The sequence below is a fragment of the Narcine bancroftii genome, chromosome 3, assembly GCF_036971445.1.
Source record: "Narcine bancroftii isolate sNarBan1 chromosome 3, sNarBan1.hap1, whole genome shotgun sequence".
NCBI lineage: Eukaryota > Metazoa > Chordata > Chondrichthyes > Torpediniformes > Narcinidae > Narcine > Narcine bancroftii.
In genome coordinates this window covers 311680663-311752751 of record NC_091471.1, presented here as the reverse complement: position 1 = coordinate 311752751, position 72089 = coordinate 311680663, and the positions used below count along the sequence as shown (strand labels likewise).

The window sequence follows — 72089 nt, the reverse complement described above, 5'->3', positions numbered from 1 at the left end:
AGGTGAGTGAGTCCCACAATGTAAACTTGTTATGGGAGTCATTTACACAGTGTGACCTTATTATGTGAGTGCCAAAATTTGACCTTGTTGTGTGAGAGATTCCCACCATGTAAACCTGTTATGTATCTGAGTTTCACAGTGTAACCTTGTAATTTTGCTAAATTCGATATTGAAAATGTTATGTTAGTCAGTTCCTCAGTGTAACCTTTTTAGGTGAGTTCCACAGTGTAACCGTTTAAAGTGAGCGAATTACACAGTGTTACCGTGTTATGTGAGTCAGTTCCACAGTGTAAACTTGTCATGTTAGAGAGTTTCACAGTCCAATTTTGTTCACTTAGGGAATCCCATATTGTAAACTTCATGTAAGTGAGTCCCACAGTGTTAACTTGATTTGTGAATCATTTACACAGTGTGACCTTATTGTGAGTGATTCCCACCATGTAAACTTGTTATGTTTCTGAGTTTCACAGTGTAACCCTGTAATTTTACTAAATGCGATATTGAAAAAGTTATGTTCGTGAGTTCCTCAGTGCAACCTTTTTAGGTGAGTGAGTCCCACACTGTAAATTCACCGCTGTACCATTTCACATCCGGCATCTGTCACGAATTCCATTCCACATCCGGTAACTGTCCAGAAGATCATTCTACTCTGGCATCTCGCCGCTGTACCATTACACATCCAGCATCTGTCATGAAGTCCATTCCACATCCGGATTCTCACAGAAGGACCATTCCACCTCCGGCATCTGACAGGTGGACCATTCCACATCTGGCATCTGGCAGGCAGACCATTCCACATTTGGGCTTTTGCAGGTGGACAATTCCACCTCCGGGATCTGGCAAGCATACAATTCCACATCTGGCATCTGGCACGAATTATATTGTAATTCCAGAGTCTCACATGAGGAACTTTCCACCTCCGGCAACTGGCAGATGTACCATTCCACATCCGGAATGTGTCTGACGAACATTCCACATCCAGCATCTTCCAGGTGGACAATTCCACATCCATCATCTGTTAGGCTGAGCAGTCCAATTCCAGCAAATGGCAGGAAGATGATAGCAGATTCAGCATCTTACAGGCAGACCATTCCACAGCCAGCATCTGGCAGGTAGTCAATTCCAAACGCGGCATCTCGCTATCGACCAGTCCACATCTGGCATCTATCTGGCAGACTAGTCAATATCTGGCATCAAGTGGGTGGACAATGCCACATCTGGCATCTGGCAGGCCGACCACTCCACATCCTGCATCTGGGGAAAATAAACCCATTCTACATCTGGAATCTGGCAGCAAACCATTCCCGATCCTGCAACTGGCAGGTGGTCTATTCCACTCCAGCTTCAGCCAGGCAGACCATTCCATAGCCAGCATCTGGCAGAGGACCATTCCACATCCTGCAACTGACAAGCATACCATTTCACATCTGGTATCTGGCACGAATTTCATTCCACATCCGGCATCCCGTCCAGAAGATCATTCTACAAAGTCCATTCCACATCCGGATTCTCACAGAAGGACCATTCCACCTCCGGCATCTGGCAGGTGGAACATTCCACATCTGCCATCTTGCAGGTGGACAATTATACCTCCGACATCTTGCAGGTGCACAATTCCACATCTAGCATTTGGCACGAATTATATTGTAAATCCACATTCTCACATGAGGACCATCTGGCAGATGTACCATTCCAAATCCGTAATGTGTCAGAGGAACATTCCACATCCAGCATCTTCCAGATGGACAATTCCACATCTGTCATCTGTTAGGCAGAGCAGTCCATGTCCAGCAAATGGCAGGAAGATGATACCAGATTCAGCATCTTACTGGCAGACCATTCCACATCTAGCATGTGGCAGGTAGTCAATTCTAAATCCGGCATCTCACTGGCAGACCAGTCCAAATCTGGCATCTGGCAGGCCAAACACTCCACATTCAGTATCTGGCAGGAGTACCATTCCACATCTGGCATTTGGCAGCAAACAAATCCACATCTGGCGATGGACAGTATAAATTTGTTATGTGAGTGAGTCCCACCGTTTGACCTTGTTATATGAGAGAGTTTGAAAGTGTGACGTTGTTATGGAAGTGAATTCCACAGTGTAAACCTGTCTAGTTAGTGAGCCTCAGAGTGTAACATTGGTAGAGAGTGAGTTTGACTGTGTGACATTGTTATGTGTGAGATTCCCACAGTGTAAACTTGTTATGTGGGTGTGTTTCACAGTGTTACCTTGTAATTTTGCCAAATTCGATATTGAACATGTTATGTTAGTGAGTTCCTCAATGAAACATGTTCAGGTGTGTGTGTTCCACAGTGTAACCGTGTTATTTTGGAGAGTTCAACAGTATTATTTTGGGTATTTAGGGCATCCCATATTGTAAACTTTATGTTAGTGAGTCCCACAGTGTAAATTTGTTATGTGGGTAATTTTCACAGTGTGACTTTATTATGTGAGTCCCACAAATTGACCTTATTATGTGAGAAATTCCCACAGAGTAAACTTGTAATGTCAGTGAGTTTGAAAGTGTGACATTGTTATGGAAGTGAATTCCACAGTGTCAGCCTGTCTAGTTAGTGGGCCTCAGAGTGTAACATTGCTAGAGAGTGAGTTTGACAGTGTGACATTGTTATGTGTGAGATTCCCACAGTGTAAACTTGTTATGCGGGTGAGTTTCACAGTGTTACCTTGTAATTTTGCTAAATTCGATATTGAACATGTTTTGTTAGTGAGTTCCTCAGTGTAACCTTTTTAGGTGAGTGAGTCCCACACTGTAAACTCGCCGTTGTATCATTTCACATCTGGCATCTGGCACGAATTCCATTCCACATCCGGTATCCGTCCAGAAGATCATTCTACTCTGGCATCTCGCCGCTGTACCATTTCACATCCAGCATCTGTCATGAAGTCCATTCCACATCCGGAATCTCACAGAAGGACCATTCCACCTCCGGGATCTGGCAAGCATACAATTCCACATCTGGCATCTGGCACGAATTATATTGTACAACCAGAGTCTCACATGAGGAACATTCCACCTCTGGCATCTGGCAGATGTACCATTCCACATCCGGAATGTGGCAGAGGAACATTCCAAATCCAGCATCTTCCAGGTGGACAATTCCACATCCATCATCTGTTAGGCTGAGCAGTCCAATTCCAGCAAATGGCAGGAAGATGATACCAGATTCAGCATCTTACAGGCAGACCATTCCACATCCAGCATCTGGCAGGTAGTCAATTCTAAATGCGACATCTCACTGGCAGACCAGTCCACATCTGGCATCTATCAGGCAGACTAGTCAATATCTGGCATCAAGTGGGTGGAGAATGCCACATCTAGCATCTGGCAGGCCGACCACTCCACATCCTGCATCTGGGAAAAGAAAACCATTCTACATCTGGCATCCGGCAGCAAACCATTTCCCATCCTGCAACTGGCAGGTGGTCTATTCCACTCCAGCATCAGCCAGGCAGACCATTCCATATCCAGCATCTGGCAGAGGACCATTCCACATCCTGCAACTGACAAGCATACCATTTCACATCTGGCATCTGGCACGAATTTCATTCCACATCCGGCATCCGTCCAGAAGATCATTCTACATCCGGCATCTCGCCGCTGTACCATTACACGTCCGGCATCTGGTACAAAGTCCATTCCACATCCGGATTCTCACAGAAGGACATTCCACATCTTGCGACTCGCAGGTGTACAATTATACCTCCGACATCTTGCAGGTGGACAATTCCACATCTAGCATCTGGTACGAATTATATTGTACATCCACATTCTCACATGAGGACCATCTGGCAGATGTACCATTCCAAATCCGGAATGTGTCAGAGGAACATTCCACATCCAGCATCTTCCAGATGGACAATTCCACATCTGGCATCTGTTAGGCAGAGCAGTCCATGTCCAGCAAATGGCAGGAAGATGATACCAGATTCAGCATCTTACAGGCAAACCATTCCACATCTAGCATCTGGCAGGTAGTCAATTCTAAATCGGGCATCTCACTGGCAGACCAGTCCAAATCTGGCATCTGGCAGGCCAACCACTCCATATTCAGTATCTGGTAGTTGTACCATTCCACATCTGGCATTTGGCAGATAACAAATCCACAACCGGCGATTGACAGTATAAATTTGTTATGCGAGTGAGTTCCACAGTGTAACCGTGTTATGTGAGTCAGTTCCACAGTGTAAACTTGTCGTGTGAGAGAGTTGGACCGTTTAATTTTGTTCACTTGGGGAATCCCATGTTGTAAACTTCATGTGAGTTAGTCCCACAGTGTAAACGTTGTTTGAGTAATTTAGACAGTATGACCTTATTATGTGAGTGATTCCCACCATGTAAACTGATTATGTGTCTGAGTTTCACAGTCTAACCTTGTAATTTTCCTAAATTCGATATTGAAAATGTGATGTGAGTGAGTTCCACTTTGTAACCGTGTTATGTGAGTCAGTTCCACAGTGTAAACTTGTCATATGAGAGAGTTGCACAGTATAATTTTGTTTACTTAGTGTAACCCATATTCCAAACTATATGTTAGTGTGTCCCACAGAGTAAACTTGTTGTGTGAGTAATTTAGACAGTGTGACCTTCTTATGTGAGTGATTCCCACCATGTAAACTTGTAATGTGTCTGAGTTTCACTGTGTAACCTTGTAATTTTGCTCAATTCAATCTTGAAAAAGTTATGTAAGTGAGTTCCTCAGTGCAACTTTTTTAGGTGAGTGAGTTCCACAGTGTAAACTTGTCATGTGAGAGATTTACACAGTATAATTTTGGGTACTTAGGGAATCCCATATTGTAAACTTTATGTTAGTGAGTCCCACAGTGTAAATTTGTTCTGTGAGTAATTTACACAGTGTGACCTTATTATGTGCGTCCCAAAAATTCACCTTATTATGTGAGAGATTCCCAGAGTTTAAATTTGTTTTGTGAGTGAGTTTGAAAGTGTGACATTGTTATCGAAGTGATTTCCATAGTGTCAACCTTTCTACTTAGTGAGTATCAGGGTGTAACATTGGTTTGGAGTGTGTGCGACAGTGTGACATTGTTATATGTGAGATTCCCACCGTGTAAACTTGTTATGTGGGTGAGTTTCACAGTGTTACCTTGTATTTCGCTAAATTTGAGATTGAAAATGTCATGTTAGTGAATTCCTCAGTGTAACCTTTTTAGGTGAGTGAGTCCCACACTGTAAACTCACCGCTGTACCATTTCACATCTGGCATCTGGCACAAATTTCATTCCACATCCGGCATCCGTCCAGAAGATCATTCTACATCCGGCATCTCGCCGCTGTATCATTAAACGTCCGGCATCTGGTACAAAGTCCATTCCACATCCGGATTCTCACAGAAGGACCATTCCACCTCCGGCATCTGGCAGGTGGAATATTCCACATCTGGCGTCTCGCAGGTGGACAATTATATCTCCGACATCTTGCAGGTGGACAATTCCACATCTTGCATCTGGTACGAATTATATTGTACATCCACATTCTCACATGAGGACCATCTGGCAGATGTACCATTCGAAATCCGGAATGTGTCAGAGGAACATTCCACATCCAGCATCTTCCAGATGGACAATTCCACATCTGGCATCTGTTAGGCAGAGCAGTCCATGTCCAGCAAATGGCAGGAAGATGATACCAGATTCAGCATCTTACAGGCAGACCATTCCACATCTAGCATCTGGCAGGTAGTTAATTCTAAATCCGGCATCTCACTGGGAGACCAGTCTAAATCTGGCATCTGGCAGGCCAACCACTCCACATTCAGTATCTGGCAGGAGTACCATTCCACATCTGGCATTTGGCAGCAAACAAATCCACATCCGGAGATTGACAGTATAAATTTGTTAAGTGAGTGAGTTCCACAGTGTAACCGTGTTATGTGAGTCAGTTCCACAGTGTAAACTTGTCATATGAGAGAGTTGCACAGTATAATTTTGTTGACTTAGCGTAACCCATATTCCAAACTATATGTTAGTGTGTCCCACAGTGTAAACTTGTTGTGTGTGTAATTTAGACAGTGTGACCTCATTATGTGAGTGATTCCCACCATGTAAACTTGTTATTTGTCTGAGTTTCACAGTCTAACCTTGTAATTTTGCTAAATTCGATATTGAAAATGTTATGTGAGTCAGTTCCACAGTGTAAACTTGTCAAGTCAGAGAGTTGCACAGTATAATTTTGTTTACCTAGTGAAACCCATATTCTAAACTATATGTTAGTGTGTCCCACAGTGTAAACTTCTGTGAGTAATTTACATAATGTGACCTTGTCATGTGATTGATTCCCACCATGTAAACTTGTTATGTGTCTGAGTTTCACAGTGTAACCTTGTAATTTTGCTAAATTCGACATTGAAAATGTGATGTTTGTGAGTTCCACAGTGTAACCGTGTTATGTGAGTCATTTCCACAGTGTAAACGTCGTGTGAGAGAGTTGCACCGTATAATTTTGTTTACTTGGGGTATCCCATATTGTAAACTTCATGTGAGTTAGTCCCACAGTGTAAACTTGTTATGTGTGTGAGTTTCACACTGTAACCTTGTAATTTCGCTAAATCCGATAGATAAAAACTCAGTGCAACATTTTTATGTGAGTGTTTTAAAGAGTGTAACCGTGTTATGTTAGTCAGTTCCACAGTGTAAACTTGTCATGTGAGAGAATTGCACAGTATAATTTTGTTTACTTATTGAAACCCATATTCTAAACTATCACGTGAGAGAGTTGCACAGTATAATTTTGTTTTCTTAGTGAAACCCATATTCTAAACTATCTATGTGTTAGTGTGTCCCTCAATGTAAACTTGTTGTGTGAGTAATTTACTTTGTGTGATGTGATTTATTCCCACCATGTAAACTTGTTATGTGTCTGAGTTTCACAGTGTAACCTTGTAATTTGGCTAAATTCGATATTATAAAAGTTATGTTAGTGAGTTCCTCAGTGGAAATTTTTTAGGTGAGTGTGTTCCACAGTGTGAGTGAGTCCCACCATTTGACCTTGTAATATGAGAGAGTTTCAAAGTGTGACGTTGTTATGGAAGTGAATTCTAGTGTCAACCTGTCTAGTTAGTGAGCTTCAGAGTGTAACATTGGTACAGAGTGAGTATGACAGTGTGACATTGTTATGTGTGAGATTCCCACCGTGTAAACTTGTTATGTGTCTGAGTTTCACAGTGTTACCTTTTAATTTCGCTAAATTCGATATTGAAAATGTGATGTTAGTGAGTTCTTCAGTGAAACCTATTTAGGTGAGTGAGTTACACAGTATAACCTTGTTTTGTGAGTGAGTTCCACAGTGTAACAGTGTCATGTGAATCAGTTCTACAGTGTAAACGTCATGTGAGAGAGTTGCACAGTATACTTTTGTTTACTTAGTGAAACCCATATTCTAAGCTATATGTTAGTGTGTCCCACAGTGTAAACTTGTTGTGTGAGTAATTTACACAGTGTGACCTTGTTATGTCAGTGTGTCCCACCATTTGACCTTGTAATATGAGAGAGTTTTAAAGTGAGACGTTGTTATGGAAGTGAATTCCACAGTGTCAACCTATCTACTTAGTGAGTATCAGAGTGTAACATTGGTATAGAGTGAGTTTGACAATGTGATAAGCTTGTTCTGTAGTAAGTGAGTTTCACAATGTTACCTTTTAATTTCGCTAAATTTGATATTGAAAATGTGTTGTTAGTGAGTTCCTCAGTGTAACCTTTTTAGGTGAGTGTGTCCCACAGTGTAAACTTGTTGTGTGAGTAATTTACACAGTGTAACCTTGTTATGTGAGTGATTTCCACCATGTAAAATTGTTATGTGTCGTAGTTTCACAGTGTTTTCTTGTAATTTTGCTAAATTCGATATTGAAAATGTTATGTTAGTGAGTTCCTCAGTGCAACTTTTTTAGGTGAGTGAGTTCCACAGTGTGACCTTGTTAGGTGAGTGTGTACCACAATTTGATCTTGTAATGTGAGTGAATTTGACATTGTGACATTGTAATGTGTGTGATTCCCACCGTGTAAACTTGTTATGTGGGTGAGTTTCACTGTGTAACCTTGTAATTCCACTATATTCGAGATTGAAAATGTGATGTTAGTGAGTTCCTCAGTGCAACCTTTTTAGGTGAGTGAGTTCCACAGTGTAAATGTGTTACGTGAGTCAGCTCCACAGTGTAACTGTGTTATGTGAGTTAGTTCCACAGTGTAACATTGTCATGTGAGAGAGTTGCACAGTATAATTTTGTTCACTTAGTGAATCCCATATTGTAAACTTCATGTTAGTGACTCCCACAGTGTAAACTTGTTTTGTGAATAATTTACACAGTGTGACCTTGTAATTTCACTAAATTCTATATTGAAAATGTTATGTTAGTGATTCCCACAGTGTAAATTTTTTATGTGAGAGAGTTCCACAGTGTAAGCTTGTTATCTGGGTCAGTTTCACGGTGTAACATTGTTATTTGAGGGATTCCCATAGTGTTCTCATGTTCTGTGAGTGAGTCGCACAGTTTGACCTGTTATGTCAGTGAGTTCGACATTGAAAATGTAAAGTGAGTGATTTTCACAGTGTGACCTGGTGATAGGAATGATTTTCACAGTGCGGACTGGTTCTGTGAGTGTGTTCCACATTCAAACCATGTTATGTCAGTGAGTCCCACAGTGAAACCTTGTGAACTAATTGAGTACCAGTGTGAGCTTGTTATGTTAGTCACTTCAACACTGTGACCTTGGTGTTCTAGTGAGTTCCAAAGGGTAAATTTATTATGTGAGATATTCCCACAGTTTATTTCACCTTCTTATTGAGGAGGTGAATGAGTTCCACAGAATGAACTTTTTATGTCAGTGTATTCGACATTTGAAAATGTCATGTGAGATAGTTCACTGGTGTAAATTTGTTATGTGTGAGAGTTGCACAGTATAATTTGGTTTACTTAGAGAATCCCACATTGTAAATGTTACGTGAGTGAGTCCCACAATTTGACCTTGTTATGTGAATTAGTTCCACAGTGTGACATTGCTGAGGTCATGAGTTCCACATTGTAAACTTATTATGTGAGAGATTTCCACAGTTTAACTTTCTTATTGAGGGGGATTCCACAATGTGAATGAGTTCCACAGAATGAACATGTGATGTGATTTTTACCTGCCGTCTAACCTTGTTATGTGATTGAGTCCCACATTCTGACCTTGTTATATCACTGGTGTTCGACATTGAAAATGTTTTGTTAGTGAGTTCCACAGTGTAACCTTGTTACGTGAGTGAGTTCCACTGTATAATCATGTTTTCTTTGTAAATCCCATATTATACATTTTATGTTCCTGAGTCCCACAGTGTAACCGTGTTATGTGAGTGATGGGAGTGAATTCCACACTGTCAACCTCTAGTTAGTGAATCTCAGAGTGTAAAATTGGTATGTTAGTGAGTTTGACAGTGTGACGTTGTTATGTGTGAGATTCCCACCATGTAAACATTTTGTTAGTCAGTTCCACAGTGTGACCTTGTTATTTGAGGTATTCCCATAGTGTTATCATGTTATGTGAGCGAGTTCTACTGTGTAAACATTAAAGTGAGTTAGTCAAACAGGGTGAACGTTCTGTGAGTGAGTCCCACAGTTTCACCTTGTTATGTCAGTGAGTTCGAGATTAAAAATGTAAAGTGAGTGGTTTTTACAGTGTGACCTTTTGATATGAACAATTTTCACAATGTGGATGGTTATGTGTGTGAATTCCACATTCCAGCCATGTTATGTTAATGAGTTGCACTGTGTAACCTTGTTAAGTAAAGTGTACCAAAGTGTGAGATTGTTATGTTGGTGACTTTCACAGTGTGACCTTGCTATTTGAGTTAGTTCCACAGTGTGATATTGATGTGCTAGTGAGTTCTACATTGCAAACCTATTATATGAGAGATTCCCACAGTTTAATTTTCTTATTGAGGGGGATTACACAACTTAACTTTGTTATTTGAATGAGTTGCACAGAAGGAACGTGATGTAATTTTTACCCACCGTCCTACCTTGTTATGTGAGTGAGTCCCACATTCTGACCTTGTTATATCACTGGGTTCGACATTGAAAATGTTTTGTTAGTGAGTTCCACAGTGTAACCTTGTTACGTGAGTGAGTTCCATTGTATAATCATGTTTTCTTTGTAAATCCCATATTATACATTTTATGTTCCTGAGTCCCACAGTGTAACCGTGTTATGTGAGTGATGGGAGTGAATTCCACACTGTCAACCTCTAGTTAGTGAATCTCAGAGTGTAAAATTGGTATGTTAGTGAGTTTGACAGTGTGACGTTGTTATGTGTGAGATTCCCACCATGTAAACATTTTGTTAGTCAGTTCCACAGTGTGACCTTGTTATTTGAGGTATTCCCATAGTGTTATCATGTTATGGGAGCGAGTTCTACTGTGTAAACATTAAAGTGAGTTAGTCAAACAGAGTGAACTTGTTCTGTGAGTGAGTCCCACAGTTTCACCTTGTTATGTCAGTGAGTTCGAGATTGAAAATGTAAAGTGAGTGGTTTTTACAGTGTGACCTTTTGATATGAACGATTTTCACAATGTGGATGGTTATGTGTGTGAATTCCACATTCCAGCCATGTTATGTTAATGAGTTGCACTGTGTAACCTTGTTAAGTAAAGTGTACCAAAGTGTGAGATTGTTATGTTGGTGACTTTCACAGTGTGACCTTGCTATTTGAGTTAGTTCCACAGTGTGATATTGATGTGCTAGTGAGTTCCACATTGCAAACCTATTATATGAGAGATTCCCACAGTTTAATTTTCTTATTGAGGGGGATTACACAACTTAACTTTGTTATTTGAATGAGTTGCACAGAAGGAACGTGATGTAATTTTTACCCACCGTCCTACCTTGTTATGTGAGTGAGTCCCACATTCTGACCTTGTTATATCACTGGGTTCGACATTGAAAATGTTTTGTTAGTGAGTTCCACAGTGTAACCTTGTTACGTGAGTGAGTTCCATTGTATAATCATGTTTTCTTTGTAAATCCCATATTATACATTTTATGTTCCTGAGTCCCACAGTGTAACCGTGTTATGTGAGTGATGGGAGTGAATTCCACACTGTCAACCTCTAGTTAGTGAATCTCAGAGTGTAAAATTGGTATGTTAGTGAGTTTGACAGTGTGACGTTGTTATGTGTGAGATTCCCACCATGTAAACATTTTGTTAGTCAGTTCCACAGTGTGACCTTGTTATTTGAGGTATTCCCATAGTGTTATCATGTTATGGGAGCGAGTTCTACTGTGTAAACATTAAAGTGAGTTAGTCAAACAGAGTGAACTTGTTCTGTGAGTGAGTCCCACAGTTTCACCTTGTTATGTCAGTGAGTTCGAGATTGAAAATGTAAAGTGAGTGGTTTTTACAGTGTGACCTTTTGATATGAACGATTTTCACAATGTGGATGGTTATGTGTGTGAATTCCACATTCCAGCCATGTTATGTTAATGAGTTGCACTGTGTAACCTTGTTAAGTAAAGTGTACCAAAGTGTGAGATTGTTATGTTGGTGACTTTCACAGTGTGACCTTGCTATTTGAGTTAGTTCCACAGTGTGATATTGATGTGCTAGTGAGTTCCACATTGCAAACCTATTATATGAGAGATTCCCACAGTTTAATTTTCTTATTGAGGGGGATTACACAACTTAACTTTGTTATTTGAATGAGTTGCACAGAAGGAACGTGATGTAATTTTTACCCACCGTCCTACCTTGTTATGTGAGTGAGTCCCACATTCTGACCTTGTTATATCACTGGGTTCGACATTGAAAATGTTTTGTTAGTGAGTTCCACAGTGTAACCTTGTTACGTGAGTGAGTTCCACTGTATAATCATGTTTTCTTTGTAAATCCCATATTGTACATTTTATGTTCCTGAGTCCCACAGCGTAAGCTTGTTATGTGAGTAATTTTATCAGTGTGACCTGGAGATGTGATATTGTACTTTGAATTCAGCTTCACATTTAGTAATAAAGTTTTGTATAAACTAAAGTGCTCTCAGTGTGTGTGTCTGTTTTCTTTCAGAAGCTCAAACATTGTGACCAATCTAAAACGAACAAAGTGAGAGGTACTACTTTACCCATTGCTGAGAGCACTTCAGGATGCCGGATGTGGAATAGTCCATATGCAAGATGCTGGACGTGGAATGGTCCGCCTGCCATATACCGGATGTGGAATGGACCACCTGCCAGATGCTGGATGTGAAATGGTCAACCTGCCAGATGCTGGATGTGGAATGGTCAACCTGCCAGATGCTGGATGTGGAATGGTCCGCCTGCCAGATGCCAGATGTAGAATGGTCTTATGGCCAGATGCCAGGTTTGGAAAGTTCCGCCTGCCAGATGCCTTAAATGGAATAGTCCTCCTGCCAAATGCTAGATGTGGAATGGTCTTCCTTAAAGATGTCAGATGTCAAACAGTCCAACTGGCAGTTGCCGGATGTGGAATGGTCCACCTGCCAGATGCCGGAAGTGGAATGGTCCACTTGCCAGATGCTAGATGTGGAATGATCTTCTGGTCAGATGCCAGATTTGGAAAGGACCTCCTGCCAGATGGCATGTGGAATAGTCCTCCTGCCAGATGCCACATGTGGAATGTTCCGCATGCCAGTTGCTGGATGTGGAATGGTCCACCAGACAGATGCCGGAGGTGGAATGGTCCTCCTGCCACATGCCAGATGTTGAATGGTCCGCCTACCAGATGCCAGATGTAGAATGGACCGCCTGAGAGATGCCAGATGTGTAATGGTCTGGTCCGCCTCCCAGTTGCTAGATGTGGAATGATGGACCTGACTGATGAAAGATATGGAATGGTCCGCCTGGCTGATGCTGGAGTGGAATAGACCACGTTGCCAGATGAGGAATAGTTTGCTGGAGTGGAATAGACCACAGTTGCCGGATGAGGAATGGTTTGCTGTCAGATGCCAGATGTGGAATGGTGTTTTTCCTAGATGCAGGATGTGGAGTGGTCGTCTGGCCAGATGCCAGATGTGGCATTGTCCACCCACGAGGTCAGATATTGACTAGTCTACCTGACAGATGCCAGATGTGCAATGGTCTACCTGAGAGATGCCGGATTTGGAATGGACCACTTGTCAGATGCCGGATGCAGAATGGTCTGCATGTCAGATGTCAAATGTCATATCAGCTTCCTGCCATTTGCTGGATATGGAAACGTCCACTTGCCAGTTGCCAGATGTGTAATGGTTCACCGGCCATATGCCAAATGTAGAATTATCTTCTGGACAGATGCTGGATGTGGAATGGAATTCATGCCAGATGCCAGATGTGGAATGGTCTGCGTGGCTGATGCTGGTGTGGAATAGTCCACCTGCCAGATGCTGGAGGTTGAATGGTCATCCTGACAAATTGCAAATGTGGAATGGTCCGCCTAGAAGGTGCCAGATATGGTATTGTCCTCCTGCCATATGTGGAATGGTTCACTTGACAGATGCCAGATGTGAAATGGTCCACCTGCCAGATGCTGGATGGTGAATGGTCGACAGATACCAGATATGGAATGATCCATCTGAAAAATGCCTGTCAAATGGTATGCCTGCCAGATGCTGAATGTATAATGGTACTCCTGCCAGATGCTGGATGTGGAATGAGCCACCTGGCTGATGCTGTAGTGGAATAGTCCATCTGCCAGATGCCTGAGGTTGAATGGTCATCCTGTCAGATGCCAGATGTGGAATTGTCTGCCTACCAGATTTCAGATGTGAAATTGTCCACTTGCCAGATATCAGAGGTGGAATTGTCCTCCTGCCAGATGACAGATGTGGAATGTCCTGCCTGGCTGATGTTAATGTGGAATAGTCCACCTGCCAGATGCAGAGGTGGAATGGTCATCCTGACAAATTGCAGACGGAATGGTCCACCTACCAGATGCCAGATATGGTATGGTCCTACTGCCAGATGTGAAATTGTCCAATTAACAGATGCCAGATGTGAAATGGTCCACCTGCCAAACACTGGATGTTGAATGGTCGACAGATGCCAGATATGGAATGGTCTGCCTGAAAAATGCCTGATGTGAAATTGTCTGCCTGCCAGATGCCGATTGTAGAATGGTACTCCTGTAGAATGCCAGATGTGGAATGGTCCAGCTTTCAATTGCCAGATGTGGATTGGTTTGCTGCCAAATGCCAGATGTGGAATGGTATTCCTGCCAGATGCTGAATGTGGAGCGGTTGGCCTGCCAGATGCCAGATTTGGACTGGTCTGCCAACGAGATGCCGGATTTAGAATTGACTACCTGCCAGATGCCGGATGTGGAATGGTCTGCCTGTCAGATGCTGGATGTGGAATGTTCCTCTGCCAGATTCCGGATGTGGAATGGTACACCTGCCAAATGTTGGAGGTGGAATGGTCCTCATGTGAGAATCCGGATGTGGAATGGACTTCGTGCCAGTTTCTGGATGTGGAATGGACTGCTAGCAACTTACAGAATGTGGAATGGTCCTTTGCCAGATGCCGGATGTGGAATGTTCTGCCTGTCAGATTCATGATGTGGAATGGCCTTCCTGGAAAATGTCCGATATGGAATGGTCCATCTGACATATGCTGGATGAGGAATAGTCTGCCTGCCAGAAGCAAGAAGGAGAATGGTCTTCCTGCCAGTTGCTGGATCTGGAATGGTTCTTCTTCAATATGTCGGATTTCCAATGGTCCACCTGCCAGATGCCGGATGTAGAATGGTCTTCCTGCCAGATGCAGTGACTCCAATTTGACAGTTAGGAGATGGTTTAACAGTGATGTACTGTAAACTGAAGCAGATATTATGATACCAGGTACACAGTGTTGAGAGGGTTTAACAGTGATGTACAATAAACTGTGCCAAATACAGTAACACGGGTCTCATAGTGGGGAGAAAGATTAACGGTGATGTTAGACAGATCCTGTGACAAAGGTTTCACAGTGTTGAGAAGTTTAAATAGTGACGTACGATAAACTTTGGTGGATATGGTGACCGAGTTTAAAGTGGAGAGATGGTTTAATGGTGATATATGGTAGACTCAGGCATATTTTGTGACACTGTGTTCACAGTAGTGAAATGGTTAAAAAGTGATGTACGATAAACTGTGTCAGATACTGTAACACCATGTTCACAGTAAGAAGGTTTAATGGTGATGTACGGCAGACTGAGGCAGAGACCGTTACACTGGGTTCACAGTGGGGAGAAAGTTTACAGTTTTGTACAATAAACTGTGGCAGAAACTCTGACAAGAGGTTTCCAATTGGCATAAGGTTTAACGGTGCTGTAAGATAAACTGTGACAGATACTGAGACACCAAGTTCACAGAGGTGAGAATGTTCAATGGTGGTATATGGTTGACTGAGGCAGGTACTCAGACACTGGGCTCACAGTAGTGAGAAGGTTTAACGGTGATGCATGGCAGACATAGGCAAATAATGTTACACCGGGTTCACCGGGCAGAAGGTTTAACGGTGATATACGGAAGAATGAGGAAGATACTGTGAGACAGGGTTCACAGCAGCAGTGAGAAGGTTTAACAGTGATGTCCAATATAATGTAGCAAATACTGTGACACTGGATTCACATTTGAGAGATAAAACAATGGTGATGTATGGCAGACTGAGGCAGATACTGTGACACCAGTTACACAGTGGGGAGAATGTTTAATGAGGATGTATGGTACACTTTGACAGATACTGTTCACACCAGGTACACAGTAGTGAGTAGGTTTAACAGTGATATATGATACATTGAGATAGACAACAGACTCGCCAAGGCAAATAGCGCCTTTGGAAGACTACAAGTCTGGAAAAACAACCAACTGAAAAACCTCACAAAGATAAGCGTATACAGAGCCGTTGTCATACCCACACTCCTGTTCGGCTCCGAATCATGGGTCCTCTACCGGCACCACCTACGGCTCCTAGAACGCTTCCACCAGCGTTGTCTCCGCTCCATCCTCAACATCCATTGGAGCGCTTACACCCCTAACGTCGAAGTACTCGAGATGGCAGAGGTCGACAGCATCGAGTCCACGCTGCTGAAGATCCAGCTGCGCTGGATGGGTCACGTCTCCAGAATGGAGGACCATCGCCTTCCCAAGATCGTGTTATATGGCGAGGTCTCCACTGGCCACCGTGACAGAGGTGCACCAAAGAAAAGGTACAAGGACTGCCTAAAGAAATCTCTTTGTGCCTGCCACATTGACCACCGCCAGTGGGCTGATAACGCCTCAAACCGTGCATCTTGGCGCCTCACAGTTTGGCGGGCAGCAACCTCCTTTGAAGAAGACCGCAGAGCCCACCTCACTGACAAAAGGCAAAGGAGGAAAAACCCAACACCCAACCCCAACCAACCAATTTTCCCTTGCAACCGCTGCAATCGTGTCTGCCTGTCCCGCATCGGACTTGTCAGCCACAAACGAGCCTGCAGCTGACGTGGACTTTTTACCCCCTCCATAAATCTTCGTCCGCGAAGCCAAGCCAAAGATGATACATTATGGCAGATGCAGAGACACCAGGTTCACAGTGAGGAGAAGGTTTTATGATGTTTGTTAGAGTGAGACAGATACTGTGACATTGAGTTCACAGTGGTGGAAGATTTAACAGTACGATAAACAGTCCCAGGTTCTGTGACACCTGATAACCATTTGTTAGTGGATTTAACAGTGTAGTATTATGTGTAGCAGATATTTTGACAGAAGGTTCAAAGGGGAAAGAGGTTTAATGGCGATGTACAATAATCTGTGGCAGATAGAGAGACAATGGGTTTACAGTGGGGAGAAGGATGAACAGTGATGTATGATAAATTGTGGCAATACTGTGACATGATGTTCACAATATTATGAAGTTTTAATGGTGATGTATAATAAACTCTGGCATATACTATGACCCCAGTTTCACAGTGGGGAGAAGGTTCAACATTGATGTACAATAAACTACGTCAGATACTGTGACACCGGGTTCACAGTAATGAGAATGTTTAACAGTGATACACGATAAACAGTTCCAGATATTATGACACCGGGTTCACTGTGGAGAGATGGTTTAATGGTGATGTACGGCAGACTGAGACAGATACTATAAACTCCATGAGATACTGTGACACCGGATTCACTGTGGGGAGTGGTTTAATAGTGATGAACAGAAGACAGAGGCAGATACTGTGAAACCGGATTCACAATGGGGAGAAGGTCAATCACTGCTGGACGATAAACTGTGCAAGATACTTTGATCTTAGGTTCACAGTGCGAGAAGCTGTCACAGTAATGAACGATGAACTGTGTCAAATACTGTGACCCCAGGTTCACAGTGGGGAGAAAGTTTAACGGTGATGTACGGTAAATTGAGATGGATACTGTGACACTAGTTGAATAGAGGGAATGAGTTTAAACAGTGATGAACGATAAACTGTGTCAAATATAGTGACACTGGGTTCACATCCGTCATACGGTTGAACAGTAATGTACGATAAACTGTGTTTGATACTGTGACACCAAGTTCACAATAGGGAGAAGGATAATGGGAATGTAGGTAGATGGAGGCCGATACTGTGACACAGATTTCAGAGTATGGAGTAGGTATAACAGTGATGTACAATTATCAGCGGGAGATACCGCATTCACAGTGGGGGAGAAGGTTAACGGGGATGGATGGTAGATTAAGGGAGATACTGTGGCACCAGGTTCACAGTGGGGAGAAGGTTTAACGTGATGTACGGTAGACTGAGGTAGCTACTATGACACAAGGCTCATTGTATTGTTAATTTCTCTTCATTACAACATCTAATTTATATGCTCCATTTTTCTTGTGGCAACTTCCAAACTTTCCATAAAGTTAAATTCTAATCAGATTTAGTTCATTTAAATAGGTCACCATTAAAAGCCCAAATCATTTGGTCTCTAAAGTACGCCTCACAAAATTAAATTCTTTACTTGGGTTTGGTTGCAACAGCTCTTCAGTTTGCTTCATTATTTTTTCAGTCCCTCGTTTTGTGTTTTCTTTTTTGCCTGTGCAGCTTCACCAAATGGGCATCCAACTCTCTCTTCTCAGCTTGACCCAACGTCTCCTCTGTAAAATTAAGCAAACCAAGGAGACCAAAGTTAAAATTTTCATATTTGCATTTTCAAAAACAAAAATGGTGCTGTGACTTGCAGTTTCACATCTTAATCCCACTTGCTAAACTTGCAAGCAACTGCACCTCATCCTACAGCTGGAAAATTGCAAGAGAACTGCTGGGTTAAAGCAAAGATTCCTCCCAGTCACCTCATTAAAGGCCTCCAAGTTAACAACAGATAGCAACCTGAAAGATAAATACAAAGATCTGTATCAGGAATATTAACGGGCTTTTAAAAAAAAATCATTTCCACTATTGAAAGAAAACTCAGGCTTTTGTTGAACAATTCCTGTTGTATTCCTCAAAATGGTTTGAATCTTGATTTCAAGCAGAGTCATTTGGTGAGATTGTTGGTCCAGAACAAACCCTGCCCACACACTCCCTTAAATACCTCCAAAGTCCTGGCTCAGCTCTGCTCCATGCTAAAGCTATCAGAGCTTTTCTGAAGAGATATCAGAATTCAGATGCAGATACGACGAGTCAGAAACACCCTAATACTTCCCTGAACAACACACCTCTCTCTGAAAACCAGCAAGAACCTTCCTGAACTGTAATGTTTTTTTTACCTTTCGAGCACCAAAGCCTGGTGAATTTTACATATGTTAAATTCTGTGCACAGTATAAGAATGGCCTGCAACCAGTGAACTTTGAGGAATGAGAAGTGAGATTGGACTGTGAACCAAAGAACTTTTCTGAACTTACACACACATTACACACACGTGCACTTAGAATTAGAAGGGGGGTAAGTTAAGTAAAGTAATTTAAAGTAGTAAAACAGTCATAAGTTGAAGTGTAATTCCATATTCATATTTAAAGATAATTAAAATCAATGGCGAATCTGTCTGCCTCACAGCAGGAAAAAGGCAATTTTGTGTGATAAGACACTTTTTAATTATATGACAGTAAATAGAGAGAGAGGTTCAAGTTTCAAACTATTACAAACTCCAGTCACCAGAGCTACCTGGATTATACCTCTTCCCACTTTATTTTTTTGCAAGGACACCACATTGTATATTGATATGTTTTTGAAAGAGATTATTGTAGGAGTCGTGGAGGCCACAAACAAACACAAACACTTCACAAAACAGCTCTTATTTAAAATGCAAGAGCTTTGCTGATAGAGAGTCATTCAGGTGCCAAGAGCCTTTGCAAAGACAAAACAAGGAGACTGCTTTGCTGAAGAATTTCAAAAGCAGGTGTAAATGGATTATTGATTTTAAATCAACTGATGAATGGACTCAGAAGTTTGGGTCCAGTGCAGTAATCTGGCTGGTTGCAGTTTGCTGTTCTAAGAAGGTCATGTGCTTTTGCAAGCATAGAGGAGAGACCAAATATGCTTTTTCTAATAGAGAGATGGCAAGCTGAAGACGGTTTGTTTGTTCTCAGTTCAGCCTGTTGAAAAACTTTTAATCCAAACTATAGGAAATGGCTGGCCTGAGTGTTTCACCTGAAATAAGGAAAACAAAAGGAACTCTATGGTGACCTGCAGAAGAGGTGATCATTTGGAAAACCGTGACGGGTTTCATTGACAAGACCCCAAAGTGGCTGATCAGAGGGAATCAGTTTTTGTGTGTCCAATGAGCAAGAAATCCCTCTCTGAAACCAACAAGAGCCTTCCTGGAGGGGTAACCATTCACTTTTAAGCACCATAGCTTGGTGCAAATTCATAAATGTTGAATTCTTTGCACAGTATAAGAATTGATAGACACTAGTGAACATGGAGTTGTGTCAAAGAACTTTATGCACATTAAATACACCTGCACTGAGAATTAGAACGGGGCAATGTAAGGCTGTTAAGTTAATAGTGATAAGTTAAAGTTTGATCCTGTTTTTTTGTTTAAAGAAAATTAAAAATGACGTTTGTTTAAGTATCTTTTGTCTTGGTGATTTTCTATTGCTGCGAGGTTTTGGGTCCTCTGGGCTTGTAAAAGTCCCAAGGAGGTTTTCTACTCCAGAACACCCAAAATGTCTTATTTCTTCAATAAATGCAGATTCCCCCATAAAGCCTGCACCCATATCTCCAATTTTCTTTCTGCCCTTACCCCACCTCCTCTCCGGCAGAACAAGGACAGAATCCTCAGATTTCTCGCTTACCACCCATCAGCTGCCACATCTGACACATTATCCTTGAACACTTCCAACTTCAGCACCATTCTCTAACCTGCTACATCTAACCCACTCCACTCAGATCCTCTTTTCACAGGGGCACGTCTTTCTGTGACTCCCTCAAGAGCACTTCCCTCTCCCTTGACAGCACTTCCCTCTCCACCCACCACCACCTGACGCACTCCCCTTTGGAATTGCAGAAATTTCCAAACTTGTCCCTCCATTTCCTGCCACCTCCATCCAAGGCCACAATCAGACCTTCCAGGTCAGGCACTGTTTCACATGCACCCCATCCAACCTAATCTACTACATTTGGTCGACTCAGTTGACCTCGATATCACCAAGACCAAATACAGACTGGGTAGCCATTTTGCTAAACACCTGTGCTCTGTGGATCTAACCTTGAGCTTCCTGTGGCCTACCATATCATTTCTTAAACCCTTCCAGCAACATGACTGTTGGCCCCATCCTTTGCCAGGCTGAGGGCACACAAACTTAAAGAAAACATATTATATTCCTCCTGGGCAGCCTTAAACTCTATAGCATGAATACGAATGTTTCTAATTTTAACCAATCACTCACCTCTGTCTGATTTCAGTTTCCATCTCTTGATCTACTGCCCATTTGAATAAAATTACTCCTTTAAGGTAGAAGAGTTGACAGTGGTGTTTTCCCCATGTCGCTTGCCATTGAACAACTGGCAAAATTAAGTTGCGCTTGTTGCAAAATGAATGGTGTTATTGTTCAAAATCTCCCTGAGATTGAAAGTATTCTTGGACTGAATAGACATCTGGGCCAAATGGCTATTTAAGGACATTCTGTACCTGATTGTACGCCCTGAAGTACAATGAGTAATTCTCTCCACTATAGATTGTTACATCTATACAGAACATGTATTAATACACAAAACAATCACACCTCCTTATTGGTCAGGAAGTGCCTAAACCACACAAGGAGACTGAGGAGGTCAAGGCCAACGGCTCTCATCCTGAGATTTTACAGGAGCGCAGTTGAGTCTCCTGTCTGGCTGCATCATTGGATGGTCTAGTAGCTGTAAAGCATCAGACAGGAATGATGCAAAGAGTTGTGAGGATCACTGGGGTCTCCCTTTCTTCTGTAGATGACATTTACTGGAAGTGTTGTTTAAATAGGGCTCAAGGAATTGTAAAAAGACCATTTCCATCCAGTGCACAGCATCTTTAACCACGTCCATCATCAAAATCAGGACTGCCAGGCTGGGGAATAGCTTCTTCCCACAGGCTGTGAGATGGAAGAAAAGTATCCTGTAAGTGGGATAATCATCCCAAATATTTATATATGTAGCGGCTACTTCGATAGGGCTACTAAAGCAACACACCCACACACACACACCAGGTTAGTCAACACAAGACTGCTTTATTCAGACTTTACAGGCTTCTTTGATTTAGTGTGTCCTGGGCTCCATGGGACATCATTATGAGTTTGCTTCTGAACCACAGGACCGCAGATTTAAATGAAGCCGTGTGAGTGTCCCGTGCCATCCGGCAGGAGAATCCACAGATCAACGTGCCGTTCCTCGCCACGAAGCACCACGCGTGGACAGTCAATTAAATGGATGAGTTCCCAACTGTCTGTCTTATATTTTCACTCGCGTGCCAAAGAACCTTACCCGCTCGGCCCACTACACAGCTGCTAAACCACCCAGTTCCCCCCCAGAACCTTCACAGAAACTAAAACATCAGCTGCATGCACCTGAGGTGGACCCCCTCGCCGTCTGGGCTGGGGGCACTGAAATAGGTGAAGCGGGCTTCACATGGGCAGGCTTGAGTCTACACTAAACAGCTGTGAATGTCCCCTTATGTCCAAAGTATACACAAGCCCATCCTTCTTCACCACATGGAAAGGGCCCTCATACGTTAATTGTAATGGCGCTCCTGGGACCTGTCCGCGCACAAAAACAAAATCAGCGTCCAGGAATGGTGGGGCACATTCTGTTTAGGTGATCCATGCCAGTGGGTAGGAAAAAGTTTGCTGATCATGACTCCATGTCAAAGCTGTGAAGGAAATTCAGGTCAGAGTTGGTTGTGAAATGAATGTCCCATGAAACTGTAAGAACTGTACCATCAACCATCTCTGTGGACAATGCGGACATATCTTCCTTTGAAGAGATGTGCACTCCGAATAGAATCCATGGCAACTCATCGACCTAATTGGGACTGGTGAGTCAGGCCTTAAGTGCGGACTTCAGTTGCCAGTAGAAACGTGCTCAATGATCTGAAGTAATGTGTGTCGGAAAACCAAATCTAGCCATCCGATCGACAGTGAATGCTCTTGCCCTTGACTCAGTGTCACTGGATGGCAACGGGACAGCCTCTGACCAGCGTGTGAAACGTTCTATGACTGTTAGAATGTATTTCAAAATTTGAGATAATGGCAATGATCCAAGCAGGTCCACATGCACGTGTTCCAACCGCCTGTGTACCACCGGGAAATGTTGAAGAGGTGCCTTATTGTGCCGCTGAATTTTGGCAGTCTGGCAGGAGGTACCTGTGCAGACCCATTATGCAACACCCTTTTTTAGTCCATGCCATACATATTTATTTGACATGAGCTTGACAGATGTTCTGATGGACGGATGAGACAAGGTGTGTATCTGGTCAAAAATGTGTTGCCTCCAAGATGCCGGAATCACTGGTCTAATGTAGCCCAAAGACATGTCACAAAGTAAAGTTGGCTGCCCAGTTGTGATGCCACCTGCAGTATGTCCAAGTTAGTCATGGTCGTACTATATGGCTGACCATCGGGGTCCATTGCCTGGACACTGGCTAATTCAGGAATATCAGTCTCATCCTGAATATGAAATACAGTCGGTCTGGACAGAATATTCATGACGCCATTGTTTTTACCAGATGTTTTCCAAGTAGATTTAAGGGAATTCTAAATCTCTGCCCTAAGTGCCAATAAGCTGCTGGCAGGTTTGAATAGCATTCTTCAACCCAAGTGGCATCCTAAGAAATTCAAAAAGCCCAGAAGGGGTAATAATTGCCATTTAAGGAATGTAATACTTATGGGCTGGGATAAATGGGGAACAGTGGGGAACAGATGGGGCAAAGTGGGGAACATTGTGAAGAATGGGCAACAGGGTGGAACAGATGTGGTACACCTGTTCCCCACTATTCCCCAGCTGTTCCCCACCAGTTCCCCACCAGTTCCCCACTATTCACCACCGTTCCCCATGATTCCCCACTCTTCCCCTCATTTCCCAATCTGTTCCCCACTGTTCCTCCCATTTGTCTCTGTTCCCCACTGTTCTCCATTGTTCCTCAGCGATCCCCACTTTTCCTCATCTCTTCCTTTCATTCCTCAATTTTCACCTCTGTTGCCCACTATACACCACTTTTCCCCTCTGTTCCCCACTGTTCCCTCACTGTTCCCCACCGTTCCTAAAAGAAGTCTGTAAAGTCTGAATAAAGCAGTCTTGTGTTGACTAACTTGGTGTGTGTGTGTTTGTGTGTGTATTACTTTAGTAGCTCTACCGAAGTCGCCGCTACGATTGGGGACCCCAAATGCAAGATTCAGGGAAGCTTGAATCTCCAGTTACCATGGACACAAGGACGGCAGCAGCTGTTGCCATCACGGCTGCAGTTAATGTGGTGGAACTTCATTTGCCTCCTTTCTGGACCCATCAACCTCGGGTATGGCTTAATCAGGCTGAAACCCAGATTTGTCTTGTGGCATAATGGCAGAGGACATGAAATTCTGCCATGTAATAGGTGCATCGGACACTGCTGCAGCGTCTCAAGTAATAGAATATGTTGCCAATCCCCTGGCAGAAAACCAGTAAACCAGGTTCCGCCAATTTTTCCTGGACTCGCTGGAATTGACTAGACATGAGCACGACTTTTAAATATGGAGGACCTAGGTAACAGGAATCTATCCGATTTAATGAATGAGATGCTCGCATTAGCAGATGGTTATTCTCATTGTTTACTTTTTGAGACTCTATTCCTGTCCAAACTCCCATGTCGTGTCACAATACCAATCATTAACATGGATTTCCACCATCCCCATGACGTAGTGCAGGAGACTGACAGGCTGGATCACACTCCAACGCTAGAGTCTGCTCACGTACAGACTGTTTTCACAGCAGATCCATATCCCGTGTCCTATGAGCCAACTATATCTTCAGTTCAGTTAAAGAAGGATGAACATGCTGACAGGCAGTGAGAATGGTGTTTTTACCATGGCCGTTGGTGGAAAAAATGCCCATAAATGTGTCCCGACATGTACATATTACAGAAAAAATGCAGGAAACGATAAGGCCGGCTACCATTTATGGCCATGCCAGCTGGCACAAGTACGTCCCATTGTATCTTCCAAGACTGCGCTGGTAAGCACAGGTTCATTGTAGACACGAGTGCTGAAGTCCGTTTGCTCCCACCAACCTATTTTGAAATAAAACCCACATAAACAACACCACCTGACTCTTCAAACACAAATGGGATGAAAATTCTCTGCTTTGGCACAGGATAGGTCACGATTGGGATAGGAGGTGTGACCTTCCATTGGAATTGCCTATTGGCTTCCATTGCACAGCCTATTTTGGGTGCAGATTTTTTAAGGTCCCATGACTTGTCAGTAGATGTGAAGTGGAGGAAATTGGTTCCTGCTACCACTTTTCAAACATACCCTCTGGGATGCAGCAAAGGGAGAGTTTCCCACCTCAGGGTGCATACCTTGAACAAATGTGCACATGCTGCTCTGCTCAACGAATTTCCCTGTACTCTCTCACCTAATTTCAATATCTCCTAAACAGCCCAGGGTGTGTCCCATTACATAGACACTTCAGGCCCACCAAATTACGCCAGGGTTCGTCATCTTCCACCTGATAAACTGCGCAGGCAAGGGCAGAGTGAACTGCAATTGAGGAATTAGGTATCATTCAGCGCTCCAACAGTCCTTGGGCATCACTGTTAAACATGGCACCCAAGAAAACAGGTGGATGGACACCCTGCAGCGATTACCGTAGGATCAATAACTACAGCCGACAGATACCCTATACCTCATATGCGAGATTTCGCTGCCCATCTGCACAATTTCTGTGCTTTCACCAAGGTAGATCTTGTCATGAGATCAAGTGTGGGGAAAAGTAGGGAATGGTGTGGAACCGTGGTGATCACTGCAGTAAAATGGAGAACACGGGAATATTGGGGAGCAGGGTGGAACAATGAGGAAAGGGAAACAGATGGGAAAGAGTGGGGAACACTGCAGAACAGAGGGGAACAAACGGGAGCAGGGGGATTGATGGGAATCAGTGGGGAACTGTGGGTAATAGGTGGGATACTGCTAGAAAACAGTTGGGATTGGTGGGGAACAGTGGGGAAAGTTGGGGAACAGGTGAAGAACAATGGGCTAAAGTGCAGAACTGTGGGGAACAGATGTGAAACAGTAGAGAACTGTTTGGGAACAGCTGGAGAACAGAGGGGAACTGATGGGGAACAGTGGGGAACCATGGGGAAACAGGTGGGAAACTGGTAGGAAACAGTTGGGATTGGTGGAGAAGAATAGGGAACATTTGGGAACAGGTGAAGAACAGTGGGGGACAGTGATGAACTGTGGAGTAAAGAGGTGGAACAGTAGGGTACAGTGGAAAAATTGGTGAACAGCTGGAAAACAGAGCCGAACTGTGGGGAGCAGGGGAACAGTGTGGAAGAGATGGTGAACGGTGGAGAATGGGGGAAAAGTGGGGAATTGGTGGGAGACAGTTGGGGAACAGTGGCGAAGAGGTGTGGAATAGCTGGGGAACAGTGGGAACAGGTTTGGAACAGTAGGAAAACGGTGGGGAACAGTGGGGAAAAGATGAGGGACAGTGGGAAACAGTTTAGAACAGATGGGGAACTGATGTGGAACATTAATGAACAGTGGAGAAATGTGGGGAACTATCGGGAACATGTGTCGAACAGCTGGGGAACTGTGAGCAACTCTGGGAAACATTGGTGAAAACTGGGGAACTGTTGAGGACATGGGGAGCAGTGGGGAACAGATGGTGAACAGTGGAGAACTGTGGGAAACAGTGTGGAAATTTAGGTCACAGATGGGAAAAAGAGGAGTATCTGATGGGCAACAATGGGAAACATGGGGTGCAGTGGGTAACAGTTGGGATCTGTGGGGTACAGTCAGGAACAGTGAGGAACAATAGGGGAAAGTGGGAGAAATGGGGAACAGTTGGGAACAGAGGGGAACAGTGGTGAACAGAGTGGAAAAGTAGGGAACAGTTTAGAATAGATGGAGAGAAGTGGGGAACAGTGAGGAACTGTGGGAGACAGTGGGAAACAGAGGGGAAGAATGAGTAACAGTGGGGTATACAGGGTAACGGGGAGAGCAGTGGGGAACAGAATGTGAACATTGGAGAATGTGGGGAACAGTGGTCAAATGTGTGTGACAGATGGAGAACTGTGAAGAACAGTGGGAAACACAGGGCACAATTAGGGAACAGTGGTGTATAGTGGGCAACAGTGGGGAAAATTGAGGTACAGAAGGAAGACATGGGGAAAAGTGGGGATCACAGAGGAACAGTGGAGAACAGTGGAACAGAGACAAATAGGGGGGAGCAATGGGGAACAGATATTGAACTGTGGAGAATGTGGGAACAGTGGGGAACAGATTGGGAAATGAGGGGAAAAGTGGGGAACCATGTGGAACAGTGGTGAAAAGTGAGGAACTGATGGGAAACAGCTGGATAACAGTGGGGAACAAATGGGCAACAGTGGGGAACCATGGGAGCTGGTGGGAAACTGAGGGGTCAAAGGGAAGAATGAGTAACAGTGGGTAATAGATAGCGAACTGTGGAGAACGGGGTAATAGTGGAGAAAAGTGGGTAACTGATGGGTAATGAGGGGAACAGTGGAGAACATTGGGGAATAGGAGGAACAGTGGGGTAGAGATGGGGGACTGATGGGGAATAGTGGGGAATAGTCAGGAACAGTCAGTAATGGTGGTGAACAGATGTGGAACAATGGCAAAAATGGGAAACAGTGGGGAAAAGTGGGGAACTAAAGGGAACAGTTGGGATCAGTAGGGAACAGGTGTGAAATAGTGGAGAACAGTGAGGACAATGAGGAACAAGGGGAACAGATGGAGTATAGTGGGGTACACTGCAGAACTGTGGAGAACATTGGGGAACAGTGAGGAACAGTGGAGAAAAGTGGCGAACAGTAGGAAACAGTTCGGGAACATCTGGATAACAGTGGAGAGGTGGAGAACAGTGAAGAACCATGGGGAACAGTAGGCAACAGAGCGGAACAGTGGAGAACTGTGGGGAATAGTCGGGAACAGTGGTGATCAGATGGCGAACAGTGGGAAAAATGGGGAACAGTTCGGCTACAGTTGGGAAAAGTGTGGAACAGTGAAGAACTTTGGGGAACAGTGGGGAACAGAGGTGAACAGTGGGGAATGGGGGAACATTGGGTAACTGTGGAAAAAATTAGGGAACAGATGGGGAACAGCTAGAGAACATTGGGAAACAGTGCAGAACATGGGGGAAAATGGGAAGAGTGGGGAACAGATGGAGAACAGTGGAGAAAAATGGGCAACAGTGTGGAACAGATGTGGAACAGTCTGGAAGCATGGGGAACACTGTAGGACAATGGGGATCAGAGGGGAATATTGGGGAGCAGGGGGGATCAATGAGGAAAGGAACAGATGGGAAACAGTGGGGAACACTGCAGAACAGATGAGAACAGAGGGGAACAGTAGGGACCAGGGGGAACTGATGGGGAACAGTGTGGAACCGTGAGGAACAGGAGGGAAACTGCTGGAAAACAGTTGGGATTGGTGGGGAAAAGTGTGGAACAGTTGGAGAAAGGTGAAAAGCAGTGTGGTATAGTGAATAATTGTGGGAAATAGATGTGGAACATTAGGGAATGGTAGAACAAATGGGGAAGAGTGGGGAACAGTTTGTGAATAGCTGGAGTACAGTGGGGAACAGTGAAGAACTGTGGGGATCAGTGTGGAACAGATATGGAGCATTAGGGAACAATGGGAAAAATGGGGAACAGTGGTGAACAGTTTGAGAGCAGCTGGGGAACAGTGGAGAACAGGTGTGGAACAGTAGGAAACAGTGGGAAAAATGGAGAACAGTGGTGAACAGTTTGAGAGCAGCTGGGGAACAGTGGAGAACAGGTGTGGAACAGTAGGAAACAGTGGAAAAATGGAGAACAGTGGTGAACAGTTTGAGAGCAGCTGGGGAACAGTGGAGAACAGGTGTGGAATAGTAGGGAACAGTGGGAAAAATGGGGAACAGTGGTGAACAGTTTGAGAGCAGCTGGGGAACAGTGGAGAACAGGTGTGGAACAGTAGGAAACAGTGGGAAAAATGGAGAACAGTGGTGAACAGTTTGAGAGCAGCTGGGGAACAGTGGAGAACAGGTGTGGAACAGTAGGGAACAGTGGGAAAAATGGGGAACAGTGGTGAACAGTTTGAGAGCATCTGGGGAACAGTGGTGAAGAGGTGTGGAACAGTAGGAAACAGTGGGAAAAATGGAGAACAGTGGTGAACAGTTTGAGAGCAGCTGGGGAACAGTGGAGAACAGGTGTGGAACAGTAGGGAACAGTGGGAAAAATGGAGAACAGTGGAGAAAGGATGGGTAACATTTGGGAACAGCTGGAGAACAGTGAGGAACTGTGAGGGAACAGTGGGTAATGGGGAGAATGAGTAACAGTGGAGAACAGAGGGTAACAGGGGAGAGAAGTAGGGAACATATGGTGAACACTGGAGAATGTGGTTAACTGTTAAAAAGTGTGTGACAGGTGGGGAACAGCAGGGAACACTTGGGAAAAAGTTGAGGAACAGTGGTGTATAGAGGGCAACATTGGGGAAAATTGAGGAATGGAAGGAAGGGATGGGGAACAGTGGAGATCTCTGCAGAACAGAAGAGAACAGTGGGCAACAGCGGGGAATAGTGGAGACCAGATAGGGAATTGTGGAGAACGGGGGAACAGTGGGGAACAGATTGGGAAATGAGGTGTCAATGGGGATCCATGGGGAACCGTGGGGAACAGGTGGGAAAATGCTGGAAAACAGTTGGGATTGGTGGCGAACAGTACGTAACAGTTGGGAAACAGGTGAAGAACAGCATGGTACAGTGAGTAATTGTGGGTAACAGATGTGGAACATTAGGGATCAGTGCGATAAATGGGGAACAATTAGGGTACGGCGAGAGAATAGTGAAGAACTGTGTGGAACAGTGCGGAACAGATGTGGAACAGTAGGGAACAGTGGGGAAAATGAGGAAGAGTTGGGAACAAAGGGGAACAGTGGGGAACAGCGATGAACTTTGGGAAATAGTTGGGAAAAGGTGGGGAACAGTTTGGTTACAGCTGGAGAACAGTGGGGACCATGCAGAACAGGTGAAGAACAGTGGAGTACAGTGAAGAATTATGCGGAACTGTGGGGAACAGCTGGAGAATATTGGGGAACATTGGGGGACAGTCGGGAATGGTGGTGAACAGAGGTGGAAAGGTGGGAAAAAAGAGAAACAGTGGGGAAAAGTGGTGAACTGTGTGGAACAGTGGGAAGCAGATTGGTAACTGTTGGGGAACAGTGTGGACCCATGGGGAACAGTGGGAAAAATGGGGAACAGATCGGGAACAGATCGGGAACAGCTGGAGAACAGTGGGGAACTGATGGGGAACATGTGTCGAACAGGTAGGGAATAGTGAGGAACAATTGGGGAACAGTGGGGAAAAGTAAGGAACATTTGGGGAATAGTTGTGGAATAGTGGAGAACAGTTGTAAAACAGTGGGGAACAGTGGTATAAATGGGGAACAGAGGGGAAAAGTGGGGAACTGTGTGGAACAGTGTGGAATAGTTGTGGGACAGTGGGGAACTGAATATGAAGATTGGGGAACATTGCAAAAATTGGGCAACAATGCAGAACAGATGGGGAACAGTGGGGAAAAGTAATTGTGGAGCAGTTGTTAAATAAAGGAGAACAGATGTGAAACAGTGGGGAAAAGTGTGGAACCGTGGGGAAAACTCTAGAAAAATGATGAACAGGGGAATATTGGGGAGCAGGGTGGAACAACGAGGAAAGGGGAACTGATGGGGAACACTGCAGAACAGAGGTGAGCAAAAGAGTGTTGGGGGAACAGTTGGGAATCTGATGGGAAACAGTGGGGAACTGTGGGTAATATGTGGGAAAATGCTGGGATAAAGTTGGGATTGGTGGGAAAGTGGGGAAAAGTTGGGGAACAGATGTGGAACAGTAAGAAAAATGGGGAACAAAGGGGAACAGTGGTGAACAGTGGGGAACAGTTTAGGAACAGCTGGAGAACAGCGGGGAACAGATGGGGAATTGATGGGGAACACAGGTAAACCAAGGGGGACAGGTGGGAAACTGCTGGTAAACAGTTGGGATTGATGGGGAAGAGTAGGAAACAGTTGGGGAACATGTGGAAAAAAGTGGGGTACAGTGGGGAGCAGATCCGGAACAGTAGGCTACAGTGGTAAAAGGGGAACTGCTGGAAAACAGCTGCCAAACTGTGGGGAGCAGGAAGAACAGTGTGGAACAGATGGTGAACAATGGAGAATGGGGGAAGAGTGGGGAAAAATGGGGAACAGATTGGGAATGAGGTGAACAGTGGGGAATCTTGGGAAACAGTGTTGAAAAGTGCAGAACTGGTGGGACACAGGTGGGGAACAGTCGAAAAAGGTGAGGGACGGTGGGAAAATGTTTAGAACAAATGGAGAACTGATGTGGAACTGTGGCGATCAGTGAGGAACAGTGCAGAAATGGTGGGCAACTGCTGGGGAACATGTGTCGAACAGGTCGGGAACAGTGAGGAACAGATGGGGAAAAGGTGAGGGACAGTGTGAAACAGTTTAGTACAGATGGGGAACTGATGTGGAGGGACAGTGTGAAACAGTTTAGTACAGATGGGGAACTGATGTGGAACTCTGGGGATCAGTGGGGAACAGTGGTGAAATGATGGACAACTGCTGGGGAACATGTGTCGAACAGGTAGGGAACAGTGAGGAACTATTGGGGACAGTGGGCAACCCTAGGGAACAGTTGGGAAACTTCTGGGAAACAGATGGGATTGGTGGGGAACAGTGGGGAAATGTAAGGAACTGTGGGGAACAGTTGTGGAACAGTGGAGAACAGGTGTGAAACAGTGGGGAACAGTGGGTAAATGGGAAACAGTGGGAAAAGATGGGGAACAGTGGGAAACATTGGGGAAAATGGGCAAGATGGCGGAACATATGTGGAACTGTGGGAATAAGAAGGTTAAAGTGGTAAACTGTGGGGAACAATTGAGGAACAGTGGGGAACTGATAGTGAACAGTGGGAATATTACTAAAATTGGGCAACAGTGACGAACAGATGGGCAACAGTGGTATTAATGGGGAAAAATGGGGAACTGTGAGGAACATTTGGGAATATGGGCAACGGGGAAGAACAGATGTGGATCAGTGGGGAATAGTAGGGAACAATGTGGAACCGTGCAGAACACTGCAGAATAATGGGTAATGGAGGGGAATATTGGAGAGCAGGGGGGGGGGGGAACACTGAGGAATGTTAAAATGATGGGGAACCGTAGGGAAAAGTGGAGAAATGGTGGAGAACTGCTGGGGACATGTGTCGAACAGGAGGGGAACATTGCGGAAACAGCTTGAAAACAGTGGGTATTAGATGGGGAACTGATGGGGAACAGTGGAGAGATGGTGGGGAACTGCAGGTGAAAAATGGGGACTTGTGGGAACATGTATCTAACAGGTGGGAAAAAATGAAGAAAAGATGGGGAGGAGTGGGGAACCTTGGGGAACACTGCCAAGCAGTGGGTAACAGAGGGAATAGTGGGGAGCAGGGGTGAACAATGAGGAAAGGGGAACAAATGTTGAACAGTTGAGAACAGTGCAGAACAGAGGGAAAGAGTGGGGTGCATGGGTGAATAACGAGGAAAGGTGAACAAATGCAGAACATTGGAGAATGTGGGGAACAGTGGGTAACAGATGGAAATGAGATAGAGAACAGCTGGGAAACAGTGAGGAACTGTGTGGAACAGTGGATAACAGAGGGGGATCATTGAGGAACAGTGGGGATCAGTGGAGAAGAGTGGGTAACAGAGGGTAACATTAAGGAATGGAGAGAACTGCTGGTGAACAGAGGGGAATAGTGTGGAACATGTGTCAAACAAGTGGTGAACATGTGTCAAACATGTGGGGAACAGTGTGGAACTGGGATGAACACTGCATAACAATGGGGAACGGAGGGGAATAGTGGGGAATAGGGGAGAAAAATGAGGAATTGAAGGAACAGATGGGGAACTGTGGGAAAATCTGCAGAACAGAGGGGAATAGTGGGGAGCACTGGTGAACAGATGGTGAACTGTGGAGAATGGGGGAACAGTGGGGAAAAATGGGAAACAGATTGGGAAATGAGGGGAACAGTGGGGATCCAAAGGGAACAGTGGGGGAACATAGTGTCTAAGTGGTGAACAGTGGGGAACTTGTGAGGAACAGTGGAGAACAGATGGGGAACAGACTAGAAATTGTGGTAAACTGTTGAGGAACAGGTGGGGAACAGTGAGGAACAGATGGGATAGTGTGGGGTACCGTGGAAAATACTGCTGGGCAGTGGGAAATAGAGGAGAATAGTGGGAAGCAGGGGGTTAACAATGAGGAAAGGGGAACAGATGGGGAACAGTGGAGAATGGGGGAACAGTGAGTAACAGATGGAAAAGAAATGGAGAACAGCTGGGGAACAGTTAGGAACAGAGGGGAATATTGAGGAACAGTGGAGAACTGTAGGGAAAACTGCAGAATAGTGGGGAACATTGGAGACATAGTGTGGAACTGCTGAGTTACAGTTGGGACTTGTGGGGAACATGTGTCGAACATGTGGGTAAAATATGTTGAACATGTGATTAACAGTGAGGAACAAATGGGCAACAGTGTGGAACTCTGGTGAACACTGCATAATAATTGGGAATGGAGGGGAATAGTGGGGAGTAGCGGAGAATAATGCGGACCTCAGGGAACATATGGTGAACAGTTTGGAAAACTGCGGAACAGTGGGGAATAGTGGGGAGCGGTGGAGAACAGATAGCGAACTGTGGAAAATGCGGGAACAGTGGGAAACAGTTCGGGACCTGCTGGAGAACAGCAGGGAAGAGTGAAGTAATGTGGGGTTCAGTAGGGAATTGAGAGGAACAGTGGGGACTTCTGGTGAACCTGTTTTGAACAGGTGGGAAACAGTGAGGAACAAATGGGGTACAGTGTGGAACCATGAGGAACACTGCAGAACAATGGGGAACAGAGGGGAATAGTGGGGAACAATTAGGAAAGGGGAACCGTGGCGAACACTGCAAAACAATGGGGAACCAAAGGGAGCAGTGGGAACGGATTGGAAAAAGTGGGGAACCGTGGGAAACACTGCAGAACAGAGGGGAACGAAAGGGAGCAGGGCGAACATATCGGAAAAAAGTTGAGAAGTGGGGAACACTGCAGAACAGTGGGGAATCAAAGGGAGCAGGGGGATCAGATTGGAAAAAGTGGGGAACAGTGTGGAAAAATGCAGAACAGTGGGGAACCAAAGGGAGCAGGAGGAACAGATTGGAAAAAGTTGGGAACCATGGAGAACACTGCAGAACAGAGGGGAACCAAAGGGAGCAGGGGTAACGGATTGGAAAAAGTAGGGAACGGTGTGGAAAAATGCAGAACAGTGGGTAAACAAAGGGAGCAGGGGAAACGGATTGTTAGAAGTGGGGAACCGTGTGGAAAAATGCAGAACAGAAGTAAACCAAAGGGAGCAGGGTGAATGGATTGGTGAGGTGGGGAACTGTGGGGAAAAATGCAGGACAGAGGGGAACGAAAGGGAGCAGGGGGAACGGATCTGAAAAAGTGGGGAACCGTGATGAAAAATGTAGGACAGAGGGGAACGAAAGGGATTAGCTGGAACGGATTGTAAAAAGTGGGGAATCGTGGGGAACACTGCAGGACAGAGGGGAACCAAAGGGAGCAGGGGGAACAGATTGGAAAAAATGTGGAGAACCGTGGGGAAACTGAAGAACAGAAGGGAACCAAAGTGAGCAGGGGGTACAGGTTGGAAAAAGTGGGAAATAGTGGGGAACACTGCAGGACAGAGGGGAGCCAAAGCGAGCAGGGGAAATGGATTGGAAAAAGTGGGGAAGCGTGGGGAACACTCCAAAACAGAGAGGAACGAAAGGGAGCAGGGGGAACAGATTGGAAAAAGTGGGGAACCGTGGGGAACACCGCAGAACAGAGGTGAACCAAAGGAAGTAGGGGGAACGGAATGGAAAAAGTGGGGAACCATGGGGAACACTGCAGGGCAGAGGGGAACCAGAGAGAGCAGGGGGTACAGAATGTAAAAAATGTGGAGAATCGTGTGGAACACGGCAGAACAAAGGGGAACCAAAGGGAGCAGGGGGAACAGATTGGAAAAAATGTGGAGAGCCGTGGGGAAACTGCAGGACAGAGGGGAACCAAAGGGAGCAGGAGGAACGGATTGTTAAAATTGGGCCCATGGGGAACACTGCACAATAGAGTGGAACCAAAGGGAGCAGGGGATATGGATTGGAAAAAGTGGGAAGCGTGGGGAACCCTGCAGAACAGAGAGGAATCAAAGGAGGTAGGGGGAGCGGATTGCAAAAAGTGGGGTACTGTGGGGAAAACTGCAGAACAGAGGGGAACAAAAGGGAGCAGGGGAAACGGATTGGAAAAAGTGGGGAACCATGGGGAACACAGCAGAACAGTGGGGAACCAAAGGGAGCAGGGGGAACGGATCTGAAAAAGTGGGGAACCGTGATGAAAAATGTAGGACAGAGGGGAACGAAAGGGATTAGCTGGAACGGATTGTAAAAAGTGGGGAACCGTGGGGAACACTGCAGGACAGAGGGGAACCAAAGGGAGCAGGCGGTAAAGGTTGGAAAAGGTGTGGAATCGTGGGAAACACTGCAGAACAGAGGGGAACCAAAGGGAGCAGGTGGAACAGATTGGAAAAAATGTGGAGAACCATGGGGAAACTGCAGAACAGAGATGAACCAAAGGGAGCATAGGAACAGATTAGAAAAAATGTGGAGATGCGTGGTGAACAATGCAGAACAGAGCGGAACCAAAGGGAGCAGGGGGAACTGCTCAGAAATGTGGGGAACCGTGGGGAACAATGCAGAACAGAGGGGAACCAAAGGGAGCCGGGGGAACGGGTTGGAAAAAATGAATAACCGTGGGGAACACTGCAGGACAGAGGGGAACCAAAGGGAGCATGGTGTACAGGTTGGAAAAAGTGGGGAATCGTGGGGAGCACTGCACAATAGAGTGGAACCAAAGGGAGCAGGGGAAATGGATTGCAAAAAGTGGGAAGCGTGGGGAACACTCCAGAACAGAGGGCAACCAAAGGGTGCAGGGGGAACAGACTGGAAAAAGTGGAGAACCGTGGGGAACACTGCAGAACAGAGGTGAACCAAAGGAAGTAGGGGGAACGGAATGGAAAAAGTGGGGAACCATGGGGAACACTGCAGGGCAGAGGGGAACCAGAGGGAGCAGGGGGTACAGAATGGAAAAAAAGTGGAGAATCGTGGGGAACACTGCATATAGAGAGGAACCAAAGGGAGCAGGGGGAACGGATTTGAAAAAGTGAGGATGCGTAGGGAAAACTGCAGAACACAGGAGAACCAAAGGGAGCAGGTGGAACAGATTGGAAAAAATGTGGAGAACCGTGGGGAAAACAGCAGAACAGAGGGGAGCCAAAGGAGAAGGGGGGACAGATTAGAAAAAAGTGGAGAATTGGGGAAAACTGCAGAACAGTGGGGAACCAAAGGAAGCAGGGGAAACAGATTTGAAAAAGTGGAGAACAGTGTGGAAAAATGCAGAAGAGTGGGGAAACAAAGGGAGCAGGGGGAACAGATTGTAAAAAGTGGGGAACCCTGTGGAAAAATGCAGAAGAGTGGGGAACCAAAGGGAGCAAGGGGAACGGATTGGAAAAAGTGGGGAATCGTGGGGAACACTGAAGAACAGAGGGGAACCAAAGGGAGCAGTGGGTACAGAATGTAAAAAATGTGGAGAATCGTGGGGAACACTGCAGAACAGAGGGGAACCAAAGGGAGCAGGGGGAACAGATTGGAAAAAATGTGGAGAACCGTGGGGAAACTGCAGGACAGAGGGGAACCAAAGGGAGCAGGAGGAACGGATTTAAAAAATTGTTCCCATGGGGAACACTGCAGGACAGAGGGGAACCAAAGGGAGCAGGGGGTAAAAGTTGGAAAAAGTGGGGATGCGTGGGGAACTCTGCAGAACAGAGGGGAACCAAAGGGAACAGGGGGAACAGATTGGAAAAAATGTGGAGAACCGTGGGGAACACTGCGGAACCAAAGGAGGCAGGGGGAACAGCTCGGAAAAGTGGGAAACCGTGTGGAACAATGCAGAACAGTGGGGAACCAAAGGGAGCAGGGGGAACAGATTGGAAAAAGTGGGGAATCGTGGGGAGTTCTGCAGATCAGTGGGGAACCAAAGGGAGCAGGGGGAAAGGATTGGAAAAATTGGGGAACAGTAGGGAACACTGCAGAACAGAGGTGACCCAAGGGAAGTAGGGGGAACAGATTGGAAAAATTGGGAAACCGTGGGGAACACTGCAAAACAGTGGGAAACCAAAGAGAGCCGGGTGAATGTGTTGGAAAAGGTGGAGAACTGTGGGGAACACTGCAGAACAGAGGTGAACCAAAGGGAGCATGGGAAAAGATTAGAAAAAATGTGGGCAACATTGCAGAACTGATCAGAACCAAAGGGTGCGGGGGAACAGCTCGAAAATGTGGGAAACCGTGGGGAACAATGCAGAACAGAGGGGAACCAAAGGGAGCAGGGGAAATGGATTGGAAGAAGTGGGGAACCGTGTGGAAAAATGCAGAAGAGTGCGGAACCAAAGGGAGCAGGGGGAACGGATTGGAAAAGGTGGAGAACTGTGGAAAACATTGCAGAACAGAGGCGAACCAAAGGGAGAAGGGGAAAAGGATTGGAAAAAGTGGGGAATCGTGGGGAACACTGCAGGACAGAGGGGAACCAAAGGGAGCAGGGGGAACAGATTGGAAAAAATGTGGAGAACCGTGGGGAAACTGAAGAACAGAAGGGAACCAAAGTGAGCAGGGGGTACAGGTTGGAAAAAGTGGGAAATAGTGGGGAACACTGCAGGACAGAGGGGAGCCAAAGGGAGCAGGGGAAATGGATTGGAAAAAGTGGGGAAGCGTGGGGAACACTCCAAAACAGAGAGGAACGAAAGGGAGCAGGGGGAACAGATTGGAAAAAGTGGGGAACCGTGGGGAACACTGCAGAACAGAGGCGAACCAAAGGGAGAAGGGGGAATGGATTGGAAAAAATGTGGAGAACCGTGGGGAAACTGAAGAACAGAAGGGAACCAAAGTGAGCAGGGGGTACAGGTTGGAAAAAGTGGGAAATAGTGGGGAACACTGCAGGACAGAGGGGAGCCAAAGCGAGCAGGGGAAATGGATTGGAAAAAGTGGGGAAGCGTGGGGAACACTCCAAAACAGAGAGGAACGAAAGGGAGCAGGGGGAACAGATTGGAAAAAGTGGGGAACCGTGGGGAACACTGCAGAACAGAGGTGAACCAAAGGAAGTAGGGGGAACGGAATGGAAAAAGTGGGGAACCATGGGGAACACTGCAGGGCAGAGGGGAACTAGAGAGAGCAGGGGGTACAGAATGTAAAAAATGTGGAGAATCGTGTGGAACACGGCAGAACAAAGGGGAACCAAAGGGAGCAGGGGGAACAGATTGGAAAAAATGTGGAGAGCCGTGGGGAAACTGCAGGACAGAGGGGAACCAAAGGGAGCAGGAGGAACGGATTGTTAAAATTGGGCCCATAGGGAACACTGCACAATAGAGTGGAACCAAAGGGAGCAGGGGATATGGATTGGAAAAAGTGGGAAGCGTGGGGAACCCTGCAGAACAGAGAGGAATCAAAGGAGGTAGGGGGAGCGGATTGCAAAAAGTGGGGTACTGTGGGGAAAACTGCAGAACAGAGGGGAACAAAAGGGAGCAGGGGAAACGGATTGGAAAAAGTGGGGAACCATGGGGAACACTGCAGAACAGTGGGGAACCAAAGGGAGCAGGGGGAACGTATTGAAAAAAGTGGAGAACAGAGTGGAAAAATGCAGAACAGTGGGTAAACAAAGGGAGCAGGGGAAACGGATTGTAAGAAGTGGGAAACCGTGTGGAAAAATGCAGAACAGAGGGGAACCAAAGGGAGCAGGGGGAATGGATTGGTGAAGTGGGGAACCGTGGGGAAAAATGCAGGACAGAGGGGAACGAAAGGGAGCAGGGGGAACGGATCTGAAAAAGTGGGGAACCGTGATGAAAAATGCAGGACAGAGGGGAACGAAAGGGAGCAGCTGGAACGGATTGTAAAAAGTGGGGAACCGTGGGGAACACTGCAGGACAGAGGGGTACCAAAGGCAGCAGGCGGTACAGGTTGGAAAAGGTGTGGAATCGTGGGAAACACTGCAGAACAGAGGGGAACCAAAGGGAGCAGGGGGAACAGATTGGAAAAAGTGTGGAGAACCATGGGGAAACTGCAGAACAGAGATGAACCAAAGGGAGCATAGGAACAGATTAGAAAAAATGTGGAGAACCGTGGGGAACAATGCTGAACAGAGCGGAACCAAAGGGAGCAGGGGGAACTGCTCAGAAATGTGGGGAACCGTGGGGAACAATGCAGAACAGAGGGAAACCAAAGGTAGCCGGGGGAACGGGTTGGAAAAAGTGAATAACCGTGGGGAACACTGCAGGACAGAGGCGAACCAAAGGGAGCATGGTGTACAGGTTGGAAAAAGTGGGGAATCGTGGGGAGCACTGCACAATAGAGTGGAACCAAAGGGAGCAGGGGAAATGGATTGGAAAAAGTGGGAAGCGTGGTGAACACTCCAGAACAGAGGGCAACCAAAGGGTGCAGGGGGAACAGACTGGAAAAAGTGGAGAACCGTGGGGAACACTGCAGAACAGAGGTGAACCAAAGGAAGTAGGGGGAACGGAATGGAAAAAGTGGGGAACCATGGGGAACACTGCAGGGCAGAGGGGAACCAGAGGGAGCAGGGGGTACAGAATGGAAAAAAAGTGGAGAATCGTGGGGAACACTGCATATAGAGAGGAACCAAAGGGAGCAGGGGGAACGGATTGGAAAAAGTGGGGAAGCGTAGGGAAAACTGCAGAACACAGGAGAACCAAAGGGAGCAGGTGGAACAGATTGGAAAAAATGTGGAGAACCGTGGGGAAAACAGCAGAACAGAGGGGAGCCAAAGGAGAAGGGGGGACAGATTAGAAAAAAGTGGAGAATTGTGGAAAACTGCAGAACAGTGGGGAACCAAAGGAAGCAGGGGAAACAGATTTGAAAAAGTGGAGAACAGTGTGGAAAAATGCAGAAGAGTGGGGAAACAAAGGGAGCAGGGGGAACAGATTGTAAAAAGTGGGGAACCCTGTGGAAAAATGCAAAAGAGTGGGGAACCAAAGGGAGCAGGGGGAACGGAATGGAAAAAGTGGGGAATCGTGGGGAACACTGCAGGACAGAGGGGAACCAAAGGGAGCACGCGGAACTGATTGGAAAAAGTGGGGAATCGTGAGGAGCACTGCACAATAGATTGGAACCAAAGGGAGCAGGGGAAATGGATTGGAAAAAGTGGGGAACCGTGGGAAACACTGCAGAACAGAGCTGAACCAAAGGAATAGGAGGAACGGATTGGAAAAAATGGGGAACCATGGGGAACACTGCAGGAAAGAGGGGAACCAAAGGGAGCAGGGGGTAAAAGTTGGAAAAAGTGGGGAACCTTGGGGAACACTGCAGAACAGAGGGGAACCAAAGGGTGCAGGGGGAACAGCTCGGAAATGTGGGAAACCGTGGGGAACAATGCAGAACAGAGGGGAACAAAAGAAAGCAGGGGAAACGGATTGGAAAAAGTGGTGAACCATGGGGAACACTGCAGAACAGTGGGGAACCAAAGGGAGCAGGGGGAACGGATTGAAAAAAGTGGGGAACAGAGTGGAAAAATGCAGAACAGTGGGTAAACAAAGGGAGCAGGGGAAACGGATTGTAAGAAGTGGGGAACCGTGTGGAAAAATGCAGAACAGAGGTAAACCAAAGGGAGCAGGGTGAATGGATTGGTGAAGTGGGGAACTGTGGGGAAAAATGCAGGACAGAGGGGAACGAAAGGGAGCAGGGGGAACGGATCTGAAAAAGTGGGGAACCGTGATGAAAAATGTAGGACAGAGGGGAACGAAAGGGATTAGCTGGAACGGATTGTAAAAAGTGGGGAACCGTGGGGAACACTGCAGGACAGAGGGGTACCAAAGGGAGCAGGCGGTACAGGTTGGAAAAGGTGTGGAATCGTGGGAAACACTGCAGAACAGAGGTGAACCAAAGGAAGTAGGGGGAACGGAATGGAAAAAGTGGGGAACCATGGGGAACACTGCAGGGCAGAGGGGAACCAGAGAGAGCAGGGGGTACAGAATGTAAAAAATGTGGAGAATCGTGTGGAACACGGCAGAACAAAGGGGAACCAAAGGGAGCAGGGGGAACAGATTGGAAAAAATGTGGAGAGCCGTGGGGAAACTGCAGGACAGAGGGGAACCAAAGGGAGCAGGGGGAACAGATTGGAAAAAATGTGGAGAACCGTGGGGAAACTGAAGAACAGAAGGGAACCAAAGTGAGCAGGGGGTACAGGTTGGAAAAAGTGGGAAATAGTGGGGAACACTGCAGGACAGAGGGGAGCCAAAGCGAGCAGGGGAAATGGATTGGAAAAAGTGGGGAAGCGTGGGGAACACTCCAAAACAGAGAGGAACGAAAGGGAGCAGGGGGAACAGATTGGAAAAAGTGGGGAACCGTGGGGAACGCTGCAGAACAGAGGTGAACCAAAGGAAGTAGGGGGAACGGAATGGAAAAAGTGGGGAACCATGGGGAACACTGCAGGGCAGAGGGGAACCAGAGAGAGCAGGGGGTACAGAATGTAAAAAATGTGGAGAATCGTGTGGAACACGGCAGAACAAAGGGGAACCAAAGGGAGCAGGGGGAACAGATTGGAAAAAATGTGGAGAGCCGTGGGGAAACTGCAGGACAGAGGGGAACCAAAGGGAGCAGGAGGAACGGATTGTTAAAATTGGGCCCATGGGGAACACTGCACAATAGAGTGGAACCAAAGGGAGCAGGGGATATGGATTGGAAAAAGTGGGAAGCGTGGGGAACCCTGCAGAACAGAGAGGAATCAAAGGAGGTAGGGGGAGCGGATTGCAAAAAGTGGGGTACTGTGGGGAAAACTGCAGAACAGAGGGGAACAAAAGGGAGCAGGGGAAACGGATTGGAAAAAGTGGGGAACCATGGGGAACACTGCAGAACAGTGGGGAACCAAAGGGAGCAGGGGGAACGGATCTGAAAAAGTGGGGAAACGTGATGAAAAATGTAGGACAGAGGGGAACGAAAGGGATTATCTGGAACGGATTGTAAAAAGTGGGGAACCGTGGGGAACACTGCAGGAGAGAGGGGAACCAAAGGGAGCAGGCGGTAAAGGTTGGAAAAGGTGTGGAATCGTGGGAAACACTGCAGAACAGAGGGAAACCAAAGGGAGCAGGTGGAACAGATTGGAAAAAATGTGGAGAACCATGGGGAAACTGCAGAACAGAGGGGAACCAAAGGGAGCCGGGGGAACGGGTTGGAAAAAGTGAATAACCGTGGGGAACACTGCAGGACAGAGGGGAACCAAAGGGAGCATGGTGTACAGGTTGGAAAAAGTGGGGAATCGTGGGGAGCACTGCACAATGGAGTGGAACCAAAGGGAGCAGGGGAAATTGATTGCAAAAAGTGGGAAGCGTGGGGAACACTCCAGAACAGAGGGCAACCAAAGGGTGCAGGGGGAACAGACTGGAAAAAGTGGAGAACCGTGGGGAACACTGCAGAACAGAGGTGAACCAAAGGAAGTAGGGGGAACGGAATGGAAAAAGTGGGGAACCATGGGGAACACTGCAGGGCAGAGGGGAACCAGAGGGAGCAGGGGGTACAGAATGGAAAAAAAGTGGAGAATCGTGGGGAACACTGCATATAGAGAGGAACCAAAGGGAGCAGGGGGAACGGATTTGAAAAAGTGAGGATGCGTAGGGAAAACTGCAGAACACAGGAGAACCAAAGGGAGCAGGTGGAACAGATTGGAAAAAATGTGGAGAACCGTGGGGAAAACAGCAGAACAGAGGGGAGCCAAAGGAGAAGGGGGGACAGATTAGAAAAAAGTGGAGAATTGGGGAAAACTGCAGAACAGTGGGGAACCAAAGGAAGCAGGGGAAACAGATTTGAAAAAGTGGAGAACAGTGTGGAAAAATGCAGAAGAGTGGGGAAACAAAGGGAGCAGGGGGAACAGATTGTAAAAAGTGGGGAACCCTGTGGAAAAATGCAGAAGAGTGGGGAACCAAAGGGAGCAAGGGGAACGGATTGGAAAAAGTGGGGAATCGTGGGGAACACTGCAGGACAGAGGAGAACCAAAGGGAGCACGGGGAACAGATTGGAAAAAATGGGGAATCGTGAGGAGCACTGCACAATAGATTGGAACCAAAGGGAGCAGGGGAAATGGATTGGAAAAAGTGGGGAAGCGTGGGGAACACTCCAGAACAGAGTGGAACGAAAGGGAGCAGGGGGAACAGATTGGAAAAAGTGGGGAACCGTGGGAAACACTGCAGAACAGAGCTGAACCAAAGGAATAGGAGGAACGGATTGGAAGTGGGGAACCATGGGGAACACTGCAGGAAAGAGGGGAACCAAAGGGAGCAGGGGGTAAAAGTTGGAAAAAGTGGGGAACCTTGGGGAACATTGCTGAACAGAGGGGAACCAAAGGGTGCAGAGGGAACAGCTCGGAAATGTGGGGAACCGTGGGGAACAATGCAGAACAGAGGGGAACCAAAGGGAGCAAGGGAAACGGATTGAAAATGGTAGAGAACTGTGGGGAACACTGCAGAACAGTGGGTAAACAAAGGGAGCTGGGGAAACGGATTGTAAGAAGTGGGGAACCGTGTGGAAAAATGCAGAACAGAGGGGAACCAAAGGGAGCAGGGTGAATGGATTGGTGGAGTGGGGAACTGTGGGGAAAAATGCAGGACAGAGGGGAACGAAAGGGAGCAGGGGGAACGGATCTGAAAAAGTGGGGAACCGTGATGAAAAATGTAGGACAGAGGGGAACGAAAGGGATTAGCTGGAACAGATTGTAAAAAGTGGGGAACCGTGGGGAACACTGCAGGACAGAGGGGAACCAAAGGGAGCAGGCGGTAAAGGTTGGAAAAGGTGTGGAATCGTGGGAAACACTGCAGAACAGAGGGGAACCAAAGGGAGCAGGTGGAACAGATTGGAAAAAATGTGGAGAACCATGGGGAAACTGCAGAACAGAGATGAACCAAAGGGAGCATAGGAACAGATTAGAAAAAATGTGGAGATGCGTGGGGAACAATGCAGAACAGAGCGGAACCAAAGGGAGCAGGGGGAACTGCTCAGAAATGTGGGGAACCGTGGGGAACAATGCAGAACAGAGGGGAACCAAAGGGAGCCGGGGGAACGGGTTGGAAAAAGCGAATAACCGTGGGGAACACTGCAGGACAGAGGGGAACCAAAGGGAGCATGGTGTACAGGTTGGAAAAAGTGGGGAATCGTGGGGAGCACTGCACAATGGAGTGGAACCAAAGGGAGCAGGGGAAATGGATTGCAAAAAGTGGGAAGCGTGGGGAACACTCCAGAACAGAGGGCAACCAAAGGGTGCAGGGGGAACAGACTGGAAAAAGTGGAGAACCGTGGGGAACACTGCAGAACAGAGGTGAACCAAAGGAAGTAGGGGGAACGGAATGGAAAAAGTGGGGAACCATGGGGAACACTGCAGGGCAGAGGGGAACCAGAGGGAGCAGGGGGTACAGAATGGAAAAAAAGTGGAGAATCGTGGGGAACACTGCATATAGAGAGGAACCAAAGGGAGCAGGGGGAACGGATTTGAAAAAGTGAGGATGCGTAGGGAAAACTGCAGAACACAGGAGAACCAAAGGGAGCAGGTGGAACAGATTGGAAAAAATGTGGAGAACCGTGGGGAAAACAGCAGAACAGAGGGGAGCCAAAGGAGAAGGGGGGACAGATTAGAAAAAAGTGGAGAATTGGGGAAAACTGCAGAACAGAGTGGAACAAAAGGGAGCAGGGGGAACGGATTGGAAAAAGTGGGGAACTGTGGGGAACACTGCAGAACAGAGGGGAACAAAAGGGAGCAGGGGAAACGGATTGGAAAAAGTGGGGAACCATGGGGAACACTGCAGAACAGTGGGGAATCAAAGGGAGCAGGGGGAACTGATTAAAAAAAGTGGAGAACAGAGTGGAAAAATGCAGAACAGTGGGTAAACAAAGGGAGCTGGGGAAACGGATTGTAAGAAGTGGGGAACCGTGTGGAAAAATGCAGGACAGACGGGAACGAAAGGGAGCAGGGGGAACAGATCTGAAAAAGTGGGGAACCGTGATGAAAAATGCAGGACAGAGGGGAACGAAAGGGAGCAGCTGGAACGGATTGTAAAAAGTGGGGAACAGTGGGGAACACTGCAGGACAGAGGGGAACCAAAGGGAGCAGGCGGTACAGGTTAGAAAAGGTGTGGAATCGTGGGAAACACTGCAGAACAGAGGGGAACCAAAGGGAGCAGGGGGAACAGATTGGAAAAAATGTGGAGAACCATGGGGAAACTGTAGAACAGAGATGAACCAAAGGGAGCATAGGAACAGATTAGAAAAAATGTGGAGAACCGTGGGGAACAATGCAGAACAGAGTGGAACCAAAGGGAGCAGGGGGAACTGCTCAGAAATGTGGGGAACCGTGGGGAACAATGCAGAACAGAGGGTTACCAAAGGGAGCCGGGGGAACGGGTTGGCAAAAGTGAATAACCGTGGGGAACACTGCAGGACAGAGGGGAACCAAAGGGAGCATGGTGTACAGGTTGGAAAAAGTGGGGAATCGTGGGGAGCACTGCACAATAGAGTGGAACCAAAGGGAGCAGGGGAAATGGATTGGAAAAAGTGGGAAGCGTGGGGAACACTCCAGAACAGAGGGCAACCAAAGGGTGCAGGGGGAACAGACTGGAAAAAAGTGGAGAACCGTGGGGAACACTGCAGAACAGAGGTGAACCAAAGGAAGTAGGGGGAACGGAATGGAAAAAGTGGGGAACCATGGGGAACACTGCAGGGCAGAGGGAAACCAGAGGGAGCAGGGGGTACAGAATGGAAAAAAAAAGTGGAGAATCGTGGGGAACACTGCATATAGAGAGGAACCAAAGGGAGCAGGGGGAACGGATTGGAAAAAGTGGGGAAGCGTAGGGAAAACTGCAGAACACAGGAGAACCAAAGGGAGCAGGTGGAACAGATTGGAAAAAATGTGGAGAACCGTGGGGAAAACAGCAGAACAGAGGGGAGCCAAAGGAGAAGGGGGGACAGATTAGAAAAAAGTGGAGAATTGTGGAAAACTGCAGAACAGTGGGGAACCAAAGGAAGCAGGGGAAACAGATTTGAAAAAGTGGAGAACAGTGTGGAAAAATGCAGAAGAGTGGGGAAACAAAGGGAGCAGGGGGAACAGATTGTAAAAAGTGGGGAACCCTGTGGAAAAATGCAGAAGAGTGGGGAAGCAAAGGGAGCAGTGGGAACGGATTGGAAAAAGTGGGGAATCGTGGGGTACACTGCAGGAAAGAGGGGAACCAAAGGGAGCACGCGGAACAGATTGGGAAAAGTGGGGAATCGTGAGGAGCACTGCACAATAGATTGGAAGCAAAGGGAGCAGGGGAAATGGATTGGAAAAAGTGGGGAAGCGTGGGGAACACTCCAGAACAGAGTGAAACCAAAGGGAGCAGGGGGAACAGATTGGAAAAAGTGGGGAACCGTGGGAAACACAGCAGAACAGAGCTGAACCAAAGGAATAGGAGGAACGGATTGGAAAAAGTGGGGAACCATGGGGAACACTGCAGGAAAGAGGAGAACCAAAGGGAGCAGGGGGAACGGGTTGGAAAAAGTGGGGAACCGTGGGGATCACTGCAGAACAGAGGGGAACCAAAGGGAGCAGGGGTAACGGATTGGAAAAAGAGGGGAACAATGGAGAACACTGCAGGACAGAGGGGAACCAAAGGGAGCAGGGGGAACAGATTGGAAAAAATGTGGAGAACCGTGGGGAAACTGCAGAACAGAGGGGAACCAAAGGCAGCAGGGGAAACAGATTGGAAAATGTGGGGAACCATGGGGAACACTGCAGAACAGTGGGGAACCAAAGGGAGCAGGGGGAACGGATTGAAAAAGTGGGGAATGGAGTGGAAAAAGGCAGAACAGTGGGTAAACAAAGGGAGCAGGGGAAACGGATTGGAAGAAGTGGGGAACCGTGTGGAAAAATGCAGAAGAGTGGGGAACCAAAGGGAGCAGGGGGAAAATATTGGAAAAAGTGGGGAACCATGGGGAACACTGCAGGACAGAGGGGAACCAAAGGGAGCATGGTGTACAGGTTGGAAAAAGTGGGGAATCGTGGGGAGCACTGCACAATAGAGTGGAACCAAAGGGAGCAGGGGATATGGATTGGAAAAAGTGGGAAGCGTGGGGAACACTGCAGAACAGAGGGGAGCCAAAGGAGCAGGGGGAACAGATTAGAAAAAAGTGGAGAATTGGGCAAAACGGCAGAACAGTGGGGAACAGTGGGGAAGAATGAGTAACAGTGGGGAATAGAGAGTAACAGTGGAGACCAGTGGGGAACATTTGGCGAACATTGGAGAATGTGGGGAACAGTGGTAAAAAGTGTGTGACAGGTGGGGAACAATGGGGAACAGTGGGGAACATGTAAAAAAGGTGGGGAACTGTACTATGGAGGGCAGAAGTGGGGAAAATTGAGGAATGGAAGGAAGGGATGGGGAACAGTGGAGATCTCTGCGGAACAGTGGGCAACAGAGGGGAATAGTGGGGAGCAGTGGGGAACGGATAGCGAACTGTGGAGAATGGGAGAACAGTGGAGAAAAGTGGGGAACAGATTGGGAAATGAGGGGAACAGTGGGGGACCATGGTGAACAGTAGTGAAAAGTGGGGAACTTGTGGGAAACAGCAGGCAGAACAATGGAGAACAGGTGTGGAATAGGTGACAAACAGTGGGAAACAGTTTAGAACAGATAGGGAACTGATGGGGAACTCTGGGGACTTGTGGGGACTGTTGGGAGGGCAGGAAGGTACATATGTACAGATATGAAATATGCATTTGGAGTGGTACACACATTTAGGAAAATTTGGAAAGAACGAGGGATGATAACAACAAGATGAAAAGAACTGGCTCATGAGCAACTAACTGAAAAGACTTTGGAAGCATTAATCAAACCAGAAAGAATTGCCACAGTACATGTACCAGGTCATCAGAAGGGGAACTCACCAAAAGCACGAGGAAATCGGATGGCTGATGAACTGGCCCGACAAGCGGCACAATCAGGAAAAGTACATCCACCTGATGGCTCTGATCCCTCTCAGAGAAGGGCTGAAGAAGGTCCTATCTTTTCCCTCCCTGAAGAAGAAAAAAATGGAAAAGATGGGAGCAAAGAAGACGGAAAATGGTGGCTCCCCGATGGAAGACAATTGTTAAATAAAGAAATCACCCAGCAGATACTAGGGGAACTGCACTCATGCTCCCACTGGGGAGTGCAAGCACTGTGTGATGCATTCTTACAAACTTATGCCTGCAGAGGAGTCTATATCCTAGCAAGACAGGCAGTGAACCGCTGTGTGATCTGTTTAAAGGTTAATAAGAAAGTTATGAAAGCTATGCTGGAGGAGTACCACCTTTAGCAATCTGGCCATTTCAGCGGATACAAGTGGATTTCACCAAACTCCCTAAGGTCCAGCGATGGAAATTTCTACTAGCAGTAGTGGACCATTTCACGAGATGGGTTGAAGCGTTCCCCACCGTCAATGCCACTGAACAAGCATATAATTCTGGAAAAAATTGTACCCCGATATGGAATAGCCGAATCCATCAATTCAGATCGGGGAAAGCACCTCGCTTCTAAAATTTACAGGTCTGTGAAACCTTAGGGATAAAATGGAAGCTGCATACTCCAAGGCATCCAGAGTGGAACAAATGAATGCCACTTTAAAAATGCAAATTACATAACTAAAAGAAGAGACTAAATTACCCTGGACCAAGTGCTTACCAATAACTCTTCTCAGAATTCGGACAGCCCCATGACAAAACATTAAAATATCCCCTTACGAGATGTTATTTGGACTCCCATATTTGGGGCGGATAGAAGGAATACCTACAGTCAAAAATAATGATGTGTTTTTAAGGAATTATTGACTGGCAGTCTCTTGTTCTCTTGCAGATTTAAAAGCTAAGCGTCTGCTGGTGCAGAGCCCTCCTCTGGATTTCCCTATCCACTCTGTGAATGCTGGTGACTGGGTCCTGATCAATTCGTGGAAAGAAGAAAAGCTTCAGCCCCGGTGGAACAGACCATATCTAGTACTATTGTATGAAGCGCAAAAAAGATTTATTATGATAGCCTTAGCTGTAGCAAAAAAATGTACAATGTCAACCTGGAAATCAGAAGATAGCCTGAGAATACAGCAATGGTACATGGAAATGAATAAATGTATTCCATTGGAAAAATAACATATAATTTAAGAAATAACATCACAGTATTCGAACAAATTTGGGAACCGTACATGGAACACAAAAGAGAGGTCCTACCGCAGACCACCACCTCTTGAAATGACAGAATGAGAAGTAGATGAAATGAACTGACCCAGTGTGTAAAAGTAGATGACACAATTTTCTTGTCTATTTTATTGTGTGATGACATTGTTTAATGGGTTTATTGTATTGTATATGTTGAATGTTTAGTGAGTGGGGAGGGGGGTGGGAAGGAGGGAGGGAAGGGAGGGGGGGGGAAAGGAGAAAAATGACACTATATATTCAAGAGGGAAACGTTTGTGGGTATTTTGGTGAATATGGCTCATAGTGTGAAGAAAAAAATCTTTAAAAAAAGAATAAAGGGACCTATGGTCCCACCACCAGCCACAGAAGGAAGGAAAGAGGAGTAAAAAGGAACAGAAAAGAAAACTACAATAATGAAACTTTTGCGCTTACTATTTCAATTTGACTTATACATATCATAACTTTGCGTGTTAAACCTAAAAATTATTTTATCTCTCTATGTACTAATTATGCTAAGAACCAAAATCAAACAGATTGTTGGGTTTGTGCAAAAATACCACACCATGGCAAGTCAGGAGTCCCCTTAGTAGCAATCCCTCTCTCCCTACACAAATTATTTGATATATAGATCTTGCCCAGCAACAGTGATCCAACCACTGAAGATAAATACAAAGGGTGGTCGATACGACCAAAGCCAACAAAGTCACCAACTCCTCAGTCTGGAGAGATGCTTCCTTTTGAGAAACCAACTAGGAATTTCCAATTTCATGAAGAATTAGACCATCACACGACTGTGAATCCCACACCCGGTGAATGGCACATATTGGGTGTGTGGACGTAAAATTTATTCATGGTTACCTGGAGAAAAGGAATGTTGGAATCGGACAAAAGGATTTATATTGACCTGTACACCTAAAGGTTGGAGTGGATGTTATTACCTGGCTTACTTAATTCCCCATGTCCGTGAACTTAATCAGCTACCTGTACTAGGCTTGTCCCATGGGAAAAGCAAAAGACTGACTGAAGGAGATCGTCTCATGTGGAGGTTTTTCCCAACATATGGAGCTGCACAAAGTGCGGTTGAGATTCAAAAATAGCAGCCACCCTAGATGAACTAGTAAATAATACGAACCTGGTACTTGGGGAAGTCCAATCCCAAGTCCGGGCAATAAATGCAGAAATGGCCACCATGCAACTTACAGTCCTCCAAAAATGCATGGCCCTTGATTTTATTTTGACAGAGAAAGGGAGGACTTGTCCTTTAATTGGTTCTGAATGTTACACATACATCCTGGATGAATCAGCTAATATCTCGGATTTGGTGGTCCATATTAAAAAGTGTAGAGAGAAGATCCAGGAGACTAGAGATAAATATAAAAAAGGAGGTGATTGGACATGGGGAGATTGGAATTTCGGAGGTTGGGTGCCATGGTTAATGCACTCTGCTATATCTGGCTGAATGATTCTAGTGGGCTTATTGATTGGATCAGCCATCCTACGATGTTTTATCACAAGATCCATTTGCTCAGCTACTGGAGCGAAGCAGGTGGTATTAAAAAATCCCATGGCAGATGAACAACGACAAATTCAACTCATGTTACAATTTGAGGAAACAAAAGGTGAACAATAATGCAGTTTAATCAGAAATACATGATAACGAGAAAAAAGGAGGAATTGTGAAAAACAGTTGAATATGATTAAACTCGCACCATTCTGTGAAAAATGATGGAATGCAAAGTATGTAGATAAGAGCTTGAGAGTAGACAGTACTAGCCAGTGGGCCCCTTCTTATCTCAAGCCCCAAGGATGCAAGGAACTGGTTCAGGTTGGTGCAGTGACCTAAGATAGTCTATAGCTAGTACTGCGCTTGCCTCATAGAGACATGAACAGGCAATGTATGAAGAGGGAAGAACTGAGTGATACCTGGATTGATGGAAGGGAGAAGGAGAATGTTGTAATGTATTGGGATTCTGATTGGAAGAAGGTAAATGAAGGTGGGGTGATGTTGAGCATGGGACTGTACAAAAGAGTGATGATTCTGAACTTCCAGTGTGTCTCCAGACCAGGGACACCCGACTCTGCAGACTCGAAATAAAGATGAACCTGTTCTTCAAAACTTTTATCTCCAGAGTAAGGATTGTGAACACTTTATATTTCACGGTGGGGAATGGATGGTGAACAGTGGCGTAGTGTGAGAAACAGTGTGGAAAAGTGGGGCACAGTTGGAAAACAGATGAGCTTCTGCTGGTCAACAATGGGGAACCAGGGTGTACGTTGGGGAACAGTGCGGAACATTGTTCCCCACTGTTCTCCTTTCCTCGTTCCCTCCCACTCCCCACTATTCCCCTCCGATCCCCATTTTTCTACAGTGTTCCCCACGCTTCCACAATCTTCTCCAGCTGTCCCCCCGGTTCCATACTTTTCCCCATGGTTCCCTACTTTTCCCCACTCTTCTGCATTATTCCCACTGTTCCCCACTTTTGCCCTCTGTTCCCCATTTAACCCACTGGTCCCCATCAACTGTTCTGCACTGTTGCCCATTTTTCCCAATGTTCTCCACTGTACCCCATCTGTTCCCCATATATACCTGTTCCCCAGAGGTTCACACCTGTTCCTGACAATTCCCCACAGTTCCCCACTTTTCCTTTCTGTTCTCCACTGTGCTCCTCTGTTCCCCAACAGGGGGAAGAAAGAGGAGCAGTGGGGAACAGAGGGGCACAGTGGGGAGCAGTTGAGAACAGGTGACGAACAGTGGAGAACTAGCGAGTAACAGTGGACAAATGTTGGTAACAGATGGGGAACAGAAGGGAAAAGTCAGGAACAGTGGGGAATAGTTGTGGAACAGTGGGATAAATGTGGAACGGAGACAGCTGGAGAACAGTGGGGAACAGGGTGGAACAGATGCAGAATAGTGGGGAAAAATAGGGAATAGTGTGGAGCAGGGTGTTCAAATGGAGAACAGTGGGGAACTGTGGGGAACAGTGGGAAGCAGATTAGGAAATGATTGGGAACACTATGGACCCATGGGGAACAATGTGAACACTATGGAACAGTGGGGAACAGTGAAGAACTAAGGGAAGAGGGGAAGAATGAGGAATAGAGGGGCACAGTGGAGAGCAGTGTAAAACAGAGGGGAAGATTGGGGAAAATGGGCAACAGGGCAGAAACATAGAAGATCAGAGCAGGAGTAGGTCATTCGGCCCTTCGAGCCTTCTCCGCCATTCAATGAGATCATGGCTGATCTTAAATTTCAGTACCCCGTCCCTGCCTTCTCTCCGTAACCCCTAATTCCCTTATACTGAAGAAATATATCTAATTCCCTCTTAAATATATTCAATGAACCTGCCTCTACTGCTCTGTGTGGCAATGAATTGCACAGATTCACCAGCCTCTGGGTAAAGAAATTCCTCCTCATCTCGGTTCAAAATGGTTTGCCTATTATCCTCGAACCATGGCCCCGGGTTCTGGACTCCCCCACCATTGGAAACATCCCTTCCTCATCCATTCTGTCCAGTCCTGCCAGAACTTTATATGTCTCTATGAGATCCCCTCTCAATCTTCTAAACTCCAGCGAGTACAATCCCAAATTGTGCAATCTTTCCTCAGAAGTTATTCCTGTCATTCCAGGTATAAAGCCTGGTGAATCACCTTTGCACTCCATTGCAAGAACAGATGAGGCGACCAAACGTGCACACAATACTCCAGGTGTGGTCTCACCAGGGCTCTGTACAATTGCAGTAAGGTATCCTTATTCCTATACTCAAATCCTCTTGATGTGAAGGCCAACATACCACTTGCCTTTTTAACCACCTGCTGTACCTGCATGCTCGCCTTCAGTGACTGGTGCACAAGAACCCCTAGGTCTCTCTGTACTTCCCCATCTCCCAATCTATTGCCATTCAAATTGTAATCTGCCCTCTGGTTTGTGTTACCAAGGTGGATAACCTCACATTTATCCACATTGTAGTGCATTTGACATGTATCTACCCAGTCCCCCAATTTATCCAAATCACACTGGAGCTTCCTGACCCCCTCTTCAGTGCACACAACCTCTCCTAGCTTATTGTCGTCTGCAAATTTGGAGGTATTACATCCAATCCTCTCATCCAGATCATTAATGTAAATTGTGAACAGCTGGGGTCCCAGTACAGATCCCTGTGGCACCCCACTGGTCACCGCCTGCCACTCAGAAAATTAGCCGTTTATCCCAACTCTCTGTCTTCTATCTGCCAGCCAGTTAAATCCACATAAATACCTTCCCCCCACAATCCCATGAGCCTTGATTTTGCATGCCAGTCATTTATGTGGAACCTTATCGAAGGCCTTTTGGAAATCCAGGTACAGCACATCCACTGGCTCTCCCTCATCTATTTTACCTGTCACCATCTCAAAGAATTTCAATAGATTTGTCAAGCACAATTTACCTTTTGTAAATCCATGTTGATTCTCTCCGATCCCTTCTCTGCTAGTCATATGCTCCGCTATTACATCCTTAATAATGGATTTCATCATTTTGCCCCTTACTGATGTAAGGCTCACCGGCCTATAATTCCCCACTTTTTCTCTACCCCTTTTTTAAATAGTGGGGTAATATTAGCTACCCTCCAATCCATGGGTACTGATCCTGAGTCTATTGAGTTCTGGAAAATAATTTTTAAAGCATCTGCTATCTGAATGTCCACTTCTTTAAGTACCCTAGGATGTAGATTATCAGGCCCTTGGGATTTATCGGCCTTCAATCCCTTCAATTTCCCCAAGACCATGTCCTTAGAGATACTGATTTATTTCAGCTCCTCCCTTGCATTAGTGTCAATGTTTCCCAACATCCTTGGGAGGTTATTGTATCCTCTCTTGTAAAACAGATCTAAAGTAACAATTTAATTGGTCTGCCATTTCCTTATTCCCCATTATATATTCCCCTGACTCTGACTGCAAGGGACCTACTCTGGATTTCACCAATCTTTTCCTCTTGACATATCTATAAAAGCTTTTGCAGTTGGTTTTATGTTTGCCGCAAGCTTACTTTCATAATTTATTTTTGCCCTCTTGATTAATCCCTTTCTCCTCCTTTGCTGCATCTTGAACTGTTCCCAATCTTCGGATTTGGTACTTTTTTTGCCCAATTGATATGTTCTCCCTTTGGTCCTAATGCTGTCTCTAATTTCCCTTGTTATCCCCAGTTGAGTCACTTTTCTTGGTTTATTTTTATGCCAAACCGGTATAAATGATTTCTGCAATTCTTCCATTAGATCTTTGAATGCTTTCCATTGTCTATCCACCGTCACCACCCCCCCACCATAAACCACCCAATCAATCTTACTTAACTCCCGTCTCATACCATCATAATTCTCTTTATTTAATTCAGGACCTTAGTCTCGGTGATAATTTCTTCACTCTCCATGTCGAGTGAGAATTCGATCATAGTGTGATCGCTCCTTCCCAAAGGGCCTCGTACAACAAGATTGCTGATTAGCCCCTTTTCATTGAATAATACCCAGTCTAAAATGGCCTGCTCCCGAGTTGGTTCCTCGACATATTGGTCTAGATAACCATCCCGTAAACATTCAAGGAATTCCACCTCCTCAGTATTTTTACTCATTTGGCTAGTCCAATCGATATGTAAATTAAAGTCTCCCATGATGACAGCTGTTCCCTTATTGCACGTTTCTCTAATTTCCCTTATTATTCCTTCCCTCACCTCTACATTACTATTTGGAGGCTTATATACCACACCCACTAACGTTTTCCACCCCTTGCTATTCCTCAGTTCTACCCATATAGATTCCGTATCTTCCGAGTTAATATCCTTCCTGTCAATTGTGTCCGTTCCTTCTCTCACCATCAAAGCTACCCCACCCCCTTTTCTTTCTTGTCTACCCCTCCTAAATATTGTATACGCCGGGATGTTAAGTTCCCAGGCTTGCCCACCTTGCAGCCATGTTTTGTAATCCCAATCAAATCGTATTTGTTTGTCTCAATTTCCACAGCCAATTCATCTACCTTGTTCCGAATGCTTCTTGCATTAAGATATAAAGCCTTCAGATTTGCTTTTTTCACCCTCCTTGCTCTTTCTGATTTTTACTTTCGCTGCCTAACCCAACTTTTCCTATTTTATCTTTCCTGTCCTTTGCTTATCATACAGGTTCCCATCCCAGTGCCAAATTAGTTTAAACCGCATCCGACGGCTGCACCAAACCTAGCTGCCAATACATTGATCCCTTTTGAGTTTAGGTGTAACCCATTCTTTTTGTAAAGGTCATGCCTTCCCCAAAAGTTAGCCCAATGGTCCAAGAAGCCAAAACCCTGTCTTTTACACCAGCCCCTCAGCCACACATTCATTTGTCTTCACCTTGCATTTTTGTCCTCACTTGCACTTGGCAGAACAGATGCAGAACAGTGGAGAAAAGTACGGAACAGTGTGGAACAGGGGGGACAGCTGGAGAACTGTGGGGACAGATGGGGAACAGAGTGGACCCATGGGGAACAGTGGGTAATTCTGGGGAGCAGTGGGGAACAGATGGTGAACAGTGGAGAACTGTGAGAAACAGTGTGGAAAAATGGGGCACAGATTGGAAACAGAGGAGCATCTGATGGGCAACAATGGGGAACCATGGGGTACAGTTGGTAACAGTTGGGACCTGTGGGGAACAGTGGGGAAGAAATGTGGAACAGTAGGGAAAAGTGGGAGAAATGGAGAACAGTAGGGAACAGAGGGCAACAGTGGGGAATAGATTGGGAACAGCTGGAGAAAAGTGGGGAACAGTGAAGAACTGTGGGGAACACAGGGTAACAGGGGCGAGCAATGGGGAACAAAAGGCGAACATTGGAGAACGTGTGGAACATTGGTCAAAAGTATGTGACAGGTGGGGAACAGTGAGGAACAGTGGGGAACAGTTGGGGAACAATGGTGTATTGAGGGCAACAGTGGGAAAAATTGATGAATGGATGGAAGAGATGGGAAAAAGTGGGGTTCACTAAGGAACAGTGGGGAAAAGTGGGGATCACTAAGAAACAGTGGAGAACAGGGGTGAATAGTGGGGAGTAGTAGAGAACAGATAGCGAACTGTGGAGAATGGGGGAACAGATTGGGAAATGAGTGGAAGAGTGGGGAACCATGGGGAAAAGTGGGGAATGGTGGGAAATAGCTGAGGAACAGTGGGAAACTGATGGGAAACAGTGGGGATCCGTGGGAGACAGCTTTAACAATGATGTATGGCGCACTGAGACAGAAACTGTGACACCGGATTCAGATCAATGAGAAGGTTTATCAGTGATGAAGGATAAACTGTGTCAGATACTGTGAAAACCAGGTTCACAGTGGGGAGAAAGTTTATCGGTGATACAAAATAAACTCTGGCATATACTGTTATACCGGATTCACAGTGGGTAGAAGGTTTAACAGTGATGTATGGTAGACTGAGGCGGATACCGTGAAACTGGGTTCACATTAGTGAGATGGTTTAACGTTGAGGTTCAATGAACTGTGACAGGTACTGTGACACCAGGTTCACAGTGTGGAAGAGGTTTAAACGTGAAACGCAATACATTGTTGCAGATACCGTGACACAGAGTTAACAGTGGGGAGACATTTTAATGGTGATGTTCGGTAGACTGAGGCATATACTCTGACTCCGGGTACACAGTGGGTAGGAGGTTCAACGGTGATTTGCAGGAGTCTGAGACAGATACCGTGACACCGGGTTTACAATGGGAAAAAGTTTATAGGGTGATGAAAAATGTTTACACAGTTAGCCCGTGATGTGTCAGTTAAGTCTAGGAACTGACGGTGGCAATTCGTAATACCGCGCTGTGCACTCGCTATATCATGCCCCCCCAAAATCGTCACTGTAACTTAAGATACCAGATATGCTTGAGTTAGGCAGACGTTCATGTCGCCTGGGTTGATAGTACTGAACTGGTGAAGTAGGGTCCATATGGCAGGTTTAAGTCTCTCCACGCTGAATAGCTGTGGATGCCCTCCGATGTCCAATGTATATACCACTCCATATCTCTTAATCAAACAAAATGGTCCTTCATGTGGTTTTAGTAACGGTGCCCCTGGAATCTGTCTTCGTACAAATACAAATTCAGTGTTTAATAGTGATTGGGGGACTTGTTGCCTAGTTTTGCCATGCCAGTTGGTAGAGGATGGTTTGCTGTTAGCAGTACCCTTGCGGAGTTGTTGAAGGACGTCCATGACTGAATTGTTTCTGAACTGAATATCTTCTGGAACCATAAGGGCCGGACGAAACATCAATTCTACAGATGATGCAGACAGATTTTCTTTTGGAGCTGTTCATACTCCTAATAGAACCCAAGGTAGTTCATCGACCCAGTTGCTCCTTATGTGATATTGTAATGAATAAATATATTTGGAGAATTTGGTAATATTTGTGATTTTGGTAAGATTTAGTGTAGGTTACAAACATACATACATACCTTTTAAAACAGATTTTATTTGAAAGACTGAAGAAATATTGATGTACATACACAATACTGAACTGATGTAATAAAATGAATGACCATTGTTTGGAAATGGAGCCAGGATGACTACAAGTACCTTTCTGCAGGGCGCTTACAGGAAAGTCACTCACCGGTTTTGTTTATCTAACCACAGCTTGAGCAGAAGAAAGAACTCCTGTTGTTTGGAATAAGAGAAATGGAACTCTGTGGTCACTTAAAGAAAGAAGTTACCATCTGGAAAACCCTGACGGGGCAAGTTTCATCAGCGAGACATTGACGTGACTAATGGTGGTACCTCAGTTATGGAAATCCTGGAACAACAAATCACTCTCTGCAAACCCTACAAGAACCTTCCTGAGCAGTAAATATTTACCTTTCGAGCACCAAAACCTGGTGAAATTTATACATGATCAATTATGTGCACAGCAGAAGAATTGCCTGCATCCAGAGAACTTGGAAGATGGAGAAGTGAGATTGAACTGTGAACCAAAGAACTTTTCATAAAATTTAAACACATTACAAACATGTGTGCTTAGAATTAGAAGGGGGTTAATTTGGGTTAGTTAAGTTAAAGTTTCATTCTATTTTAATGTTTAAAGTTGATTAAAAATAACTTCTGTTTTAAAAACCACCTGTCTTGGTGAATGTCTATTGCTGCTGAGTTTTGGGGTCCTTTGGGCTCGTAACAATATCTGCTTAGATAATGACATTGGGCCTGTTCAAAGTAGGAAATGGCTTCTACCAGCAGGAGTTTCTATTTGAGAAAAAATACTGATAGGTGGCGGAACACATATGTTTCCTAAAAATTAACACCCTCTCCCTCCCTAAACCACATTCAGCCCTGTGACATCTTTCTCCATTGCATTACTGGGACCAGCAAGGACCTGACCCATTTCCCATCTTTCCTTGCAATGCCAATATGGCAGCTGCCATTAAGAACAGACAAATCACATTTTAATTCAGCAAGCAAGATGAAAATCATCTGGACATCCTGCTTTAAAAGAAGGGTAAACAAGCCTTCCTAAGTTTGTCACTTCATTTTTATTTCAATTCACATGGAGTATTAGCAAAAAGTTTCCCATCCATTTCGTCATCAAATTATGAGTAAAATCATGATTGCTGTTCATGAAAACCCATAACCTTCAATGTTACACAGATAATCTAGGAAGAATTATGTAACAAAAGTAAATGAAACATTAAAAGAATTTCCCCCTTATAAACACTGAGATTGTAGCACGCCAAGCGACCGGGCGAGCAAAAAAAAAGCAACACTCGGACAGTCCAAGACGGCCCTCCCCGACCTGCGACCGTCATGGAGACTGAAGGATCAGTCAGATCTCACAATGGTCGCAAGTCGGAGTTTTCCCCGTGTGCGGTGCCTGAAGTCTGAGAGCCTATTTTTAAAATCAAATGGTTTGACAAACGAGAACAGAGACACAGGGAACGAAAGACCCAAAATGTGCGGATTGAATTTGTGACTCAGTGTCTCGGGGTCCATCGGCTGGGGGAAGCCATCTTAATTTCTGTGCGCATGCGCGAGTCATCAGTTGGCGCTTGCCCAAAGGGTTCGCTTAGGGCCGTCATTTGGCACATGCGTATCAACCGCACATGCGCGAACCGAACGCCAAGTGGCGAACCCATCGCGCATGCGCCAACTAAAGACGTGCAAATCTCCTTCTTGCCCCTCCCCTTCTCCCCCCCGCCACCCCGCTGCCAGTTACCCCGCGTCCTCCGGCCTCGCCCTGTTGGCGCCATCAGGCCTCGCACCGACGCGCCGGCTCCACCCAAACACCCCGCAGGTACCGGCCGCTCAACGGTGGGGCCCATCGGGCTGCGGGTCGCCCGCATTCTCTGGACCGCGCGGCTGAGGAAGGTACCGGCGCCGCCGCCAACTTCTTCCCGTTAGCGCCCTCGGCGACGCGACCGACCCCGAGCTGACGACGCCACCGCCAAGGTCCCGCCTCCTCACATCAAGAGCCAATCAGCCCGCGAATCCGCCCATCAATCTAACCCTACTTCAGCGTCCAATCCAAAAGCGGCCTCACCGAATCAGTCCATTGGCTCGTGCAATTGAAGCAACTAATCAGCGAGCGATGGAACACACAGTCGCACCCAATCAGCATCGCAAGACAGAAAAGAGAGGCAGTCGAAGGAGCAGTAAACCCTTCGGCCCTTCCACCTCCTACTACCCCAACTCTATCAAATCCTTGGGAAACACAGGATCACTTTGTCCTGGCTCCTGGATTCCTCTGATCTCAAGAAATACATTGCACCCAAACTACAAGGGAGACTATATATTATCAATCACTCCTTCATATTTATTACTGCTTCCAATTTAATGGAGGACACAAGTGGTTGTGTCAGTTAGCTGGACCTCCTCGGGGAACCTCATGGAGCTGGCAATCATGGTGAGAAGATAACTTGCCCCGCGGGAGGCTAGTAGTGACCCTACAATGTTAATGTAGACATGGCTGAACCTACGTGGTGCTGACTCGAATGTCTGGGGATGGTGCCTTCACGTATTCTGCATTTTGGTCATCTGGCAGAGTGTGCAGATCTTGGCCCCGTGACAACCTGTTTCCGGAGGCTCAGCAAGACAATCCTACTGACCACCATTTTGAAAGTTCTGATGGCTGGGTGCGTCAGGTTGTGCAACTCATCGAAAACCTGCCATCTCCATGTGGTCAGCACGATGAGGCGGCGTTTCCATTGGAATGTCACAGAGGAGCATCTACTTACCAGGGTCGAGGTCAACATCCTCCAGCCTGAGCCTGGAAACCGCTGTCCTGCATGCAAGTATCTCAGGGTCTTCCTGCTGTCCCCTGCCTTGGGCTAAATAGTCGATTCCCTGGGACAGGGCCTGGACAGACTTGGTTGTGGGGTGGGGCAGTGCATCACACAAAATGTGTTGAATGTCTGTAGTGAACTCAGATTCATGAGAGGAGCTGCTGCTGCCTGGCCGATCACGGGTCCAACACCTTATGGAAGGCAAAAATTAATGACTTCTGGTCCATGAACATCCTGAATTGTCTACCTTCCAAAAATACCTGAAGTGCCTGACTGCCAGGTACAGTACCAATTGCTCTCAGTCAAAGACGCTGTAGTTGAGTTCGGGTGGCCAGAGGTGTCTGCTAAAGAAGGAAAGGGGCTGCCATTGCCCTTCGATGAATTGCTCCAGTGCACCCCCTACTGCTGTGCTGGAAGCGTCTACTGTGAGAGTGGTGGGTGTCTTTGGCCTGGCGTCTAATGGAAGAGTGATGTTGGCCAGTGCGTTCTTGGCCTTCTGGAACACCTCCAAATCCTCATTGTCCAAGGTAATGTCTTCACGCATGTCTGCATTTTGGTCATCTGGCAGTGTGCAGGTCTGTGTCATCTGCTGACGTACCCACCCTTCCACTCATCATCATTCATAAAAATCACAAAGTGCTGGGGTCCCAGAGTAGATCACCTTGGAGCGCCGCTAGTCATTGTTCCATCTACTACTACCCTCTGTTTTCTGCAGACAAGCCAATTCTGAATCCACACAGCCAAGGCTCCATGGATCCCATGCCTCCCATGCCTCCTGACATTCTGAATGAGGCCACCGTGGGGTCCTTGTCAAGCACCTTACTAAAATCCACGTGCAGCCCATATACACCTTTACCTTCATATATTTCCTTTGACACCTCCTCGAAAAACTCAATTTGACTCATGAAGCAAGACCTGCTCCTCACAAAACTATCCATGAGTTTCCACAGCATGTTTGTGCATTGCCCTCGGCCCCAGAATCTGCAGACTTCCTGGCCAGTCCCTCCCTTACCCCTTCCCAGAGCTTCTGCATCCATTATAACATCAACCATTGTTGCCCAGTACAGGCCTTTTATCCCATAAAGGCTGTACTGACCTTTGTAAATGTTCTCCACAACAAACTAACCCTTACCTGTACCACACCCCTTACCTTCTGTTCCCTTACATCCACATGCCCGTTGTCTTGGGTAAACTTATTCCTCTCATTTTGTTCTTTTTAGATTGGTCACAGTGTTTGAGCTACCGAAAGAAAATAGACACATACACACACACACACACATACACACCGAGAACAGTTCAGTTTATACAAGTCTTTATTATTAAATAGCTAGCTGAATTCACACTACAAAATGCAAGCCCTTCCCAATTATACTTATCAATGCCTGGACTGGTCCCAACTGCCAAAGCGAGGCGACGACTGCACACTTGTAGTAGGTTGTCTGGGCGCCGGTAGCAGCTTCTCCACCTCCCCGGACCGGAACGTTGGTTGGAATCTTGAAGTTCTTCTTCTTGCTGAGAGATGTTGCCACCTCTTGGAGAGTCTCAAAGAGGGACTCTTTAAGCAGTGGGACCATGGCTTATATTACCCAAAAGTTGTTTACTTCAGATCTTATCTCTTTGAACAAATGATTTAATTATCTTCAAGGTCTCCTGACAGTCTGCGACCAACAAAAGACAACTGCATCTCTGGGCCTCATGGTGGAAGTTGGATAATGTCTACTGATTCATATGCATCCCTGGGCCCCATAGTGTAAATTTAGATAATGTCTACTAATTCATATGCAACAAGCTGGTTCTCTGCCTTGCAGGAGCAAAGGCTGCAAAAATAAAAAACACGGTTTAAATCTTCCATTACATTCCACCCCTTGGTCGCAGCCTGTCACTTACGGGACCTTACAAGCATTTGAGTACAGAAGGAGTGAAAAAGAGAAACTAAAACTATGATAATCACAAAAACAAGCAAAAATGCGACAACCAACGGAGAATAATGTGGCCCAATCCACCAAATGGACCAGCTCACCATGGAAAAGGGTTCCAATCAAGCTCAAACTATCCTTGTGGGCCACAAGACCCAGACGCTGAAGCTCACCAACAGATTTTGAAACATGTTTAACAATATCCGATATATTAGTGGATACATCGGGCCGTGTCCCCCACGGGCAACTCCCTCAGAACGTCCTCGACATTACAAATCCAATTGCTGGCATCAAAGCACCGGTTAAGCCAGATCAGCAGGAGCACAAGATGGAGGACCTGGAACAAAGAAACCTGACATATGTCACTCACAGTGCCATAAGCGTTCGGTATTTAAACAAACTAAACCATCCTGTCCCTCAATAGCTATCCACTGAGTGTTACCCTGGGCAGGTGTCACTATTTCTCCTTTTACAGGAGGGCCACTACCTGATGGTGTCACCCATACCTTTTGTCCGACATTCTCTAGCTCGGGAATGGGGGGCAATGACTGTTTTTCCTCTGGAATAGGCTGTAGTTCAGAAGCGTGAAGAAGTCGGTGGAAAGGCGACGATTCAAATTATCGATGGCCTGCTGCAGCACATGGCACCACCCCTTCAGGGTCCCCAGTGGTGTTAACAAACGAATTTGTTCCTTCAGTAAGCCATTCATTCATTCAACTAACCCGGCATCCTGTGAGTAATAAGGAATATGGTGGACCCATAAGTTATCCAACTACACGAAAACCAACAAGGTCGGGTCAGATACAGCAAAGAGCTCTCTGAACCCTTCTCCATTAACAAGGCTGCGTTCTGGCACCAACTCTCTTTTCAATCTTCTTCAGCATGATGCTGAAACAAGCCATGAAAGACCTCAACAATGAAGACGCTGTTTACATTTGGTACCGCACGGATAGCAGTCTCTTCAATCTGAGGCGCCTGCAAGCTCACACCAAGACACAAGAGCAACTTGTCCGTGAACTACTCTTCGCAGACGATGCCAATTTAGTTGCCCATTCAGAGCTAGCTCTCAGTTTTGCGGAAACTGCCAAAATGTTTGGCCTGGAAGTCAGCCTGAAGAAAACTGAGGTCCTCCATCAGCCAGCTCCCCACCATGACTACCAGCCCCCCCATATCTCCATCGGGCACACAAAACTCAAAACGGTCAACCAGTTTACCTATCTCAGCTGCACCATTTCATCGGATGCAAGGATCGACAACGATATAGACAACAGACTCGCCAAGGCAAATAGCGCCTTTGGAAGACTACACAAAAGAGTCTGGAAAAACAACCAACTGAAAAACCTCACAAAGATTAGTGTATACAGAGCCGTTGTCATACCCACACTCCTGTTCGGCTCCTAATAATGGGTCCTCTACCGGCATAACCTACGGAATGCTTCCACCAGCGTTGTCTCCGCTCCATCCTCAACATTCATTGGAGCGACTTCATCTCCAACAGCGAAGTACTCGAGATGGCAGAGGCCAACAGCATCGAATCCACGCTGCTGAAGATCCAACTGCACTGGGTAGGTCACGTCTCCAGAATGGAGGACCATCGCCTTCCCAAGATCGTGTTATATGGCAAGCTCTCCACTGGCCACTGAGACAGAGGTGCAGCAAAGAAGAGGTACAAGGACTGCCTAAAGAAATCTCTTAGTGCCTGCCACATGACCACCACCAGTGGGCTAATATCGCCTCAAACCCTGCATCTTGGCGCCTCACAGTTCGGCGGACAGCAACCTCCTTTGAAGAAGACCGCAGAGTCCACCTCACTGACAAAAGACAAAGGAGGAAAAACCCAACACCCAACCCCAACCAACCAATTTTCCCTTGCAACCGCTGCAACCGTGTCTGCCTGTCCCGCATCAGACTTGTCAGCACAAATGAGCCTGCAGCTGACGTGGACACTACCCCTCCATAAATCTTCATCCGCGAAGCCAAGCCAAAGAAAGAAGGACCCATAAGATACTGTTGTCAGCTGCCCAATCACAGATTGCCTTCCCGGAGAAGTGCGAGCCATTATCAGACTGAATTACTTCTGGTACATCATAACAAGAAATTTAATGGTTTAGTCCTTGGATAGTGCTAGCTTGGTCAGCCGTCTTGGTGGGAAAAGCAAAAAGCAGGCCCAAAAAGGTGTCAATCATTACTAGGACGTAACGTTTACCCATACAATCTGGCATTGGGCCTATGTAATCAATTTGCCAGACTGCAGGTGAGTGAGCTCCCCGTCTTATTCGACCATGCAGACGAGGAGGAACAGTGCGGGACTTCAAAAGCTGGCATGCTGGGCATGTCCGCTCGACCATGCGGACATTGTTCTGATGGATGGGTAAGGCATGTGTACAGGCCACATAGCTGATCCCTTCTCCCCCAAATGGCTACTCTGTTCATGTGCCCATCGATCCAGGGGGACGGTATCGGCATGGCTGATAGTGGCAAGCTGATCTGATACTGCATTATGTTGTGCCATGTTCGTCGTCGCATTGGTATGGGCGTCAACGTGATATACGGTTATCTCACGATGATGGGAAGCATCCCACAACAGCTGCCACAAATGTTTTCCCCATACTGAGCGGTCATGTACCAGCCAGTCATTCTTTTGCCAATCAGGCATCCATACCACTAGTCCATTAGCCATAGCCCAGGAAGTAGTGGGAGAGTGTACATAGCCCTGAGGGAGGTGGGTGAAGGTATACTGACGTCCCCTCCAGGTAAAGGTGAACTGATCCTGTGAGACCTCGTCTGTAAGAATACTGAAGAAGACGTTAGCGAGATCAATGACAGCATAACATATTCCTGAGTTCCTAGTAGCAATGTTTTCAATAAGGGTAACAATGTCCGGAACTGCCGAAGCAAGTGGTGGGGCATGTTTGTTCAAGAAACAATAATCAACTGTCATCCTCCAGGAGCCATCCGACTTCTGCACTGGCCAAACAGGGCTATTAAAGGGCAATGTTGAGGGCCTCACTACTCCTTCTTCTTGCAAAGCATTGATGGTGGCAGTAATCTCTTCCTGCCCTCCAGCGATACGATATTGTGGAATGCATACTGGTTTCAGGGGGGGGGGGAGGCACCATCACAGGATCCCACTTAGCCCGACCCACCACTAGTCTTTAAGTAATAGTCCAAATTCCAAATGCAAATCCCCATTGGCTAATATTAAGGGCTGTACCGGCCAACATAGGATACACTCGTCAGTGGCAGCCACCAGGGCATGTAAACATATAGGGGAAGGGCCAATGTGGCGCGGAATTGCGGAGGTGTAATGCTGGATGTGGAATCGTCCCCCTGCGAGATGCCAGACGTGGAATGGTCCACCTGCCAGATGCCGGAGGTGGAATGGTCCTTCTGTGAGAATCCGGATGTGGAATGGACTTCGTGCCAGATGTGTAATGGTACACCGACGAGATGCAAGATGTAGAATGATCTTCTGGACAGATGCCGAATGTGGAATGGAATTCGTGCCAGATGCCAGATGTGGAATGGTATGCTTGTCAGTTGCAGGATGTGGAATGATCCTCTGCCAGATGATGGATATGGAATGGTTTACCTGGCTGATGCTGGAGTGGAATAGACCACCTGCCAGATGCCAGATGTGGAATGTTTTATTTCCCCAGATGCAGGATGTGGAGTGTCGGCCTGCCAGATGCCAGATGTGGTATTATCCACCCACTTAATGCCAGATATTGACTAGTCTGCCTGACAGATGCCAGATGTGGAATTGTCTACCTGCGAGATGCCGGATTTGGAATGGACCACTTGCCAGATGCCGGATGCGGAATGGTCTGCCTGCCAGATGTCAAATGTCGTATCAGCTTCCTGCCATTTGCTGGATATGGAAACGTCCACCTAACAGATGCCAGATATGCAATGGTCCCCCTGTAAAATGCCAGACGTGGAATGGTCCATCTGCCAGCTGCCGGATGTGTAATGGTTCACCGGCCAGATGCCGGATGTAGAATTAACTTCTGGACAGATGCCAGATGTGGAATGGTCTACCTGCTAGATGCCAGATTTTGAAAGCTCCACCAGGAATATGCCATTTGTGGAATGGGCTGCCTGCCTGATGGCAGATGTAAAATGTTCCGTCTGCAAGATGCCGCATGTGGAATTAGCTTCATGACATTTGGCGGATGTGATATGGTCCACCTGCCAGATTCCGGATGTCAAATGGTCACCCTGCCAGAAGCCAGATGTGGAATGTTCTGCCTGTCAGATTTATGATGTGGAATGGCCTTCCTGGAAAATGCCTGATGTGGAATGGTCTGTCTGTCATATGCCGAATGTGGAATAGTCCGTCTGCTAAAAGCCAGAAGTGGAATGGTCTTCCTGCCAGATACAGTGACTCCAATTTGACAGTTGGTTTAACAGTGATGTACTGTAGAGTGAAGCAGATATTATGATACCAGGTACACAGTGTTGAGAGGGTTTAAGTGATGTACAATAACTGTGCCAAATACAGTAACAAGGGTCTCATAGTGGGGAGAAGGATTAACGGTGATGTTCAGTAGAGTTAGACAGATCCTGTGACAAAGGTTTCACAGTGGTGAGAAGTTTTAATGGTGACGTGCGATAAACTTTGGTGGATACGGTGACTTCGAGTTTAAAGTGGAGAAATGGTTTAATGGTGATAGACGGTAGACTCAGGCATATTTTGTGACACTGGGTTCACAGTAGCGAAATGGTAAAAAAGTGATGTACAATAAACTGTGTCAGATACTGTAACACCAGGTACAAGGAGGGGAGAAAGTTTAAAAGTGCTGTATGATAAACTGTGTCAGGTACTGTAACACCAGGTTCACAGTAAGGAGAAGGTTTAATGGTGATGTATGGCAGACTGAGGCAGATACTGTGACACCAGTTACACAGTGGGGAGAATGTTTAATGAGGATGTATGGTACACTTTGACAGATACTGTTCACACCAGGTACACAGTAGTGAGTAGGTTTAACAGTGATATATGATACATTATGGCAGATGCAGAGACACCAGGTTCACAGTGGGGAGAAGGTTTTATGATGTTCATTAGAGTGAGGCAGATACTGTGACATTGAGTTCACAGTGGTGGAAGATTTAACAGTAATGTACGATAAACAGTCCCAGGTACTGTGACACCTGATAACCATTTGTTATGGATTTAAGAGTGTAGGATTATGTGTAGCAGATATTTTGACAGAAGGTTCAAAGGGGAAAGAGGTTTAATGGCGATGTACGATAATCTGTGGCAGATAGAGAGACAATGGGTTTACAGTGGGGAGAAGGATGAACAGTGATGTATGATAAACTGTGGCAATACTGTGACACGATGTTCACAATATTATGAAGTTTTAATGGTGATATATAATCAACTCTGGCATATACTATGACACCAGGTTCACAGTGGGGAGAAGGTTCAACATTGATGTACAATAAACTATGTCAGATACTGTGACACTGGGTTCACAGTAATGAGAATGTTTAACAGTGATACACGATAAACAGTTCCAGATATTATGACACCGGGTTCACTGTGGAGAGATGGTTTAATGGTGATGTACGGCAGATTGAGACAGATACTATAAACTCCATGAGATACTGTGACACCGGATTCACTGTGGGGAGTGGTTTTATGGTGATGAACGGAAGACAGGGGCAGATACTGTGAAACCGGATTCACAATGGGGAGAAGGTCAATCACTGCTGGACCATAAACTGTGCAAGATACTTTGACCCTAGGTTCACAGGGCGAGAAGGTTTCACAGTAATGAACGATAAACTGTGTCAAATACTGTGACCCCAGGTTCACAGTGGGGAGAAGGATGAATGGTGATGTATGGTAAATTGAGATGGATACTGTGACACCAGGTGAACAGAGGGAAAAAGTTTTAACAGTGATGAACGATAAACTGTGTCAAATATTGGGACACTGGGTTCACATCCGTCATACAGTTGAACAGTAATGTACGATAAACTGTGTTTGATACTGTGACACCAAGTTCACAATGGGGAGAAGGTTAATGGGGATGGATGGTAGATTAAGGGAGATACCGTGGTACCAGGTTCACAGTGAGGAGAAGGTTTAACGGTGATGTACGGTAGACTGAGTCAGATACTATGACACAAGGCTCATTGTATTGTTCATTTCTCTTCATTACAACATCTAATTTATATGCTCCGTTTTTTTTTGTGGCAACTTCCAAACTTTCCATAAACGAATTCTAATCAGATTTTGTTCATTTAAATAGGTCACCATTAAAAGCCCAAATATTTGGTCTCTAAAGTACGCCTCACAAAATTAAATTAATCTAAGGGGGACCTCAGAGGCATTTGAAATGCTGGAAGGCCTGGACAGAGTACATATGGCAAAGAAGTTTCCCATGGTAGGAGATTTAAGGACAAGAGAGCATAATTTCAGCATAAATGGGTGTCAATATAAAACAGATGTGGAAAAATTTATTTTGTCAGCGGGTCGTGAATCGTGGAACTGAGGTCATTAGGTGTATTTCAGGCAGAGATTGAGAGGTATTTGATTAGTCAAGGAATCAAGGGTTATGGAGAGAAAGCTGGGCAGTGGGGCTGTGGAAAAATGGTGGAACACACTCAATGGGCCTACATCTTGTGATCTTTATCTTGCGGAAGACCTACTCTGGTATTCTATTCTTAGAAAACAGTCTGCATAGTGGTTTTATGTTACGTTAACCCATTTCTAATTGAATCCCATGTTATTGAACCAATGCAAATTCTGCATTGAGAGGACCACAGCTTCCTAATTTAAAAAAAATTGTCATTGAGCAGCTCAAATGAGATATTTTGCTTCTTTTTTGAAAGGGAAAAATGACCATCAAATAAAATAAGATAGAGAAAAGCAGAAGAATTTATATACAGTGGGAATCGAAATTAATGGTTGGTGATAGAGATACACCATTTTTGATACATATATGGAATAAAATAAATGATGAAATTGGTGTAAGTGGATGTACAGCACCCAGAATAGCTTTGATTCAAAATCCTCATATCTTTTTCAAAGGATCATCAATTTTTGGATAGATGGTTTGTAAGGGGATTATGAATGTTGAAGATAGTAATGAAAGGGATCAATTAATGTAATTTGAGCAACTGAGAAATAAATATATAACTCATAGCATTCTTTTTTGCTATTTCCAAATAAGAGCATATTTGAAGGATAAGTTAGGGCCAACCATGTTGTACTGAAATAGAAATTCCTTATAAAGAGGAATTGTTAAAAAATTTACTTCTATGATGTCCTCTTTATTACAAGGAGGAACTTTTAAATGAGGAGTTCTTAAGATGAGACAAAGGTGGGAAATGGTTCTGAATATTGTAATCGATTGGCAAATATGGGAAGATCCATATAAGGATCTCAATGTAAGATATAAATTAGTTCAGTATAATTATTTTTACATCAGTCATGAAGCAGATGTCAGTAAGGCTTTTATTGAAAGCTGCACCGGGAGTCAGGTGACTCAAGCAATTGGATTTGAAAAGCTCTACAAGAAGCTGATTTGGCAATAGAGATCACGTGATCCAGGGGAGTTGTATTAATTCACTTCAACTCAGCATTTTGGATCTATTGACCAGAGTTCCACACTGCAGCAGTGATGAAGGAATTCACAACTAGTGTTTCTTCTACAGTTACTTCTTACACTAGAGAAATTGTATAGAATAAAATCAGACTGATCAGATGAATGTTTTAGGTGTGGTGAAGATGTAGCAATTTTCTTGCATTCAACTTAGCTTTGTCCTAATGCAAGATCTTTTTGGGGAGAATTACAAATTTTTTGGAACAAGTTACAGGAGTTGTTTTCTGCAAAATCCAACCTTACTTTTATTGGGAAATACTGAAGGAACAAGGCCCAAATTAAAACTATTAATATATCAATTGAAATTTGTTAAATAAGTATTAGCGGAGATGAGGAAATATATTGCACTTACTTGGAAATCAGATATACTTTTAGGGTTACCAAGATGACATGCAAAAATTTCGAAGTTGTATTCCTTTAGAAAAAATTGCATATAGCTTGAGAAATATATACTCTATGCTTTTGCAAATTTGACACCTGAATATTCAAATATTAGGCTTCAATTTGTAATAATGCTCTTTTCATCCCTCTAGACATGCGAGATTATCCTCTAAGTTGTAACATTTTTATTTAGATGTGTTAGATTTCCTCACCACCATGATCTCTGGGTAAGCGGAGGACTAACACAGGGCATCAGAAAACAGGAAGACCACACACCATCAACAACTGAGTAGCAGAGGATTCAATCCATGGGTGAGTGACCATGGAAGCAGACCAGTGAGGGGTTCTGCAACTGAACGACCCACATAGGTGACAGGCTGTTGGTAATTTGAGGAGAGGAACCCAGGCTGTGAGCTTCTGGAGAAAGCAGTCAAGGGACTCACATTAGGTTGTGGATTGCTGGAGGCTGGTTCGAAACTGGCTAAAAGGATATCAGGTATCAGACTTGGGATACGATTGGATGTTAAATGGTTCCTAATCATGTCAGAGGTTAAAAACAGGAGCTCACATTGCCAATGGCTTGGATTGGTCTGTGAGCATTGAAAGAGAATCCACAAACCCTCAATGACTTGGCCCAGGGTTCAGGGTGGTGGGGGTGAGTGGGGGCAGAGCACGACTCTCTTTTGCTTCTTTCTCTGAGCGCAAGAGGCATTTCAGGCAATTTCTGCCAATGGAGAATCTGTCTGCCTCACAGCAGGAAAAAAGCAATTTTGTGTGATATGACACTTTTTAATTACATGACAGCAAATTGTCTCCTGAAATAGAGAGAGGTTCAAGTTTCAAACTATTACACACTCCACTCACCAGAGACACCTGGATTATACCTCTTCCCACTTAATTTTTTTGCAAGGACACCACATTGCATATTGATATGTTTTTGAAAGAGATGGATTGTAGGAGTCGTGTAGGTCACAAACAAACACAAACACTTCACAAAACAGCTCTTATTTAAAATGCAAGAGCTTTGCTGATAGAGAGTCATTCAGATGCCAAGAACATTTGCAAAGACAAAACAAGGAGACTGCTTTGCTAAAGAATTTCAAAAGCAGGGGTAAATGGATTATTGATTTTAAAGCAACTGATGAAAGGACTCAGAAGTTTGGGTCCGGTGCAGTAATCTGGCTGGTTGCAGTTTGCTGTTCTAAGAAGGTCATGTGCTTTTGCAAGCAGAGAGGAGAGACCAAATTGGCTTTTTCTAAGAGAGAGAGATGGCAAGCTGGCATCTTGTTGAAACCCCATTTTGAAGATGGTTTGTGAGTTCTCTGTTCAGCCTGTTGAAAAACTTTGTTGTCCAAACAAGAGGAAATGGCTGGCAAGAGTGTTTCACCTGAAATAAGGGAAATAAAAGGAACTCTATGGTGACCTGCAGAAGAGGTGATCATTTGGAAAACCCTGATGGGCTTCATTGACAAGACCCCAAAGTGGTTGATCAGAGGGAATCAGTTTTTGTGTGTCCAATGAGCAAGAAATCCCTCTCTGAAACCAACAAGAGCCTTCCTGGAGGGGTAACCATTTACCTTTAAGTACCAAAGCTTGGTGCAAATTCATAAATGTTGAATTCTGTGCACAGTATAAGAATTGATAGACACTGATGAACTTGGAGTTGCGTCAAAGAACTTTATGCACATTAAATACACCTGCACTTAGAATGAGAAAGGGGTAATGTAAGACTGTTAAGTTAATTGTGATAAGTTAAAATTTGATCCTTTTTTTGTTTAAAGAAAATTTAAAATGACCTTTGTTTAAGTATCCTTTGTCTTGGTGATTTTCTATTGCTGCTAGGTTTTGTGGTCGTCTGGGCCTGTAACAGTCCCAAGATGAGATCGTCAACTCCAGAACACCCAGAATATCTTATTTCTTCAATAAATGCAGATTTTCCCACACTGTCATTGAAAAATCCTGC

At 45.7% G+C, this 72089-nt stretch overlaps 1 long non-coding RNA gene across 1 annotated transcript; it reads right to left on the bottom strand.

Moving 5' to 3' along the window:
• Positions 1 to 17739: 17739 nt before the first annotated feature.
• LOC138756552 (uncharacterized) lies at positions 17740 to 59382 on the bottom strand. The gene is made up of 3 exons (XR_011353152.1): positions 59298 to 59382; positions 47680 to 47808; positions 17740 to 18094 (listed from the first exon to the last, which is right to left on the bottom strand). It is a non-coding gene; the product is annotated as an uncharacterized lncRNA (long non-coding RNA).
• Positions 59383 to 72089: the final 12707 nt, after the last annotated feature.